This window comes from Agelaius phoeniceus, unplaced genomic scaffold, assembly GCF_051311805.1.
Source record: "Agelaius phoeniceus isolate bAgePho1 unplaced genomic scaffold, bAgePho1.hap1 Scaffold_409, whole genome shotgun sequence".
NCBI classification, from domain to species: domain Eukaryota; kingdom Metazoa; phylum Chordata; class Aves; order Passeriformes; family Icteridae; genus Agelaius; species Agelaius phoeniceus.
The window spans coordinates 1-69,114 of record NW_027509992.1 but is presented as its reverse complement, the minus strand read 5'-3'; the positions used below and the strand labels follow the sequence as shown (position 1 = coordinate 69,114).

At 48.5% G+C, this 69,114-nt stretch overlaps 7 long non-coding RNA genes across 8 annotated transcripts; all 7 read right to left on the bottom strand.

Moving 5' to 3' along the window:
• Window positions 1–10,221: 10,221 nt before the first annotated feature.
• LOC129117371 (uncharacterized) lies at window positions 10,222–15,184 on the bottom strand. Its single transcript, XR_013180736.1, has 6 exons — window positions 14,215–15,184; window positions 14,097–14,138; window positions 13,957–14,000; window positions 13,812–13,855; window positions 13,690–13,730; window positions 10,222–13,608 (listed from the first exon to the last, which is right to left on the bottom strand). It is a non-coding gene; the product is annotated as an uncharacterized LOC129117371 (long non-coding RNA).
• An 18,677-nt stretch (window positions 15,185–33,861) lies between these two features.
• LOC129133303 (uncharacterized) lies at window positions 33,862–39,998 on the bottom strand. Its single transcript, XR_013180734.1, has 4 exons — window positions 38,721–39,998; window positions 37,842–38,150; window positions 37,650–37,730; window positions 33,862–35,321 (listed from the first exon to the last, which is right to left on the bottom strand). It is a non-coding gene; the product is annotated as an uncharacterized LOC129133303 (long non-coding RNA).
• A 334-nt stretch (window positions 39,999–40,332) lies between these two features.
• LOC143693221 (uncharacterized) lies at window positions 40,333–41,428 on the bottom strand. The gene is made up of 4 exons (XR_013180737.1): window positions 40,721–41,428; window positions 40,603–40,644; window positions 40,470–40,513; window positions 40,333–40,369 (listed from the first exon to the last, which is right to left on the bottom strand). It is a non-coding gene; the product is annotated as an uncharacterized LOC143693221 (long non-coding RNA).
• Window positions 41,429–41,538: 110 nt separating this feature from the next.
• On the bottom strand, window positions 41,539–42,167 carry LOC143693222 (uncharacterized). Its single transcript, XR_013180738.1, has 3 exons — window positions 42,040–42,167; window positions 41,876–41,956; window positions 41,539–41,798 (listed from the first exon to the last, which is right to left on the bottom strand). It is a non-coding gene; the product is annotated as an uncharacterized LOC143693222 (long non-coding RNA).
• A 4,531-nt stretch (window positions 42,168–46,698) lies between these two features.
• Window positions 46,699–47,159, bottom strand: LOC143693223 (uncharacterized). The gene is made up of 3 exons (XR_013180739.1): window positions 47,075–47,159; window positions 46,911–46,996; window positions 46,699–46,830 (listed from the first exon to the last, which is right to left on the bottom strand). It is a non-coding gene; the product is annotated as an uncharacterized LOC143693223 (long non-coding RNA).
• A 2,316-nt stretch (window positions 47,160–49,475) lies between these two features.
• On the bottom strand, window positions 49,476–51,799 carry LOC143693219 (uncharacterized). Of its 2 annotated transcripts, XR_013180733.1 has the most exons (4): window positions 51,550–51,799; window positions 50,515–50,651; window positions 49,893–50,091; window positions 49,476–49,764 (listed from the first exon to the last, which is right to left on the bottom strand). It is a non-coding gene; the product is annotated as an uncharacterized LOC143693219 (long non-coding RNA). The 2 variants fall into 2 exon arrangements; XR_013180732.1 differs by having other exon boundaries at window positions 49,893–50,651.
• An 8,872-nt stretch (window positions 51,800–60,671) lies between these two features.
• On the bottom strand, window positions 60,672–65,000 carry LOC143693220 (uncharacterized). The gene is made up of 5 exons (XR_013180735.1): window positions 64,366–65,000; window positions 63,804–63,868; window positions 62,348–63,183; window positions 61,496–61,617; window positions 60,672–61,063 (listed from the first exon to the last, which is right to left on the bottom strand). It is a non-coding gene; the product is annotated as an uncharacterized LOC143693220 (long non-coding RNA).
• Between the last annotated feature and the right edge of the window lie 4,114 nt (window positions 65,001–69,114).

Sequence of the window (69,114 nt, the reverse complement as noted above, 5' to 3'; positions counted from 1 at the left end):
CCTAACCCTAACCCTAACCCTAACCCTAACCCTAACCCTAACCCTAACCCTAACCCTAACCCTAACCCTAACCCTAACCCTAACCCTAACCCTAACCCTAACCCTAACCCTAACCCTAACCCTAACCCTAACCCTAACCCTAACCCTAACCCTAACCCTAACCCTAACCCTAACCCTAACCCTAACCCTAACCCTAACCCTAACCCTAACCCTAACCCTAACCCTAACCCTAACCCTAACCCTAACCCTAACCCTAACCCTAACCCTAACCCTAACCCTAACCCTAACCCTAACCCTAACCCTAACCCTAACCCTAACCCTAACCCTAACCCTAACCCTAACCCTAACCCTAACCCTAACCCTAACCCTAACCCTAACCCTAACCCTAACCCTAACCCTAACCCTAACCCTAACCCTAACCCTAACCCTAACCCTAACCCTAACCCTAACCCTAACCCTAACCCTAACCCTAACCCTAACCCTAACCCTAACCCTAACCCTAACCCTAACCCTAACCCTAACCCTAACCCTAACCCTAACCCTAACCCTAACCCTAACCCTAACCCTAACCCTAACCCTAACCCTAACCCTAACCCTAACCCTAACCCTAACCCTAACCCTAACCCTAACCCTAACCCTAACCCTAACCCTAACCCTAACCCTAACCCTAACCCTAACCCTAACCCTAACCCTAACCCTAACCCTAACCCTAACCCTAACCCTAACCCTAACCCTAACCCTAACCCTAACCCTAACCCTAACCCTAACCCTAACCCTAACCTAACCCTAACCCTAACCCTAACCCTAACCCTAACCCTAACCCTAACCCTAACCCTAACCCTAACCCTAACCCTAACCCTAACCCTAACCCTAACCCTAACCCTAACCCTAACCCTAACCCTAACCCTAACCCTAACCCTAACCCTAACCCTAACCCTAACCCTAACCCTAACCCTAACCCTAACCCTAACCCTAACCCTAACCCTAACCCTAACCCTAACCCTAACCCTAACCCTAACCCTAACCCTAACCCTAACCCTAACCCTAACCCTAACCCTAACCCTAACCCTAACCCTAACCCTAACCCTAACCCTAACCCTAACCCTAACCCTAACCCTAACCCTAACCCTAACCCTAACCCTAACCCTAACCCTAACCCTAACCCTAACCCTAACCCTAACCCTAACCCTAACCCTAACCCTAACCCTAACCCTAACCCTAACCCTAACCCTAACCCTAACCCTAACCCTAACCCTAACCCTAACCCTAACCCTAACCCTAACCCTAACCCTAACCCTAACCCTAACCCTAACCCTAACCCTAACCCTAACCCTAACCCTAACCCTAACCCTAACCCTAACCCTAACCCTAACCCTAACCCTAACCCTAACCCTAACCCTAACCCTAACCCTAACCCTAACCCTAACCCTAACCCTAACCCTAACCCTAACCCTAACCCTAACCCTAACCCTAACCCTAACCCTAACCCTAACCCTAACCCTAACCCTAACCCTAACCCTAACCCTAACCCTAACCCTAACCCTAACCCTAACCCTAACCCTAACCCTAACCCTAACCCTAACCCTAACCCTAACCCTAACCCTAACCCTAACCCTAACCCTAACCCTAACCCTAACCCTAACCCTAACCCTAACCCTAACCCTAACCCTAACCCTAACCCTAACCCTAACCCTAACCCTAACCCTAACCCTAACCCTAACCCTAACCCTAACCCTAACCCTAACCCTAACCCTAACCCTAACCCTAACCCTAACCCTAACCCTAACCCTAACCCTAACCCTAACCCTAACCCTAACCCTAACCCTAACCCTAACCCTAACCCTAACCCTAACCCTAACCCTAACCCTAACCCTAACCCTAACCCTAACCCTAACCCTAACCCTAACCCTAACCCTAACCCTAACCCTAACCCTAACCCTAACCCTAACCCTAACCCTAACCCTAACCCTAACCCTAACCCTAACCCTAACCCTAACCCTAACCCTAACCCTAACCCTAACCCTAACCCTAACCCTAACCCTAACCCTAACCCTAACCCTAACCCTAACCCTAACCCTAACCCTAACCCTAACCCTAACCCTAACCCTAACCCTAACCCTAACCCTAACCCTAACCCTAACCCTAACCCTAACCCTAACCCTAACCCTAACCCTAACCCTAACCCTAACCCTAACCCTAACCCTAACCCTAACCCTAACCCTAACCCTAACCCTAACCCTAACCCTAACCCTAACCCTAACCCTAACCCTAACCCTAACCCTAACCCTAACCCTAACCCTAACCCTAACCCTAACCCTAACCCTAACCCTAACCCTAACCCTAACCCTAACCCTAACCCTAACCCTAACCCTAACCCTAACCCTAACCCTAACCCTAACCCTAACCCTAACCCTAACCCTAACCCTAACCCTAACCCTAACCCTAACCCTAACCCTAACCCTAACCCTAACCCTAACCCTAACCCTAACCCTAACCCTAACCCTAACCCTAACCCTAACCCTAACCCTAACCCTAACCCTAACCCTAACCCTAACCCTAACCCTAACCCTAACCCTAACCCTAACCCTAACCCTAACCCTAACCCTAACCCTAACCCTAACCCTAACCCTAACCCTAACCCTAACCCTAACCCTAACCCTAACCCTAACCCTAACCCTAACCCTAACCCTAACCCTAACCCTAACCCTAACCCTAACCCTAACCCTAACCCTAACCCTAACCCTAACCCTAACCCTAACCCTAACCCTAACCCTAACCCTAACCCTAACCCTAACCCTAACCCTAACCCTAACCCTAACCCTAACCCTAACCCTAACCCTAACCCTAACCCTAACCCTAACCCTAACCCTAACCCTAACCCTAACCCTAACCCTAACCCTAACCCTAACCCTAACCCTAACCCTAACCCTAACCCTAACCCTAACCCTAACCCTAACCCTAACCCTAACCCTAACCCTAACCCTAACCCTAACCCTAACCCTAACCCTAACCCTAACCCTAACCCTAACCCTAACCCTAACCCTAACCCTAACCCTAACCCTAACCCTAACCCTAACCCTAACCCTAACCCTAACCCTAACCCTAACCCTAACCCTAACCCTAACCCTAACCCTAACCCTAACCCTAACCCTAACCCTAACCCTAACCCTAACCCTAACCCTAACCCTAACCCTAACCCTAACCCTAACCCTAACCCTAACCCTAACCCTAACCCTAACCCTAACCCTAACCCTAACCCTAACCCTAACCCTAACCCTAACCCTAACCCTAACCCTAACCCTAACCCTAACCCTAACCCTAACCCTAACCCTAACCCTAACCCTAACCCTAACCCTAACCCTAACCCTAACCCTAACCCTAACCCTAACCCTAACCCTAACCCTAACCCTAACCCTAACCCTAACCCTAACCCTAACCCTAACCCTAACCCTAACCCTAACCCTAACCCTAACCCTAACCCTAACCCTAACCCTAACCCTAACCCTAACCCTAACCCTAACCCTAACCCTAACCCTAACCCTAACCCTAACCCTAACCCTAACCCTAACCCTAACCCTAACCCTAACCCTAACCCTAACCCTAACCCTAACCCTAACCCTAACCCTAACCTAACCCTAACCCTAACCCTAACCCTAACCCTAACCCTAACCCTAACCCTAACCCTAACCCTAACCCTAACCCTAACCCTAACCCTAACCCTAACCCTAACCCTAACCCTAACCCTAACCCTAACCCTAACCCTAACCCTAACCCTAACCCTAACCCTAACCCTAACCCTAACCCTAACCCTAACCCTAACCCTAACCCTAACCCTAACCCTAACCCTAACCCTAACCCTAACCCTAACCCTAACCCTAACCCTAACCCTAACCCTAACCCTAACCCTAACCCTAACCCTAACCCTAACCCTAACCCTAACCCTAACCCTAACCCTAACCCTAACCCTAACCCTAACCCTAACCCTAACCCTAACCCTAACCCTAACCCTAACCCTAACCCTAACCCTAACCCTAACCCTAACCCTAACCCTAACCCTAACCCTAACCCTAACCCTAACCCTAACCCTAACCCTAACCCTAACCCTAACCCTAACCCTAACCCTAACCCTAACCCTAACCCTAACCCTAACCCTAACCCTAACCCTAACCCTAACCCTAACCCTAACCCTAACCCTAACCCTAACCCTAACCCTAACCCTAACCCTAACCCTAACCCTAACCCTAACCCTAACCCTAACCCTAACCCTAACCCTAACCCTAACCCTAACCCTAACCCTAACCCTAACCCTAACCCTAACCCTAACCCTAACCCTAACCCTAACCCTAACCCTAACCCTAACCCTAACCCTAACCCTAACCCTAACCCTAACCCTAACCCTAACCCTAACCCTAACCCTAACCCTAACCCTAACCCTAACCCTAACCCTAACCCTAACCCTAACCCTAACCCTAACCCTAACCCTAACCCTAACCCTAACCCTAACCCTAACCCTAACCCTAACCCTAACCCTAACCCTAACCCTAACCCTAACCCTAACCCTAACCCTAACCCTAACCCTAACCCTAACCCTAACCCTAACCCTAACCCTAACCCTAACCCTAACCCTAACCCTAACCCTAACCCTAACCCTAACCCTAACCCTAACCCTAACCCTAACCCTAACCCTAACCCTAACCCTAACCCTAACCCTAACCCTAACCCTAACCCTAACCCTAACCCTAACCCTAACCCTAACCCTAACCCTAACCCTAACCCTAACCCTAACCCTAACCCTAACCCTAACCCTAACCCTAACCCTAACCCTAACCCTAACCCTAACCCTAACCCTAACCCTAACCCTAACCCTAACCCTAACCCTAACCCTAACCCTAACCCTAACCCTAACCCTAACCTAACCCTAACCCTAACCCTAACCCTAACCCTAACCCTAACCCTAACCCTAACCCTAACCCTAACCCTAACCCTAACCCTAACCCTAACCCTAACCCTAACCCTAACCCTAACCCTAACCCTAACCCTAACCCTAACCCTAACCCTAACCCTAACCCTAACCCTAACCCTAACCCTAACCCTAACCCTAACCCTAACCCTAACCCTAACCCTAACCCTAACCCTAACCCTAACCCTAACCCTAACCCTAACCCTAACCCTAACCCTAACCCTAACCCTAACCCTAACCCTAACCCTAACCCTAACCCTAACCCTAACCCTAACCCTAACCCTAACCCTAACCCTAACCCTAACCCTAACCCTAACCCTAACCCTAACCCTAACCCTAACCCTAACCCTAACCCTAACCCTAACCCTAACCCTAACCCTAACCCTAACCCTAACCCTAACCCTAACCCTAACCCTAACCCTAACCCTAACCCTAACCCTAACCCTAACCCTAACCCTAACCCTAACCCTAACCCTAACCCTAACCCTAACCCTAACCCTAACCCTAACCCTAACCCTAACCCTAACCCTAACCCTAACCCTAACCCTAACCCTAACCCTAACCCTAACCCTAACCCTAACCCTAACCCTAACCCTAACCCTAACCCTAACCCTAACCCTAACCCTAACCCTAACCCTAACCCTAACCCTAACCCTAACCCTAACCCTAACCCTAACCCTAACCCTAACCCTAACCCTAACCCTAACCCTAACCCTAACCCTAACCCTAACCCTAACCCTAACCCTAACCCTAACCCTAACCCTAACCCTAACCCTAACCCTAACCCTAACCCTAACCCTAACCCTAACCCTAACCCTAACCCTAACCCTAACCCTAACCCTAACCCTAACCCTAACCCTAACCCTAACCCTAACCCTAACCCTAACCCTAACCCTAACCCTAACCCTAACCCTAACCCTAACCCTAACCCTAACCCTAACCCTAACCCTAACCCTAACCCTAACCCTAACCCTAACCCTAACCCTAACCCTAACCCTAACCCTAACCCTAACCCTAACCCTAACCCTAACCCTAACCCTAACCCTAACCCTAACCCTAACCCTAACCCTAACCCTAACCCTAACCCTAACCCTAACCCTAACCCTAACCCTAACCCTAACCCTAACCCTAACCCTAACCCTAACCCTAACCCTAACCCTAACCCTAACCCTAACCCTAACCCTAACCCTAACCCTAACCCTAACCCTAACCCTAACCCTAACCCTAACCCTAACCCTAACCCTAACCCTAACCCTAACCCTAACCCTAACCCTAACCCTAACCCTAACCCTAACCCTAACCCTAACCCTAACCCTAACCCTAACCCTAACCCTAACCCTAACCCTAACCCTAACCCTAACCCTAACCCTAACCCTAACCCTAACCCTAACCCTAACCCTAACCCTAACCCTAACCCTAACCCTAACCCTAACCCTAACCCTAACCCTAACCCTAACCCTAACCCTAACCCTAACCCTAACCCTAACCCTAACCCTAACCCTAACCCTAACCCTAACCCTAACCCTAACCCTAACCCTAACCCTAACCCTAACCCTAACCCTAACCCTAACCCTAACCCTAACCCTAACCCTAACCCTAACCTAACCCTAACCCTAACCCTAACCCTAACCCTAACCCTAACCCTAACCCTAACCCTAACCCTAACCCTAACCCTAACCCTAACCCTAACCCTAACCCTAACCCTAACCCTAACCCTAACCCTAACCCTAACCCTAACCCTAACCCTAACCCTAACCCTAACCCTAACCCTAACCCTAACCCTAACCCTAACCCTAACCCTAACCCTAACCCTAACCCTAACCCTAACCCTAACCCTAACCCTAACCCTAACCCTAACCTAACCCTAACCCTAACCCTAACCCTAACCCTAACCCTAACCCTAACCCTAACCCTAACCCTAACCCTAACCCTAACCCTAACCCTAACCCTAACCCTAACCCTAACCCTAACCCTAACCCTAACCCTAACCCTAACCCTAACCCTAACCCTAACCCTAACCCTAACCCTAACCCTAACCCTAACCCTAACCCTAACCCTAACCCTAACCCTAACCCTAACCCTAACCCTAACCCTAACCCTAACCCTAACCCTAACCCTAACCCTAACCCTAACCCTAACCCTAACCCTAACCCTAACCCTAACCCTAACCCTAACCCTAACCCTAACCCTAACCCTAACCCTAACCCTAACCCTAACCCTAACCCTAACCCTAACCCTAACCCTAACCCTAACCCTAACCCTAACCCTAACCCTAACCCTAACCCTAACCCTAACCCTAACCCTAACCCTACCCTAACCCTAACCCTAACCCTAACCCTAACCCTAACCCTAACCCTAACCCTAACCCTAACCCTAACCCTAACCCTAACCCTAACCCTAACCCTAACCCTAACCCTAACCCTAACCCTAACCCTAACCCTAACCCTAACCCTAACCCTAACCCTAACCCTAACCCTAACCCTAACCCTAACCTAACCCTAACCCTAACCCTAACCCTAACCCTAACCCTAACCCTAACCCTAACCCTAACCCTAACCCTAACCCTAACCCTAACCCTAACCCTAACCCTAACCCTAACCCTAACCCTACCCTAACCCTAACCCTAACCCTAACCCTAACCCTAACCCTAACCCTAACCCTAACCCTAACCCTAACCCTAACCCTAACCCTAACCCTAACCCTAACCCTAACCCTAACCCTAACCCTAACCCTAACCCTAACCCTAACCTAACCCTAACCCTAACCCTAACCCTAACCCTAACCCTAACCCTAACCCTAACCTAACCCTAACCCTAACCCTAACCCTAACCCTAACCCTAACCCTAACCCTAACCCTAACCCTAACCCTAACCCTAACCCTAACCCTAACCCTAACCCTAACCCTAACCCTAACCCTAACCCCTAACCCTAACCCTAACCCTAACCCTAACCCTAACCCTAACCCTAACCCTAACCCTAACCCTAACCCTAACCCTAACCCTAACCCTAACCCTAACCCTAACCCTAACCCTAACCCTAACCCTAACCCTAACCCTAACCCTAACCCTAACCCTAACCCTAACCCTAACCCTAACCCCTAACCCTAACCCTAACCCCTAACCCTAACCCCTAACCCTAACCCTAACCCATGGTGGCCACTGTGACGTCATGGTGAGTCATCAAGATGGCGGTGCTCATATGGTCACATGGTGCCATCCAATATGGCGGTGCCCAGTAGGTCATGTGATCCAGGAACCAAGATGGCTGCCCCCACATGGTCATGTGATGGGGACCAAGATGGCGGCCCCTCTGATGTCATGGGGTGTCATCCAAGATGGCGGTGCCCATGTGGTCACGTGACTCAAGAATCAAAATGGCTGCCTCCAGTGGTCCTGTGACAGGGGCCAAGATGGCGGTGCACATGGGGGGGGGTGGGGGGGGGGGGGGGGGGGGGGGGGGGGGGGGGGGGGGGGGTTAGGGTGGGGTAGTGATTGCTGGCACCTGGAGTGGGTGGGTACTGATTTGGGGTTAGGGTCCCTATATGCTGTATATAGTAAAAAGACGAAAAACTATATGTCCGGTGCAGCAGTAGGAAATTTCAGGCTCCCGGGGAGTAAATGGTTTGTTTTTTAATTTTTTTTTTAATTTTTTTTTTCTTTTTTTTACTCCCAGGGAGCCTGAAAGTTTTTAATGCTGCTTTTTTAATCTAAACCTAGAAAGAAAAAGAAAGTTACAGACAGAGACAGAGGAGAGAGAGAGAGACAGGAGAGAGAGAGACAGAGACAGGAGAGAGAGAGACAGAGAGACAGAGACAGGAGAGAGAGAGAGATAGACAGAGACAGAAGAGAGAGAGAGAGAGAGAGAGAGAGAAATGAGGGGGGGAGAGAGAGAGAAATGAGGGGGGGAGAGAAGGAGAGAGAAGCAAAGAGAAGAGAGAGAAGGAGAGAGAAAAGACAGAGAGAAGCAAAGAGGAGAGAGAAAAGACAGAGAGAAGCAAAGAGGACAGAGAGAGAAAAGACAGAAGCAAAGAGAAGAGAGAGAGAAGCAAAGAGTTGAAAAAATAGAGGGAGAGGAGAAAAGACAGAGAGAGAAGAGGAGAGAACAGGGACAAAGAGAAAGAAGAGAGGAGGAGAGAACAGAGACATAGGGAGAAGACAGACGACAAGACAGAAGGAGAGGAGACAGAGAAAAAGAGAAGAAAATAAAACAGGAAGACAGAGTGAGACAGGAGAAGGAGGGTGGGAGAACTGAAGAAGGACAGGAGTTGAGGAAAAGGAAAGTGGTTAGGATTAGAGTGAAAGTGAAAACTTAGGAGTAGGGTGAAAAAGGAAAAGACTAAGAGCAAAAAAAACACAAACCAAGGAAAAGGAGAACACAGAGAGAAAAAGAAGCAAGAAGACTGAGATGGACAGTGATAAAGAAAACAGAAACAAGGGGTTAGAGATAGATGGAAGTTAAGTTAGAAACAGAACAGTAAAGTGAGGGGCAAAAGGAAGAAATACAGTGGAAAGAAATGACAGAACCACACCAAAAAAAGACAGGAGCCACGGTGGGGGAAGGAAGGGCAGGGGGTATCTTTATTAAGGGTGACTCAACTTTATTAAAAGAATGCTTTTATGTATACATCAGCAAAATACATGGAAACAGTGTATACAAATGCAAGCACAGATAGAATGCACAGACACACTGGTAAAAATCTAATTAACATATAGAGCAATACAGCAAAATGCAGCAGTTAATGCAAATGCAATACAGAGCAGCAATACAGAGCAGCACAGCAAAATGCAGCAGTTAATGCAAATGCAATACAGAGCAGCAATACAGAGCAGCAATACAGAGCAGCACAGCAAAATGCAGCAGGTAATGCAAATGCAATACAGAGCAGCAATACAGAGCAGCAATACAGAGCAGCACAGCAAAATGCAGCAGGTAATGCAAATGCAATACGGAGCAATACCCATATTAACACAAAGCAATAACCTTTTTCTATTTTCATTAGATGTTGATTTATTGTTACAGGAAACCCAAAACAACAAAAGCACACAAAAAACAACACTCATCTCCCATTAACACCCCCTTCAGCTTACACACAAACTCACCATCACTGCAATCACAACTGCTAAATTACTCCCCAGCAATCATTGGTCCTCAGGAACATGGTTCCCGGAAGCCTCCAAAAAATCCTCCTGCCTGACGAAAACCCCAGTCCCTGGACGGTCTGCGCCCAAACTTTGGCGATGAACGTCGCCTCACAGACCGACCGGGACCCGGGAAAAAAAAAACCCAGCCGGGGGGAAAAAAAAAAAAACCCCCCGGCTGGGGATTTTTTATTCTAAATTTAAAAATTAGTTGAAAAACCTGAAAAGCAAAAGTCAGACAAGGTTACAACCCTAGAACCCTTCAACACACACACACTTCCGTCAGCTTACACACAAACCCACGCTGACTCACACCTCAACTGCTCTGCTAACCCCCGGCACGCATTCACGCCGCTCCTCGGGAACACGGTTCCCGGGAGCCTCCAAAAAAATCCTCCTGCCTGACGAAAACCCCGGTCCCTGGACGGTCTGCGCCCAAACTTTGGCGATGAACATCGCCTCGCAGACCAACCGGGACCCGGGAAAAAAAAACCCAGCCGGGGGGAAAAAAAAAAAACCCCCCGGCTGGGGATTTTTTATTCTAAATTTAAAAATTAGTTGAAAAACCTGAAAAGCAAAAGTCAGACAAGGTTACAACCCTAGAACCCTTCAACACACACACACTTCCGTCAGCTTACACACAAACCCACGCTGACTCACACCTCAACTGCTCTGCTAACCCCCGGCACGCATTCACGCCGCTCCTCGGGAACACGGTTCCCGGGAGCCTCCAAAAAAATCCTCCTGCCTGACGAAAACCCCGGTCCCTGGACGGTCTGCGCCCAAACTTTGGCGATGAACATCGCCTCGCAGACCGACCGGGACCCGGGAAAAAAAAAACCCAGCCGGGGGGAAAAAAAAAAAAACCCCCCGGCTGGGGATTTTTTATTCTAAATTTAAAAATTAGTTGAAAAACCTGAAAAGCAAAAGTCAGACAAGGTTACAACCCTAGAACCCTTCAACACACACACACTTCCGTCAGCTTACACACAAACCCACGCTGACTCACACCTCAACTGCTCTGCTAACCCCCGGCACGCATTCACGCCGCTCCTCGGGAACACGGTTCCCGGGAGCCTCCAAAAAAATCCTCCTGCCTGACGAAAACCCCGGTCCCTGGACGGTCTGCGCCCAAACTTTGGCGATGAACGTCGCCTCGCAGACCGACCGGGACCCGGGAAAAAAAAACCCAGCCGGGGGGAAAAAAAAAAACCCCCCGGCTGGGGATTTTTTATTCTAAATTTAAAAATTAGTTGAAAAACCTGAAAAGCAAAAGTCAGACAAGGTTACAACCCTAGAACCCTTCAACACACACACACTTCCGTCAGCTTACACACAAACCCACGCTGACTCACACCTCAACTGCTCTGCTAACCCCCGGCACGCATTCACGCCGCTCCTCAGGAACACGGTTCCCGGGAGCCTCCAAAAAAATCCTCCTGCCTGACGAAAACCCCGGTCCCTGGACGGTCTGCGCCCAAACTTTGGCGATGAACGTCGCCTCGCAGACCGACCGGGACCCGGGAAAAAAAAAACCCAGCGGGGGGAAAAAAAAAAAAAACCCCCCGGCTGGGGATTTTTTATTCTAAATTTAAAAATTAATTACAAAACCTGAAAAGCAAAAGTCACATACACAAGGTTAAAACTAGTCAGCATGTACTCACACACACAGAGACAAGTAGACACAGACACACACAGTCATGTGCTCTCACACACACTCACACGCTCTTCCTGCTTACGGGCTCACTATGGCCCTTACTCAAGATGCTGAAGAACGTGCTTCGATGCGTCTTCTGGCTGCCACTCCTTGAGGTCGAATGGTAGATTCTGGGGAAATCGGTAGCCTCGAGGACCTGTGAGACAACAGGAAGTGGTCAACGAGTGGCCAACAGCTAGGAATTTTCCCCACTCTGGACCAATAAATTTTCTACCCAAAATCCCATAAAAGACAGATGAACAGTAAAGTTTTTACAACTGTTCTACCTAACTATGACTACATGCCAGGGCAGGGCAGCTCCAATCATAAGTGGTATAATATAAGTACATACAATATAAGCAAACACATACAGTGCAAGGGCACATACAGTGTAAGCATATACAATATAAGCCAACATAGGTACACGCAATATAAGCCTATAGAATACAAGCCAACACAGGTACACACAATATAAGCATATACAATATAAGGATATACAATATAAGCCTATAGAATACAAGCCAACACAGGTACACACAATATAAGCATATACAAGATAAGGATATACAATATAAGCCTATAGAATATAAGCCAACACAGGTACACACAATATAAGAATATACAATATAAGCCTATAGAATATAAGCCAACACAGGTACACACAATATAAGGATATACAATATAAGCCTATACAATATAAGCCAACACAGGTACACGCAATATAGGCACATACAATAAAAGCCAACAAAGGTACATGCAATATAGGTACACACAATATAAGCCGACATAGGTACACGCAATATAAGCCAAGACTTGAGATAACTCTGTGGAAGATTAATTGTTGGGCCCCATACCCTTTGAGAAGATGGAACCTACAGAACAACTGCAGTCACTTGAGGAGGGTGTAAGACGCTCCCTCTAGAAGTCCAAGATAATGGCATGGAAAAAAAAGCACTACCAAAGCTGGTAGTGAGAAGGAAGATGGATGAGAAAATCTTGTAATCCTTCCTGTCTCAAAGGGTAAAAATGTAAAGATGCCAGAAAACGCTATATCTGAGAAGGAATGTGAGTAAAATACTGCCTATATGGCACAAAATAGTGCCTGTAAAGCGTCAAGATGTAACAAAGGCCTATGACACGGAATAGACACAGACTACATAACACGGACGACACAACATAGACACGGATGGCATAACACAGAGACAAGAGTAAACTGCCTAGCGCTTTCAACTTATGGACCCAAGATTCGTAGCGCAAGATGAGCCAGAGGCCAATGATGCCAAAGGAAAGAAAGCCCTATGACAATGGCACGTGATGATGAAATGTACCTCGTTAAAAGAAGTTAGTGCCAAAGCAGTTAAGAGGATGCTCAAGAGGCTCAGCAAGCCTAGAGAAGGAAGCCAACTGCCGGGTGACCATGGCTGTAGCTCCGGACCTGAAGGTGAGCTCCTCGGGGGAAAGATCCGTGACGACGTCAAGTCGAGGAAGGCGGACGACGCAAAGTTCCCGAGAACGCGGAGATGGGTTGGAACTGCCCTGCCCGGCAAAGGCTCTGGCGAGGCTGAGGAGAAACCCTCTCCCTTTACTTCCAGAGAGCCTGTCCCGCTACAGACCTCTCCGCTAAGCTGACATCAAATTGCCCCCTGTGACAGTAAAGGTTTTTCCCCTTCTCCCGACCGCTGGCCCCGACACTTAGCTTTTGGAAGAGGAGCGGACAAAATCCATCCTCGGTCGCACGTGGACGTTGAGATGTTCACCACGTGTGCTTCGGTGTCGCCGTTTCTAAGCTTTGGCTAAGAGCCTCCTCGGGGTACCTAAGACAAAACAGAAAAGGTGACTATTGCCCTCAACAACAGTAATCCCTGGGACTCCTCCGCACCACTGCCCCGGCTCACCTCAAATCTTGATTTGACTCCAGAGGCTGCCCAGAAGATACCTGCAAAGAGAAAAGGTACACACTTAGCATGCTGCTGTGTAACACTCACCTATGGGTCAGCCTGCCTAAACCCCGACTCACCTGCCCTCCTCTGTTCCTTGGCGTGCCTAGGGCAGCGACAGCACCTGCAAAGAAACAAAGCAGAAAAGCATGCTGAGATACTGTGAAAACACAACCTCCCAAATCTGACAAGGATGCCACACCGATACCTTAGGCTCGCACCCACCTGGCACAGATATGCTCGGCTAGGATAGATTGCAAGCGGACCACCTAAAATAAAATAAAAAAAAAAGAGATGCTTAAAGCTGCACCAGAAACTGAGACCTCAGCAATAACAATTGCTTCTGTACGCTAGTCAATGCTCACCTCACCCACTTGGCCTTGACTGCTGCTCTCGGCCTTGACTGCCTGAAAAGAAAGACAAAGAACAATGCTGTAACAGCCACCATTTATGCTTCCTCTACAGAAACAAATACTGTCTCACCTGCTCGGGGGAATCCCCTCACCCAGGATGGGGCCCTCTGGCACACGTTTAATCCATCTGAATCTGAAAAAAAAGTTAGGACAAGAGTCAAACTGTTGCAGGATAACTTAAGAGCTCCAGATATCTTGTGTCCATCTACAAATCCCATCTAGAGTCCAACTACACCCCACATTACAAACTTCAAGTCCCCGGGACTTCTCCTATTGCACCAGGCTATGCGGCAGGGCAGAGCAGCTCCGGCACAAATGTGTGCGCACACCCGTGACACGGGACGGGACGTGACAAACAACGGGGACGCGACACGGACAGAAATCTCCTGGCAAGGAAAATGGCTGCGAGGACTGAGAGAATGCAAAAGGAGATGACCGAGGTGAGACCGATGGTGAGCTGATGAGGCTCAGAGAAACCTGGACAAAAAAGATGCTAACTGAATGATTTATTCCAAGAACTGCAAAGATGGATGCTCAAGAATCATACAGCCAGAAGCCTCTACCTGCCCTCACATTCCTTCGAGTCCTAGTCCGCCATAATGGATCCTGGCGGGACATAGCTGTCCATACAGCTCAGAACAAGACCTGAAAAGACAGCTGATTGGATGCTTATAAAAAGAGATGAGGGTCTGATGCCTGTCTGAGCTCCCAAGTCGAAAGTTCTATGGCATTGGTGCCAGGCCAAGGAACACTGAGAGCACAGATGCTAAGACTGGTGCCAAGGTTTCTGGTAGGCCCCTCAAAGGGCTAAGATAAAAGACATGAGACAGCTAAAAAAGACATAATGCACAACAGACAAGTGACACAATACACACCGGGACTGCTCTGCCCTGCTCACCTCAGCACTGTGATCAAAAGTGAGACTTTGCTTTTAGGGGGCCTAAGGGGTCACTTCTTGGCTGCCCTCATCTCCAGAGCCAATTCAAAACCTCCCCCCTCCCCCCCAGGAGTGCCAACCCAGCAGCTCACTTTCATCCCCTCTGTGGGTCGTGGCACTCTACTTATCTCTCAGACATCTGGGGATGCCGGTCCGTGTCAGGTGCGAAGAAAGGCCGCCTTTCTGGGCGGGAAAACGTTGGTGGGAAGTTCCTGCTGTCACCGGGCTGTTGTCTCTTAGACAGCTATATTAAAGAAAACCAAACGTCAACACCTGACCTTGGCACCTCTTTGGCCAAAACCACACAAGTCTGCTACTCACCCTTCTCCTAAGAAGGCCTGGCACCTCCTAACTGTAACCCTCTGCCAGAGATATAATGCATCTGCACCTGAAAGAAAGTTAGAACATATGTCAAACACATGCACGATAACTCAAAAGCTGCAAACACCTTATGTCAACCTAGGAATAGCATCTAGAGTCCAAGTACAGCCCACATTACAACTTTCAACTCCCCGGGGCTTCTCCTATTACACCAGGCTATGCGGCAGGGCAGAGCAGCTCCGGCACAAATGTGTGTGCCGACACCCGTGACACGGGACAGACGGGACATGACAAACAATGGGCACACAACACGGACAGAAATCTCTAGGCAAGAAGGATGACTGAGAAGATGCCAAATGAGATGACCAAGGTAAGACAGACCGATGGTGAGCTGATAAGGCTCAGAGTGCCCTGGAGAAGGAAGATGCTAACTCAATGTTTTAGTCCAAGAACTGCAAAGATGAATGCACAGGAGCCCTACAGTCAGAAGCCTCTACTTGCCCTCACATTCTTACAAGTCCTAATCCACCATAATAGAACCTTGCAGGGTGCAGCTGTCCATACAGCTCAGAACAAGACCTGAAAAGACATCTGACTGGATGCTTACAAAGAGTTGCAATTCTGATGCCTGTCTGAGCTCCCGAGTCAAAAGTTTTATGGCCTGAGTGCCGGGCCAAAGAAACGTGGAGATCGTGGCTGCTAAGAATACTGCCGAGGTTTCTGATAGGCCCTTCAAAGGGCTAAGATAAAAGACATGAGACACGCAAACAAGACATAATGCACGACAGACAAGTGACACAATACACACCGGGACTGGTCTGCCCTGTGCACCTCAGTACTGTGATCCAAAGGGAGACTTTGCTTTTAGGGGGCCTAAGGGGCCACTTCTTGGCTACTCATCTCCAGAGCCAACTCAAGACCTCCCCTCCCCGACCCCAGGAGTCCCGACCCAGCACCTCGCTTTCATGCCCTCTGTGGGTCGTGGCCCTCTACTTATCTCTCAGACATCTGGGGATGCCGGTCCATGTCAGGTGCGAAGAAAGGCCGCCTCACCGGCTGGGAAGGTCCTGCTGTCACCGGGCCATTGTCTCTTAGACAGCTATATTAAAGAAAACCAAACATCAGTGCGTGATCTTGGCAGCCCGTCAGCCAAAACCCCACAAGTCTGCTACTCACCCTTCTCCTAAGAAGGCCCGGCTCCTCGGGTCGCACGCTTCGGGCACGCTCGGAGGCCGACGCCATCGTCGTTGGGTACACCTGGGTTAAGAGGACAGGAGGTGATGTGGCGTTGCTGAAAACTGACTGGACGCTCAGTACTCCTCCCTACTTCCCTGACTCACCGCAACTCCTCGTTGGCTCCTGACTGCTACCCGGAAGTCGGGGCTCATCAGGGTGGAAAATTCGGTCCGTCGGCCAGTTAGGGATGGGAGCTTGGCATGCTCCGAGCAGATGGCCTAAGGCACAAAAACGAGAATGGAGACTTAGACTTGCCCTCTTAGAATTCAGACCGCAGCAACAAGAAAGGCTACTGCTCACTGCTCACCTTGCTCTCTTGAACTTGACTGCTGAGATCCAGCTATACTTCCTAAAAATAAAGACAAAGAAGAGCGCTGTAACAGGGTCACACTTGACACTCCCCCTGCACAGACAAATGGTGACTGACCTGCTTGTGGGAACCCCCTCACCCGGGATGGGGGGCTCTGCCATGGATGCAATGCATCTGCACCTGAAATAAAGTTAGAACACATGTCAAACACATGCACGATAACTCAAAAGCTACAAACACCTTATGTCAACCTAGGAATAGCATCTAGAGTCCAAGTACAGTCCACATTACAACTTTCAACTCCCCAGGGCTTGTCCTATTACACCAGGCTATGCGGCAGGGCAGAGCAGCTCCGGCACAAATGTGCGCGGACACCCGTGACACGGGACAGACGGAACGTGACAAACAATGGGCACGCAACACAGACAGAAATCTCTGGGCAAGAAGGATGTCTGCAAGGACCGAGAAGATGCCAAATGAGATGACTGAGTTGAGACCGATGGCAAGCTGACCAGGCTCAGAAAACATTGAAGGAAGAAGATGCTAACCAAATGATTTATGCCAAGACCTGAAAAAATGGATGCCCGAGAAGCATACAGCCAGAAGCCTCTACCTGCCCTCACATTCCTTCGAGTCCTAGTCCGCCTTAATGGATCCTGGCAGGACATAGCTGTCCATACAGCTCAGAACAAGACCTGAAAAGACAGCTGACCGGATGCTTCTAAAGAGAGAAGAGGGTCTGATGCCTGTCTGAGCTCCTGAGTCAAAAGTTCTATGGCATTGGTGCCAGGCCAACAAATGCAGAGATCACAGATGCTAACAATGATGCCAGGGTTTCTGACAAGCCCCACCAAGGCCTAAGGTAAAAGACATGACATATGCAAACAACACAATACACAAAAGACAACTGACACGATACACACCGGGACTGCTCTGCCCTGCGCACCTCAGCACTGTGATGAAAAATCAGGCTTTCCTTTTATGGGGCCTAAGGGGCCGCTTCATGGACACCCCCCACCTCAAAAGCGGACTCAAAAACCCCTCCCAGTAATTCCCAAACCAGCACCCTGCTTTCATCCGCTCTCTGGGTCGTGGCCCTCTACTTATCTCTCGCGCGTCTGGGGATGCCGGTCTTAGGTGCGAAGAAAGGCCACCTCGTCAGCCGGGAAGGTCCTGCTGGCACCGGGCTGGTGTCTCTGAGACAGCTGTATTAAAGAAAACGAAACATCAGTGCCCGATCTTGGCAGCCCATCGGCCAAAACCCCGCAAGTCTGCTACTCACCGTGCTCCTAAGAACGCTCAGCTGCTCGGGCCGCACGCTTTGGGCACGCTCGGAGACCGAGGCCGTCGTCACAGGGGGTGCCTGGGTTAAGAGGAGATGAGGTGATTTGGCACGGCTGAAACCTGAGTGGACCCTCGCTCCTCCCCCCTACTTCCCCTACTCACCGCAACTCCTTGGCAGCTGCTGAAGGCCACCTGGATGGCACCTTTAAATAGAAAAGTTCAGGGTTTCATCACCAGGCCCTGTAATGCATCCACAGGGCTCACACATGCAGGGAACCCAGTGCATAGGCCGGCTGGTGACAGGGGCTTGGCAGGCTCCGAGTGGATTGCCTAAAGCACAAAAAAGAGAATGGAAGCTTAGAGCAGCACCAGAAAATGAGACTGGAGCAATAACAGCTACTGCTCTCCACTGCTCACCTTGACAGCTGGTATCCACATTTGCTTCCTAAAAAGAAAGACAAAGAACAGAGCTGTAACAGAGTCACCACATACACTTCTGCTGCAGAGACAAATGGTGCCTCACCTGCTCGGGGGAAACCCCTCACCCGGGATGGGGCCCTCTGGCACACGTTTAATCCATCTGAATCTGAAAAAAAAGTTAGGACAAGAGTCAAACTGTTGCAGGATAACTTAAGAGCTCCAGATATCTTGTGTCCATCTAGAGTCCAACTACACCCCACATTACAAACTTCAAGTCCCCGGGACTTCTCCTATTGCACCAGGCTATGCGGCAGGGCAGAGCAGCTCCGGCACAAATGTGTGCGCACACCCGTGACACGGGACGGGACGTGACAAACAACGGGGACGCGACACAGACAGAAATCTCCTGGCAAGGAAAATGGCTGCAAGGACTGAGAGAATGCAAAAGGAGATGACCGAGGTGAGACCGATGGTGAGCTGATGAGGCTCAGAGAAACCTGGAGGAAAAAGATGCTAACCGAATGATTTATTCCAAGAACTGAAAAAATGGATGCCCGAGAATCATACAGCCAGAAGCCTCTACCTGCCCTCACATTCCTTCGAGTCCTAGTCCGCCATAATGGATCCTGGCGGGACATAGCTGTCCATACAGCTCAGAACAAGACCTGAAAAGACAGCTGACCGGATGCTTCTAAAGAGACAAGAGAGTCTGATGCCTGTCTGAGCTCCCAAGTCGAAAGTTCTATGGCACTGGTGCCAGGCCAACGAATGCAGAGATCACAGATGCTAACAATGATGCCAGGGTTTCTGACAGGCCCCACCAAGGCCTAAGGTAAAAGACATGACATATCCAAACACACATAATACACAAAAGACAAGTGACACGATACACACCGGGACTGCTCTGCCCTGCACACCTCAGCGCTGTGATCAAAAGTCAGGCTTTGCTTTTATGGGGCCTAAGAGTGTCTGCTTCATGGACACCCCCATCTCCAAAGGAGACTCAAAAACCCCTCCCGGTGGGTCCCTACCCTGCGCCCCGCTTTCATCCCCTCTGTGGGTTGTAGCCCTCTACTTATCTCTCAGACATCTGGGGATGCAGGTCCGTGTCAGGTGCAAAGGAAGGCAGCCTCAACATCTGGGAAGTTCCTGCTGGCACCGTTGTTCAACGGTTGTTGTTGTTGTTGTTTCTTAGTCAGCTATATGAAAGAAATCCAAATATCAATGCATGATCTCTGCAGCACACTGGCCAAAACCCAACAATTCTGCTACTCACCGTTCTCCCAAGAATGCCCGGCTCCTGGGGCCGCACCCTTCGGCCATGCTCTGAGGCTGATGCCATTGTCACGGGGTAAGCCTGGGTTAAAAGGAGACGAGGTCATGTGGCATTGCTGAAACCTGAGTGGACCCGAGCTCCGCCTCCCTACTTCCCCGATTCACCGTGACTCCTCGGCCGGTGCCCAAGGCTACCCTGGTGACACCTTTAAACAGAAAAGGCAGAGGCTTCATCGACGAGTCCCGTGATTCTTCCGCAGGGCTCGGGAGAGCGGCACACCCGGCGCGTCGGCCGGTTGGTGACTGGGGCCTGGCGTACTCCGAGTGGATTGCCTAAAGCGCAGAAACAGGAACGGATGCTTAGAAAATGAGACTGGAGCAATAACAACTGCTTCTGTACGCTACTCAATGCTCACCTTGCCCAGCTCACCTTGACTGCTGATGTCCAGCTTTACCTCCTAAAAAGAAAAAGAGAAGTGCTGTAACAGAGTCACACTTTACACTCTCCCTGCAGAGACAAACGGTGACTGACCTGCTCGGGGGAACCTCCTCACTTGGGATGGGTGGATGGATTTTGCCCTGGATTTTATCCTTCTGCGTCTGAAAGAAAGTGAGGACAAAAGTCAAAGGGCTGCAGGATAACTTCACAGCTCCAAACATCTTCTGTCTATCTAGGAATATCATCTAGAGTCTGGCAACACCCCACAAACTGCAAGTCCCTGGGACTTGTCCGATTGCAGCAGGCTATGCGGCAGGGCAGGGCAGCTCCGGCACAAATGTGTGTGGACACCCGTGACACGGAACGTGACAAACGGGGGGACAACAAACACAACGCATTATGCTTGTGGTGAGGGTCTCGAGGGGAAAAGGCAAAAGGGACCCCAAAGACACACTAGGTAACACGGTACACTGAACAACATGACGTGGACCGGAACTGTTCTGCGCTGCCCGCCTGAAAGCTGCCATCAAAAGGAGAGCCTCTCCCTTTAGCTGTCCTAAGAGGCCCCTTGGAGAAGATTGCTTTTCCCTCTGCTAATTTTTAAATCTGTCCCAGGAACTCCCAACCCACTACTCTCCCATCATCCCATCTCCAGGCCGTGGCCCTGACTTATCTTTTGGATGATCGGTGATGTGGATCCACGTTGCGCCTGAAATGAGTCTGCCTCGGAGGGCCCCGTGATCACCTGTTAGCCTCTCGGTCAGCTACAATAAAGAAAAAAAAACCAAAGTATAAGTAAAGAGTTATGTGGGCCAAATCCCAGCAAGTCAGCTACTTGCCCTCTCCTGAGTGTGCCTGGCTCCTTCAGGCTCCAGCTTCCTCCTGATTCCAAGGCTGTGGCCATTATTATGATTGGCACCTGGGTTAGAGAAAGGCAAAGTGAAATGGCATTCCTGTGAGTGCAGTGGGTGACCTTGTGTGCTGTAAGACATGTGAATGCCTCTGCTAGGCTTCTGAAAAGCCTTGGGGTGGGGGCTCAAATAAACACCCTTTCTCACCCTGCTGCCTTCAAAACCACCCCCCCAACAATAACTCCTAACTGGATACCTGCTCAGCCTCCCTCTCCTAGTCACAATCCTCAACTCACCTGAAGCCTCAATCTCAAACATCATCTTTGACACTAGGCAGATCCCTCTTGTGACATGATGAATCTGCTGAAAAGTGTTGTAGTTGACACAACCTGGAGCCTCTGGAAGCTGCACTCTTCCTAAAAAAAAATACATAACAAAATATGAACAAAACCCGAAATTACAAATGCACTTTACCACCCCTAAACACAAAACCCAAAATTGTGAACTTAAATAGTCCCTATATTCTATGCTGTTTTCTTCACAGTATCTTCAAAGGCTCTGTTGCTTTAGGTGCCCAGAAACACCTACTGAAAACAAGCTGAGATAAGCTGAAAGAGCCTCTTCTCTGAAATGAGAGAAGAGCTCTTATCTCAGCACAGCCCAGTGAGGGAATGAAGCCCCTCAGCAAAAGCTGGGGTTAATATACCCCTGATGGTGCCCGCCTCTCGTTCCCATGGCACCCAGGAAAAGGGAGGGGGCTGATCCCACCGGGCATAAAAGCCCTCAGAGAAGCTACAGCTGTTTGGCTCCTCTGACTCAAATTCAAGGGGAGCGAAGGGCTTGTTATAGAAGAAAACTCTTCAGAAAAATAACAGCACTTTCTTTTTTGCCACAACTACTTAGAGTAAAAGGGCAGAAAACTGGTGAGAAATAAAACTTTCTGTTTAGGCAGCATAACTAGATAAATTGGGTAATTTGCTGTTAATTTACTTATAATTATTCCTTAGTGGCTACTAGGTAGTACTTCACGTGTGACTGAGCTGGGTGGAGAAGAATGCTTATGATATGAATAGTCTAAGTCTCCTTGGGACCTCTAATTAGGCCTATCTACATTATAAATAAAAATAAGAAAAATAAAAGCTTCCCAGGCAGTGTAAGGGTTAAGTGCATGCCAGGCTCACCCTGCTCTGAGGTACTTGGTCCTACGGCACAGAAAGAAGGGCCCTGAAATGTATTTTAAACCCTTGAAATGCTGAAAAAGGCAGAGCTTCCTTCCAGTGCACCCCTTAAACAGAGGAAATGGGGCAGTTACCTCTACTGAAACTAATACAATGGCAAATAAATAGCTTCTGCCCTTTAATTTATTCTCCTTAAGTACTGGCAAAAGAGGGGTTTTCATCACTTTAAATCTCTCCAGTGATGAAAAAAGAGGGATTTTTTGCTCAGTTCAAACTCTTATGGAGAGATAGCTGGGCTTCTCCCTCAATTTAGGCCTCAGGACAACAAAAAGGGGCTGGCTACCCTTAATTCAAACCCATAAGAAACATTTTCAATATTTTCCCCTTCTACTTAAACTTATTTTCTATTATTTTCCAGTTTATTATTTTCTAAACTGGAAAATAATAGAAAATGAGGACTCCCTGTCAATTAACACCCCTAACAGCATAGAAAAGGCAGGGATTCTTTCAACTGAGACCATTAAAATGGCAGGGGAAGCAGAGTCCCTCCCAGTTTGAACACAAAAAATAAAGGAAAAGGAAGCTTTTTCCCTTTTCTCTAAACCCTTTTTCTCCTAATAACCTCTCTCCTTTCTGGGAGTGCTGTGGAGGGTCTGGGGGCCCTGGGGAGGGACTGACACAGTAAAAGGGGAAAGTTGAAAGCCCTCTCCTGGAACCCCACATGCTGCCTGGCCTGCTCAGATGCTGCCCCTTGGCAAAAGGGCTCTTCGCTTGGCATTTTCTCGAAGTGATGCTCCGTGCCGAGGTGGGTCTGGCTGCTCCCTAGTCCGTGCTGGATGCTCCGACCGTAGTTCCTGGAGGGACCCTTGGGATGCCCCTGTTAGCCCCTCTGGACTAGCAGCTCCCTGTGCGGGTGTGACTGGGTAACCCTCTGAAAGCAGCTGGTCACAGGGGGGCTGCTAGACCTTGGAGTGGGGCTTGAGGTGAAGAAAGGTCCTGTGAGGAGTTCCTTCCCCTGCACAGCCCTTCGTCTGCCCCTTAAACCATGGGCTGCCAGACTTTCCTTTCTAAGGAAATTAACCGTCTTTCCTCTCTGTGTGCCCGTGGCCGAAACTGCGATTCGGCCTCCAAAACTGCAGAGAACGATTTCTCACGGACCGCGGCTGCCGACGCCGAGAACTCTTGCCGCCCTTGGAGGGCCACGTGCCTCCTGCGAACGGACGTCGACGCGCAGCGGGGCTGAGTTTGGCTTTACGGGGAAGAGGGCCGGCGCAGGATTTCTCCGGGAGCGAAGCTGCCCCCGCCGAGAACTCGGGCTGCCCTGGCAGTGCCGAGCACCTCCTGCAAACTGGCGTCGGGAGATGTGGGGGGTGAGTTTTTCTGTGCAGAAGTTCTCCCAGACCAAAGCTGAGAGCATCTAACCCTAACCACAACAACTTAGCTGGGTCTAAAACTTACATCCTTCGGACTGGCGGCGTGGGACCCAACCCGCTGTGCCATTGCTGGCCCCTTTCTAAAGCATTCCACTGCAGTCCTAAAACTCTGCCTTTTCGGAGTGTGTTTTCTCTGACCCTGACCGTAATCTTCCAAATATGCTAAAGACTCATAAAATGGCTTTGAAAAAGCCCCAACAATACCCTAAGTAGTCCCAGAAAAGTCCCTTCCAAAATCCCCTAAATACCTTTAAAAGTCCTGGAAAAAAAAACTCAAAAAGACATGCTCAGTCTCCAAACTCTACCTCTTGCTGTCTAGCCCACAGATGTCGTCCCTACCTTTTTGCAGTGGGTCTGTTGTCCTCTGAGGGTTCTGTCATTGTCCTACTGTGTAAGGGTTGCTGTCTGGTCTCGCTGTTAGGGTTGCTGTGTTGTGCTGCTGTTGGGGGAAAAGGCTGTTTTTAGGGGGGCTGCTTAGGCTGAGGTTAGGGCTGGGGTGAGGGGTGGTACAGTTGTACTGTGCACCCCTGATCTCCACTGGACTGTCCAGCCCTCAAGCCCTCTCCCTTTACCCCTCAACCGGTCCCTCTGCCCCCCAGCCCTCAGCTCCTGTGTGTCACCCTTGACCCCTCTCCTTTGCCCCTCAGCCCCCAGCTTCTCTGTGTCACCCTACAGCTGCCCCTGCCACCCTCAGCATCTCTGTGTCACCCGCTGTCTCCTCTCCCTGTTCCTCCCTCAGCTCCCAGCCTCTGTCACCCTCAGGCCCCCACAGTGCCCCTCAAGCTGCCCCTCAGCCTCCATGTGTTGTGCCATGAAAAGACCCTAAAAAAACCTAAAAATTCCCTGAAAGCCTCCTAATCTTCAAAATGTCCTAAAAACCCCATGAAAACCTAAAAACAGCCTCAGAATGCTGTTAGAATACACTGGAAATATCCTACTTTTAAAAAACCCCTAAAAATCCCCAAAGAACCTTTAGAAATCCCTAAATATACCCTAAATAGTCCAAAAAGAGCTCAAAAATACCCCAAAATCCTTAAAATACCCTGATAAGATCCTAAATAACCTAAAAATTTCCTCAAAAACCCTAAAAATACCCTAACCCTAAAAAGTCCTCCACATACCCTCAATAGTCCTAAAAAAACCCCAAGAATACCCAAATCCCCCCCCAAACAATTCTTAAAAGTACTAAGAAAGTCCTTAAAATACCCTAACAAAATCTTTTAAAAGCCCTGAAAAAGCCCTAAAAGTATCCTAAACGTTACCAGAAAATTCCTGGAAAACTCCTCCAAAAAAGCCCTAAAATATCCTTTTAAAGCCATGAGAAAAACCCTAAAAAAAAACCCTAAAAAACTGCTCAGCACCCAACTCCTACCTGTCACTCTCTAGACCACAAACATCATTGCTACCTGTTTATTAGGGTTGCTCCCTGCAACTGCTGGGAGAGTTCTGGGGATGTCCCAGCATTGGGGTTACTGCCTTGTGCTGCTGTTGGGGAAAACTGGGGTCCTAGGGGTGCTCTTTAGGGTGACCTTGGGGTTGGGTTGAGGGCTGCTGCACCTGTACCCTAACCCTACCTGGTACCCTGTGTCTTTTGTACCCCTAACCCTCAGTGTGAGCTCTCCATCTGTCAAGCCTCCCCCTCCTCAGCCCGCAATGTCTGTGTGCCACCCCGAGACCTTTGACATTGTCCCTTGGCCCCCTGGCCTCCACCGTGCACTCTCCACCTGGTTAGGGGTGGTGTGAGGGGTGGTTCACCTGTCACCCTCAAGCAGCCCCCACTTTGCCCCTCAAGGCATCTGCTTCCCCTCACTCTCTTCTTGTCACCCTCAAGTTCCCCACTCCCAGCCTCTCAGCATCTCTGTGCCACCCTGGAGCCCCCCAGTTGCTCCTAAAGCCCCCTTCTGCCTCTCAGCTCCCCCCATCCTCTGTGTCACCCTCCAGCCCCCTCCCCTCAGCCCGCAGCCCCCTGTGACACCCTGCAGCGCACAGACGTTGTCCCTGCCTGTCTCGCTTGGGTGTTGTCCTGCTGCGAGAGCTGTGCCGTCCTCCGAGGGTTCGGGCTCCTGCGTGCTGCTGCAGGGGACTCACGGGTGGGCGGTGGGTGAAGTAACGGATGCAGCGGGAAGTGTGGTGGGACGGGTTAAGAGCGGAGTGAGGGATGGAGCAAGGGCGGGCTGGAAAATAGAGTAGGGTTAGGGGTGGAGAAAGGGACGCAGCAGCAGGGGGCTGAGGTGAGGAGGTGAGTGTTAGGAGGAAGCGTAACTCCGTAACTCCAAGACCGAGTCTGCAGCCAACGAGAACTCTGAGTGACCTGGGAGCGGTGAACGTCTTTGGCAAACTGATGTAAGGAAACTGGGGTGATGAGTTTAGTTTCCCTTGGAAAAGGGATGGCATCTGTGTCCGTGGGCCTGCACCCTGCCCAGGACCTTTGATCTCGAGTGGGCTGCCACCTCCTAAAATTCCAAACATCGCAGGTTGGAACAGGGGGTTGGAAATTTTACTCGGGGTAGAAACCAATTTTGGATTGAGCTGAAGTCTGCTGGTGAAACTTGTGTAGTCTGTTAATCGGTGTGCTTGCAAAAAGGCCTGCAGAGAGAACAAAGGAAGTTCGAGGCTACTGTTGGAAAAAGTGAATCTGGGTTACGACTGAGTGCACGGCCTCGTCCCTGTGTGAGTAAAAGTTTGAGGTTTTGCTGGCAGTGTCACCGAGTGCTAAGGGGTCCCCTGGTCGATAGGGCAACTTGGGAGGGTTTGCTTCAGGTTTTGCTTGTGAAAGGTGTGAGAAAAGCAAGCAGCTCTGAAGCAGATGAGCCCCCTCTTGCCTGTTGAAGTGTTGGATAAATCAAAGATAAACCTCAAGGTCCCTTCCCACCCAAACCATTCCGTGATTCTTTGCCCTGGAGGCCAGGGTGCACCTGTCACCGCATTTCTCTTCACAGAGAAAAGCAAGGTACAATTCTTCCCAAGAATATTTCTGGGATTCACATTCTCTGAACCTCAGATGAAGGAAAAACAATTCTTATCTCATTTGCTGTGCCTCTGTTTGTGCTGAAGTAGAATGCAACGTGGAGATTGTTCACCCAAAGTGATGGTGTTTTGTTTCCTTGGCCTGTCGCGGCCAAGTGTTTGTGTGTGTCGGGTCTGTTGGGTGACAGTCACGAGTAGTGTGTGGTGTGTGCAGGGTTGAGTATTTGGCAGATTCAGTTTAGATGTAATGTAATATACTATAATAAAGTAATTAATTAGCCTTCTGATAAGGCAGAATGCAGATTGGAAATATTTGCACATATGATATTAAAGGATACATGAACCACCTTTCTGTGAGACAAAGACACAAGACTTGGCCCATCCCTAACTTAGGACACAGCTAAAAAATAATATATAATTTTTAATCTATTTTTGAAGAACTCTCTAAAACTAATGGCAGATGATATAGCTATTTTATCTGGCAAGCTTCCGTGCAAAATTTCCTGCTGATGCTGGCTCAGACAGATGGAGATTTGGGAGGAGTGGGAAGAACAAAGTGCCACAGGGCTTTATTGGATAAGCGTTGATAGGTTTCTGCAAGCTTCTATTACAAGGTTGATGAACCTTGTGTTTGTTAACTTCAGTTTTGCTCAGCCAGCGTTTTAACCCTGCTTTATCTCCTGTGGTCCAGATGACACATTCACACATCTTTAGAAAATTCAGTGGGATGGTCTTCAAACATGTGACTTTGCAGCAGTGAGGGCAGAAACTTGATGGTTTTACCTCAATCTATAGTTTTTCAATATTGCTATAGAAAGTGCTTTTCTGTGAAATGGCTACTTTGGTTAGATCATGCAAATTGAGTGCTGGCTACTTCCCTAAGTTGAAGAGTAAGAATAACTCAGGAATGTTTCATCATTTGTCTCTGCACTGGTCAGAAATGGTAATTTGAACTCCAATCTGTAGAAATTTAGCAAAAGAAGTTGGAATACTCGGAGGATAAAAATAGAAAAAAATGCTTTGGAAAGATTTTTCCTTGCTAGTGAGTGAGTTTCTACCTGTAGGAGCATCGGGGGGTAGCACGGTCGGGACGAGTGATCTCTGAAACCGGGTCGTGGAACTTGGGGTTTATTGCAAAGGGCCCGGGGGCAGGGGCCTTTTGGAACTTGGGGTTTATTGCAAAGGGCCTGGGTGCAGGGGCCTGCTGGGAGCTGCCAGCCACAGCTCAGAGCAGGCCTGAGAGAAGAGAGGGGTTGAGACAATGAGAGGGTAAGAGCGTAAAAAGGTAAGAGAGCAAAAGCATAAGAGTAAAAAGGGGTAAGTGAGTAAAAGGTCAAGAGAGTGAAGTTCCCATTACAATATAATAAATCATCTTCTGTGTTGAATATTCTACTTCTCACTAACCAATCTAGTACAATACACAAATGCTATAGCATTTCCATACGGCCTATAAGAATCACTACATTACCATACTGCGTTACATTTTAAACCCTAAAAGCTCCTCTTTGGACCCCTTCTGCCAAGCTAGTAGGGTCTGCTCGGCCCCTTGGAGCTGTCTGCAGGCAGAAGGTGTTGTTTCATCAAAGGGGATTACCTTCAGCTGGCCACACCGTTGTTTTCCTGTTGTTCAGTAACTGAGGGATCTCAAAGCTCGCTTTCATTTCAATCTTGCTTATAGAAATATTACCTCATCCATTCCCGTTTGTTCCCCCACTCGTTCGCGGCTGCCCCAGCCTCTGTGTCGGCTCCGGCACAGTCCGTCTGTCCCGGTCCGTCTGTCCCGGTCCCGGCCGCCTGGCCCGCGGCCGCTCCGCTGGCCGTGCCGGCGCAAGGGGCGGGGGGTCCGTCCTGCCGTGTGCACCGTGGGTACCGCGCTGACCGCACCGAGGGGGGGGTCCCGTCTGTCCCATCCCCGGCTGCCCTGACTCTGCTCGGCTCCCGCCGCTGCAGCCGGGGTCCGTCGCCGGTTTTGTCTCTGCCGGATCAGCCGCCGTGAGCCATGTGGGGCCGATCCACGCTGCAGCTCGGTCTGCACCGGAACAGCCCCTGGGACGATCCCGGCTGCAGACTCCGCCTTTGGAGCATCCAGACCCTGAGCTGTGCCGAGTTCCCCCGTCCTGCCCTGAGCTCCGTTCCCTTGGTAACCACAGCTCCGGCTGCTCAGCGGAACTCTCTAAAGGAATCACCTTATCGAAACACTAAAAGTTCTGGTAAAAGAAAGCCCTCTCCTGATTCATCCTAAAAATACCGGAGAAAAGCTATAGAAGATAAAAATCCAAAAAGAATGGGATAAAGGGATTGGTCTATTTCCATTAAAAGAGGTTCCCATAGGAGGGGGCGGACCAGGGTTTGTGAATGCTCCTTTGACTTCGTCTGAGGTCTGAAATTTTAAGAAATAAATAAAAGGGATATTTGGAGGATCCCATAGGCATAGCTGAACAATTAGACCAATTTTTAGGTCCAAACATTTATATTTGAGAAGAGATGAGGTCTGTAATGAAAATAATATTTTTCTCAGGAAGAAAGGCAATCAGAGCAGCTGAAATAAAAGCTTAGGAAAAAAGATAATCTGTGGGGACCCCCAGAGAAGACAAAATGCCAACTGTACCTCCTGAGTGGGGTAAAAATAATAAGGAGGGGAGTAAACACGTGAATAATTATCGTAATTACATAACCAAGGGAATAAATGAGACAGCATATCAAAGGCGAAATGCAGGGAAAAAAAAGTTTTTAAGGGACAGCTTTTAGAGGGGAAAGAAGAAACTTCAGCTAAATAGATAAACAAACTTAAGAGAAATAGGAAAATGGTCCTAAGTAAGCAGAAGATCTGAAAATCTTTAAAGAGATGGGCACAGAGGAGGAATAGGGAGGTCATAAGCTCTAATTTTTTGGGGGGGACAAATACCATCTGGAGCCTGTGATAACTTTAAAAGTGGGTCCCCAAGAAGAAGAACTGGAATTTGTAATAGACACAGGGGCAGAGAGAACCTGCCTGTTAAATATTCCAAAAAGTTATAGTGTGAGCAAACATAGAGTGAAAGTAACAGGGGCAAAAAGAGAAAGTTTTACATTTCTGGTCATTAAAGATGTAGTAATTGAGGGAAGAAACTAGAATTTGGATGGGAGATGTCTTATTGGTCCCAGGGGCAGGTAGCAATTTATTGGGAAGAGTCTTACAAGTGCAAATAAGAATAGGAGTTATATCAGAAAATGGGAAAATGACAGCTAGAGTTTTAAAATTAGGCCAAGAGGATGAAGAAAAAAAAATCGACAAAGAAGTTTGAGCTGGAGAAGGAAATAGGGGAGGATTAAATATTGACCCCATAAGGGTTACAATTGAGAGACGAGATTGTCCCATACGTGTACGTCAGTATCCTGTATCTTTAGAAGGACGGGAAGATTTGAAGCCAGTCATAGAAGGACTAATAAAGGATGGGGCATTAGAACCTTGTATGTTTCCTCATAATATCCCTTTTCCCCCAGTAAAGTCTGATGGGAGTTATAGACTAGTATAAGATTAAAGGGAGGTTAATAAAAGAACTCAGACTCACTACCCAGTGGTAAAATATCTTAGACACTTAATAAATAAAAGTAGCTAGAAAACCAACCATGAGAAAATTGCAAGAATTTTATTCATTCTCCCTCCCTCTTCAAAGAGAGAGATCAGAAAATTACCTAGATTATTGAAATATTATAGATTATAGATTGAGGGGTACGCACAAGTAGCAAAATTCGTGTATGAAAAAAATTGACAGAAGGAGACGATGTAAAACAGACCAAAGAAGATATTGTTAAATTAAAAGAGTTAAGTTAAAACTAGCCTAAGTACCAGCTTTAAGCTTACCTTTGTTAGAAAAATCCTTTATCATTTATACATAAATACAGAAAATGGAGTAGCTCATAAAATTTTAATTCAAGAGTAAGGACGAGTAAAAAAGTATCTAGTAGCTTATATATCAAAGATGTTAGACTCAGTAAGCCACAGCTAGCCAGTAGGTATTTAACAGCTACTGCAATCCTAGTAAAAGAAAGTTGTAAGCCTACTTTTGGAAGTAATTTAGTTAGGTTCACCTCGTACCATCTGAGGTCAGTTGAATTAAAAAAAAAAAAAAAAAAAAAAACAGGTAAGAAGAGAAGAAAGAGAAGTTGAAGTAGGGAGGTGGTTAGCAAACTCTGAGATGTTAGAATGTGAAGTGATGACATCTTGGTGCTAGAAGAGAGCAGAAGTGTGAATGTGGGTTTTTTGCATGAAAGGCAGGGAAGTGTCTTAACACACAGTTGTTAGGAGGTTATTCAATGCTGAACTGAGGTCCAGAAAGGGTTTAGCAGAACAGGCCCTCCTTGAAGGGAAAAGAGGATAAGTTGACTAGAGAAAGGAAAAGAATGTCAGGAGCACCTGGGGATGCCAACTTTGGGGTTGTCAAGGTTGGGAGGTGTCTGACCGCTCCCTACGAGCGGCAGGGTCTCGGAGGCTGCGGCAGGCACCGATCCATGGAGGTGACCCGGCGGCGGTGCTGGCAGCAGGGGACACACGGGTTTGCCAGGCAGGAGCGGGCTGGCTCCGTGGCGGAACTGCCAGGGGGGCTCCCAGACTGCCGGGGTCCCGAGTCCAGGATGGCAGTGTCGGCCCCAGTAAGTGGGCCGAGAGAGAGAAGGAAAGAGAAAGAGAGAGAAGGAGAGAGAGAGAGAGGGCAAAAGGGACCCAAGGCTGCCCCCAGGGTCCCCATGCCCGTGGCTGTTCTCCCCTGCTCCGGCCCTGCAGCAAAGTGGCAGCATGGCATTGACAGCAAGGCCGTGAAAAGAGCGGGAGGGGGCTAGCACTAAAAGATAAAATCAAAGCAGAGATTGCTGACTCTCCAAACCTCACAAAGTGGTTTGTTTTTCTTAAGTAAGAAGATTTTTGGTCTTTTCTTTTGTGTGTTTTGTTTGCTGTTAAAAAGAAGTTTTTTGTTTTTTGGTTTTTTTTCCTGAAGAATGGGTTTGTAAGGCTAAAACAATTAAATGCTGCCCAAAAAGTAAAAAGCAATAGATGTGATACATCTCGTGTTAAAATTGGTCTAGCTTTTCTTATTTAACTAACTGTAACTCACAAAAAGAAGAATTTGCCTCTGCAGCTATTAGCACAGCTGGATAGAAGAAGAAGAGGCTGCTGTGGAAAAAGCTTTTAGCTAAACCCAGAAAGTTTGGAAGAAAAGTGAATGGTAAAAGTTAATGCAGTATTATCTTACTTTTATTACTATGCTATTAAGAAGTCCTATCCAGGTACTACCGAAGCAACAATCAGAATCACGGAAAAAGGGTGAATTCATGCCAGCAGAATCAATGGACTATCACATTTAAACCGGGTGATACCAAACTGACTTTCCAATGGGGACTGAGTGGTAATAGTTTGCAAAAAGCCAAATGATCCAAGAAATGTACAAAGAATAACACTGAATTCAGAAGTAAGACAATGCTTATACCACTGGTTTCAAGCACTGCCTGAATAAAACATCTCCTTAGGGGAGGAATACTCAAGATAGAAGGATCAAGACTGTTTTTGTGTTCCGACCTTAGCCTGAGAATTGTACAGGGGAGTAGGGGAATTACCATTTCCATCAGTAAACTTTATTTGATTCATTCCAATACTGGACATGCTAGCTGGGTTATAAGTAAATGCTTGAATTGTGAGAATAATTAGTATTGTAGTTCAAAACATTTATGCTCTTATTGCAAAAAGTGTTAAAGTAATAACTTAGCTTTGTGGATGGGAATTATTACTGCCTGTTGAAGGAGAGATACCTGAAGAATGGTAAGAGACCACAGTTAAAGGGTGTCAAAACCAATTTGCCTGGAAATTAGTTAAGAGAAAGTGACAAGGAAATAGAGGGCACGACCAGATTGGCCTCTGTATTTTGGCACCGAGAAGATCAAATACACCTGCTGTGGGTTGCAACCTCACAGGCCTGGGAGATGGGAGTATAAGCCATACTGGACCTCTGTTATTCCTGCTTCTGGCACTCATTTGTTCTCTTTTCCCTTTCGGGATACCAGCAAGATTGTGTCACAAATGCTGCAGAAAGCATCACGTGGAAAGAAACCAAAGTTCCTCTTTAATTACACACACCTATGTCAACAGCCACTCTTATAACCCATCCAAATTAAGAACCTGTAGGCAAAATGGAGTAAATTATTGGATTACAAGAAACTTAGGAAAAAGTGGTAATAGATTTGGAATTGAATATCCAAAAGGAGAGAGATGTATTTGTTTTACATTTAATCTTGAAGATAGGGTTCGAGATTTGGTAAAAAAACAAATAATAAACAAAAAGGTAAAACCAGCACAGCAACTTAACTCTGTATTGACCCCAAATTATCTATTGAGTCGTATTACAAGACTCCAAGCAGTTATAGAAATGATAGCAAATGGAGCTGCCCAGGCATTCGAGTTAATATCAAGTCAGCTAAGCCAAACAAAAACTGTAGGGTATCAGAATAGGTTGGCTTTAGACTATTTATTGGCCAAAGAAAGGGGTGTTTGTGGAAAGTTTAATATATCAAATTGTTGAAAATTGATGACCACAGAAAAGTCATTCTAGAAAAAGCAAAAGAAATCAAAGAAGAAAAAAATATATATGCATATAATAATCCAGGTACCGGTCCAAAAATTAGATAACAATGTTAAAACCTAGCTGGTAGGGTAATGTAATAGAAGAAATTAAGGTCTTTCATTTTATGTGTTGCAACTATTTTTATATTTCTTCCTTGTGTAATCCCCTGTTTTATTTTGCCCGCATAGTCCAGAAGATGCAAGTAGATAAGAAATATTGCTCAAGCCAAAGGATTTACAAAGAATAAGAGTGGGGATTGTGAAAAATGCATGTATTTTATGATTGGCTTTTTGGAAATATTAAAATGAATATTATATGTGTTGTGTTAGAAAGTAATGCTGTATTAACTCTCTTAAGTAGTGTGTTAAATATAGTTTTAGGTTACAAAAACTGTTAAAATAGAAACGATGCTATGTAAGATACTTTTTTTAAAGAAAGGACTTGCAGCAAGATAGCAGCCACAGGACACCTAAATCTTTCAGAGAAAAAGAATTTATTGCCCTCTTATCAGAAGAAACGAACTTCTTCCTGCCTCCAAGGCACCGTTAGGATTAGAAGGAAGAAGTGGATGATGACCAGACAGAATCCTGTATTTGAATGGAATTTATGCACCATGTATGAAGTGTATGACTATGCAACAGGCTATTGCTTTTAAAGGTTAATCCTTTGTTAACGGGGGTCCTTTTTCGGGCTCATGCTGCCCAGAAAAAGGTACCCGGACGTCCGTAACTCTTTGTTTTTGTTGTCTCATATTGTCCTAATTCAAATTGGCCAAATTATTATTACTCTAATTGTATTACTGTTTTTATAACCATTTTATTACTATTAAACTTTCAAAATTTTAAAAGCAAGTGATTGGCATTTTTCACACCAATCTGTTAGTTGAAAATTATCAAAAGATTTTTGTGAGTTTTCTAATTTTGGCATTAATGCTGGCGAATTTTCAGGGTTTACTGTCTAATTTTGGGTCGAGAAATCTGTCCCAAACACTGAGGGGACTCTGGTGCTATTTGGGAACAGTTCTTTTTCAAAATTCTTTTGTGTTGGGATCAAAGGGTTGGCATTTGCAGGGGCAAAATAATTCTCTGTCTGTCCTGTATTTATTAAAGCAGCTGTCATATTCCAGCCTCCTCCTCCTCCTCGTCGCACGGTTTGTGTGCATGGATGTGGCTGTGCAGACGAATCATGACACAAAGTAGTCCCACTGGGCGCTAGGAGTGTGGAAGGCGAAAGCACGGAGGCACATCAGGTATCGGTTGTGCACAGTTATGCGCGGCACTGCGGAGGGATCTCTCGGTGCCCGGCAGAAGGAGAGACGCAGAAGGATACATGCAAGGCGCTGCAGTTTTCACCTGCTGTGGTGCCGTGTATAGACACAGTGGCGGCAGAAGTGGTGTGACAGGGCACAGGGATGCCGGGTGTGGCCGGACGGCAGCACGCAGCGGCTCGGAACCAGGACGGGCTGTGCCAAAGCTGCGGCGAAAGCAGTGGGGGGTGGCAGCGGGGCCGTGGAGATAGAACTGCGCATGCGTGCAGCTGATCCCTGAAGCAGCGCTGTGGTTCGATGAGTCGGCGCGGAGTGATATCATTGGTGCTGGGGTTGTAGCAACTGCGCATGCATGGGTTCCGTCACTACTGCAGCGCAGGCAGTCATCATGGCGGCGGGCGGGCCGGGGGGTGTGGGAGGCGGTGGAGCTGCGGGAACGGGAACGGGGCTGCGGCTGCAGCCGTGGAAGGAAACGTTGGGACGCCCATGGTTGCAGGAGGCAGCGGAGCCACACCATCCAGCAGCTCTGAAGCGGGAGGGTGCGGTGGGGAAGGCGCAGCTCGGCCCGCCATGCAGCGGCGGCGGCAGGAGAGGGGAAGCGACCACGGGCGGCGCTGACGGGAGGCTGAGGTGGAGCGCCGCAGCGCCGGCACGGGGTGGCTTGGGTGGCTGGGGCGCCCCGGTAAGACAGTCATTAAAACACCCTAAAAATTATTTTTAAAGCCCTGAAAAAGCCCTAAAGGTATCCTAAACATTTCCAGAGAATTCCTAAAAACTCCTGAAAAAAACACCTTAAAATATCCTTAAAAATCCCTGAAAAATCACCACCATAAAAAACTGTTTAACCCCTACCTGTAACACTGTGGCCTCCAAACATCATCTCTTACCTATTAATCGGGGTAACTGCAAGGCCCTCGAACACAACCACAATCACCAGCTTGAGTTGGTCTGGACAGCACCAAATAAAATAAAAAGCTTTATACATAGAAAAATTAAAAATAAAAATGAAATAAAAAATTTTTAAAAATTCTTTAAAAATTGAAAAATCAAAAATAAAAATTAAATAATAAAAAAAATGCTTTAAAAATGGAAAAATCAAAAATAAAAATTAAATAAAAAATAAAATTAAAAAAATAAAAAGCTTTAAAAATAGAAAAACCAAAACTAAAAATTAAATAAAAAATAAAATTAAAAAAATACAAAGCTTTAAAAATAGAAAAATCAAAAATAAAAATTAAAAAAAAAATCAAAAAATAAAATAAATGCTTTAAAAATAGAGAAATTAAAAGTAAAAATTAAATAAAAAATAAAATTAAAAAATAAAAAGCTTTAAAAATAGAAAAATCAAAAATAAAAATTAAATAAAAAATAAAAAATAAAAAATAAAATAAATGCTTTAAAAATAAAAAAATCAAAACTAAAACAAAAAAAAATTAAATGCTTTAAAAATAGAAAAATTAAAACTAAAAATTAAAGATAAAAATAAAATTTAAAAAATAAAAAGCTTTAAAAATACAGAAATCAAAAATAAAAATTAAATTTAAAAAAATAAAATAAATGCTTTAAAAATAAAAAAATCAAAACTAAAAATTAAATAAAAATAAAATTAAAAAATAAAAAAGCTGTAAAAGTAGAAAAATAAAAAATAAAAATTAAATTAAAATAAAATTAAAAAATAAAATTAATTTAAAAATAATGAAAAACAAAATAAAATCCGTAAAGTGCTGTAAAGTACCGTTAAAGTTCCATAAAAGGTAGTGCCATAAAGCGCGACAACCGCGCTTTACGCCAGTTTTACGACAGTCGCGCTTTACAACACCTTTTGCGACAGTCGCGCTTTATGACATTACCCTTTATGGAACTTTTATGGTACTTTACAGCACTTTACAGTTTTTATTTTGTTTTTCATCTATTTTAAATTTTTTTTTTATTTTATTTTTTCCTTAATGTTTATTTTTAATTTTTCAAGCTTTTATTTTATTTTTCTAATTCTATTTTTTATTTACTTATTATTTTTAATTTTTCTATTTCAAAAGCTTTTTATTTTATTTTTTAAATTTTATTTTTTATTTAATTTTTAATTTTTCTATTTTTAAAGCATTTATTTTTTTATTTTTATTTATTTTTTTTTAATTTTTCTACTTTTAGAGCTTTAATTTTATTTTTTAATTTTATTTTTATTTTTCAATTTTAAAAACATTTATTTTTCTAGTTATATTTTTGATTAAATTTTTATTTTTAATTTTTCTATTTTTAAAGCATTTTATTACATTTTATTTGGCGCTGCCCAAACCTGCTGTAGTGCATTTTTATACTTTATAATACTTTGAAGTCATTTTGTTTTATATCCCCATATTTTTCCCAAATGGTTTATCCCAAACTGTACCCCCCCCCCTCCTTCTACCTGTGTTATCCCTCTCCCGGGATGAGATCATACCCAAACCCCCACCCTGGCTCTCTGTCAATGACTCAGCCTCCCATCCCCTCCATGCAGAAGTTTCGGTCCAAGTCGTCCAGTGATCAGCCAGAGGCCAGGGGTCAGCGCCCCGAGCCTTGCCCCATACGCTGTCCTGTATGTCTATGCCCCAGAATCCATCCCTTAGGGTCACTTATTGGTTGGTAAAATGTTATCTACTTTCGGTTTCCACCTCCCTTTAAATGTAACCTTGGCACATCTCCCTGGGGTTCTTGGCAGGAGGCCCCTGAGGTGCAGGAGCTCCTTTGGGACTCCTAATAAAACCTTGGATTAACCCCTGCTAAGAGTCGGCCCTTTATCATCTACCGATGTCTCTGGTGTCTCTTGTGCTGCACAGGGGCCCAGCCCAGGTGCCCTCAGCACCCTCGGGGCAAACACAGAGAGTGTCTCCTGCCAGCCCAGGTGCCCTCAGCACCCTCGGGGCACAGAGAGTGTCTCCCCGCTCTCGGCCGTGTCAGGGCTGCCCCCCGGTGTCTGCCGACTCGGGACCGGCCGAGGGTTACTGAGAGGCTCGCACAAACCTGCTCGGCTGCTGATTGTGGCGTTTGAGGGTCCCCAGGACGAGGGAAGAGACGAGAATCTTGACTCCACCTCTAAGAAGGCTGAAATATTATTTTATGATCTCTATTATATTAAAAGAAAATGAGATAGTAGAACTATACTAAAAGAGCAAGGAGACATCAGAAAGCTGGAAAGGAATGAATAATAAAAACCTGGGACTGCTCACAGCCCCGACGCAGCTGGACCATGATTGGTCATCAAGTAGACACTGCACAGGAGACTAATCCAAGATGCCCCTGTTGCTAAACCATCTCCAGCCCACACTCCACAGCCAGCAGATCGTTATTGGTTCCATTTCTGTTCTGAGGCTTCTCAGGAGAAAAATCCCTGCAAAAGGATTTTCATCAAACACGTCAGTGCCAGGTGATGGCACAGGCAGCATCGGCCGGCCGAGGTCACTGTGTCATCCCTGCCAGCCCAGGTGTCACAGCAAGGAGGAGAGAGTTCACCCTGTGCTCACCCTGCAATACAGAGCAATACAACACAACACACATATTAACACAAGATGATAACCTTTTTCTATTTTCATTACATGTAGATTTACTGTTATAGGAAACCCAAATCAACAAAAGCACACAGAAAACACCACTCATCTACCATTAACACCCCCTTCAGATGACACACGAAGTCACCATCCCTCTCATCACAACTGCTAAATTACACCCCAGCAATCATTGGTCCTCGGGAACGTGGTTCCCGGGAGCCTCAAAAAAATCCTCCTGCTTGACAAAAACCCCGGTCCCTGGACAGTCCGCGCCCAAACTCTGCTGATGAACGTCACCTCACAGACCGTCCGGGACCGAGGAAAAAAAAAACAGCCGGGGCGGGGGGGGAAACGCAGCTGGGGATTTTTTATTCTAAATTTGAAAATGAGTTGAAAAACTTGAAAAGCAAAAGTCACACACACAAGGTTAAATCCAGTAATCCAGTCGGCATGCGCTGACACACGCAGAGATGAGCAGACGCAGACAGACACAGACACGTGCTCTCACACACGCTCTTCCCGCTTACACACTCGCTGCGGCCCTTACTCGAGACGCTGAAGAATGTGCTGCGACACATCTTCTGGCTGCGCTCCTTGACGTCAGTTGGTAGGTTCTGGGGAAATCGGTAGCCTTGGGGACCTGTGAGACGACAGGAAGCGGTCAACGAGTGGCTATCTGACAGCTAGGACTTGTCTCCACTCTGAACCAATAAGTTTTCTACCCAAAATCCCATAAAAGACAGATGAACAGTAAAGTTTTTATAACTCTTCTACCTAACTGTGACTACGTGCCCAGGCAGGGCAGCTCCAACCATAAGTGGTACAATATAAGTACACACAACAATGTAAGTCGATGCATACAGTGCAAGTGTACATAGAGGGTAGGTACATACAGTATAAGCCAGCACAGGTACACACAATATAAGCCAGGACTTGAGATAACTCGCTGGAAGATGAATTCTTGAGTCCTATACCCTTCAGAAGATGGAACCTATAGAAGTACTGCAGTCTCATGAGGAGAGTGCAAGACACTCCCTCTAGCAGTCCAAGAGAATGGCATGGAAAAAAAGGCACTACCAAAGCTGGTAGTGAGAAGGAAGATGGATGAGAACATCTTGTCCGTTTGAGACATTCCTGTCTCAAAGAGTAAAAATGTAAAGATGCCAGAATAAGGGATATCCAGAAAGGAACGTGAGTAGAATACAGCCTATATGGCACAGAATAGTGCTGATAAAGCATCGCAACGTAACAAAGGCCTATGACGTGGAAGACAACGGACACAGACACGGACAACACAGACACGGACAACATAGACACGGACAACATAGACACAGAGACAAGTGGCAACTGCCAGGCACTGTCCCCTTAGGCACCCGAGATGCCTAGCGCAAGATGTGCCAGAGGCTGATGATGCCAAAGGAGAGGAAGCCCTATGACGATAGCACGTGATGATGAAATGTAACTCGTTAAAAGAAGTTAGTGCCACAGCAGTTAAGAGGATTCTCGAGAGGCTCAGCAAGCCTAGAGAAGGAAGCCGACGGCCAGGTGGCCGTGGGTATAGCTCCGGACGTGAAGGCGAGCTCCTCGGGGGAAAGATCCGTGACGACGTCGGGCCGAGGAAGGCGGACGATGCAAAGTTCACGAGAATCCTGAGATGGGTCGGAACTGCCCTGCCCGGCAAAGGCTCTGGTCAGGCTGAGGAGAAACCCTCTCCCTTTTCTTCCAGAGAGCCGGTCCCACTACAGACCTCTCTGCTAAACTGACATCAAATTGCCCTCTGTGATAGTAAAGGTTTTTCCCCTTCTCCAAACCACTGGCCCCGACACTTAGCTTTTGGAAAAGGAGCAGACAAAATCCATCCTCGGTCGGACGTGGATGTTGAAACGTGCTCCGTGTGTGCCTCGGTGCTGTCGTTTCCAACCTTGGGCTACGAGGCTCCTAAGGGTACCTAAGACAAAACAGAAAAGGTGACTATTGCCGTCAAAAAACAGTAATCCCCAGGGCTCCTCCGCACCCCTGCCCCGGCTCACCTCAAATCTTGATTTGACTCCAGAGGGTGCCCAGAAGATACCTGCAAAAAGAATAGGTACACACTTAGCATGCTGCTGTGTAACACTCACCTATGAGTCAGCCTGCCTAAACACCGACTCACCTGCTCTCCTCTGTTCCTTGGCGTGCCTAGGGCAGCGACAGCACCTGCAAAGAAACAAAGCAGAAAAGCATGCTGAGACACTGTGAAAACACAACCTCCCAAATCTGACAAGGATGCCACACCGATACCTTAAGCTGCACACACCTGGAATGGGCATGCCCGGCCAGGATAGATGGCAAGTGGACCACCTAAAATAAAAAGTGGAGATGCTTAGAGCTGCACCAGAAACTGAGACCTCAGCAATAACAACTGCTTCTGTACACTACTCAATGCTCACCTCGCCCACTCGGCCTTGACTGCTGCTCTCAGCCTTGACTTCCTAAAAAGAGAGACAAAGAAGACTGCTCTAACAGCCATCATTTATGCTCTCTCTACAGAGACAAACAGTGACTGACCTGCTCGGGGGAATCCCCTCACCCGGGATGAGGGGCTCTGCCCTGGATTTCATCCTTCTGCACCTGAAAGAAAGGACAAAAATCAAAGAGCTGCAGGATAACTTAAGAGCTCCAGACATCTTGTGCCCATCTACAAATCCCACCTAGAGTCCAACGACACCCCACATTACAAACATCAAGTCCCCGGGACTTCTCCTATTGCACCAGGCTATGCAGCAAGGCAGAGCAGCTCCGGCACAAATGTGTGCAGACACCCGTGACACAGGACAGGACAAACAACGGGGACACAACAGGAACAGAATCTCTGGGTAAGGAAAATGACAGCAAGCACCGAGAGGACGCAAAATTAGAAGACTGAGGTGAAACTGATGGCGTGCTGATGAAGTTCAGAGAACCCTGGAGGAAGAAGATGCTAACTGAATTATTTATTCCAAGAACTGCAAAGATGGATGCCCGAGAATCCTACGGTCAGAAGCCTCTACCTGTCCCCACATTCTTACAAGTCCTAATCCATCATAACAGAACCTTGCAGGGTGCAGCTGTCCATACAGCTCAGAACAAGACCTGAAAAGACATCTGACCGGATGCTTCGAAAAAGAGTTGCCATTCTGATACCTGTCTGAGCTGCCGAGTTAAAAGTTCCATGGCATCGGCGCCAGGGCAAGGAACGCTGAGAGTACAGATGCTAAGACTGGTGCCAAGGTTTCTGACAGGCCCCTGAAAAGGGCTATGATAAAAGACATGAGATATCCAACAACACATAATACACAAAAGACAAGGGACACAATACACACTGGGACTGCTCTGCCCCGCTCACCTCAGCACTGGGATCAAAAGTGAGATTTTGCTTTTATGGGGCCTAAGGGGCCACTTCATGGACACTCCTCACCTCCAAAGCGGACTCAAATTCCCCCCTCCCAGTAATTCCCAAACCAGCACCCTGCTTTCATCCCCCCTGGGGGTCGTAGCCCTCTACTTCTCTCTCAGACATCTGGGGATGCCGGTCTCAGGTGCAAAGAAAGGCCACCTCGTCAGCTGGGAAGGTCCTGCTGGCACCGGGCTGGTGTCTCTTCGACAGCTGTATTAATGAAAACCAAACATCAATGCCTGATCGTGGCACCACATCGGCCAAAACCCCGCAAGTCTGCTACTCACCGTGCTCCTAAGAACGCTCAGCTGCTCGGGCCGCACGCTTCAGGCACGCTCAGAGACCGAGGCCGTCGCCACAGGGGACGCCTGGGTTAAGAGGAGATGAGGTGATTTGGCACGGCTGAAACCTGAGTGGACCCTCGCTCCTCCCCCCTACTTCCCTGACTCACCACAACTCCTGGGTAGCTGCCAGAGGCCACCTGGATGGCACCTTTAAATAGAAAAGTTCAGGGCTTCATCACCAAGTCCTGTAATGCATCCACAGGGCTCACATTTGCAGGAAACCCGGAGCATCGGCCAGCTGGTGACAGGGGCTTGCCATACTCCGAGTGGATTGCCTAAAGTGCACAAACGAGAACGGAAGCTTAGAGCTGCACCAGAAATTGAGACCTGAGCAATAACAACTACTGCTCTCCACTGCTCACCTTGACAGCTGGTATCCACATTTGCTTCCTAAAAAGAAAGACAAAGAACAGTGCTGTAACAGAGTCACCATTTACACTTCTGCTGCAGAGAAAACGGTGCCTCACCTGCTCAGGGGAAACCCCTCATCCGGGATGGGGCCCTCTGGCACACATTTAATCCATCTGAATCTGAAAAAAAAGTTAGGACAAGAGTCAAACTGTTGCAGGATAACTTAGGAGCTCCAGACGTCTTGTGTCTATCTACAAATCCCATCTAGAGTCCCACTACACCCCACATTACAAACTCCCAGGGACTACTCCTACTGCACCAGGCTATGCGGCAGGGCAGAGCAGCTCCGGCACAAATGTGTGTGCTGACACCCGTGACACGGGACGGGACGTGACAGACAGGGGGGACACAACAGGAACAGAAAGCTCCTGGCAAGGAAAGTGGCTGCAAGGACTCAGAGAATGCAAAAGGAGATGACCGAGATGAGACAGATAGCAAACTGATGAGGCTCAGAGAACCCTGGAGGAAGATGCTGGCTGAAGGATTTATTCCAAGAACTGCAAAGATGGATACCCAGGAATCCTACGGTCAGAATCCTCTCCCTAACCTTGCATTCTTACAAAGCCTAATCTGTTGAAATGGAGCATTGCGGAGCATGGCTGTCCGTGCAGCTCAGAACAAGACCTGAAAAGCCACCTGACTGGATGCTTCCAAAGAGAGATGCAATTCTGATGCCTGTCGGAGCTCCGGAGTCAAAGGTTCAATGGCCTGGGCACCAGGCTGAGGAACACTGAGATCACAGATTCTAAGAATGGCGCCAAGGTTTCTGACAGGCGCTTCACAGGGCTATGATAAGAGACATGAGATACCCAACCACACATAATACACAAAAGACAAGGGACACGATACACACTGGGACTGCTCTGCCCTGCGCACCTCAGCACTGGGATCAAAAGTGAGACTTTCCTTTTACGTGGCCTAAGAGGCCAAAACTTGGCTACCCTCATCTCCAGAGACAACTCAACCCCCTCCCCCCCAGGAGCCCCGACCCAGCACCCTGCTTTCATCCCCCCTGGGGGTCGTAGCCCTCGACTTATCTCTTGGACATATGGAGATGCGGGTCCATGTCAGGTGCGAAGGAAGGCCGCCTCGCCAGCTGGGAAGGTCCTGCTGGCACCGGGCCGTTGTCTCTTAGACAGCTATATCAAAGGAAACCAAACATCAATGCCTGATCGTGGCACCACATTGGCCAAAACCCCACAAGTCTGCTACTCACCGTTCTCCTAAGAAGGCCCGGCTCTTCAGGTCGCACGCTCCGGCCGCGCTCGGAGGCCGATGCCATCGTCGTGGGGTACGCCTGGGTTAAGAGGACAGGAGGTGACGTGGCATTGCTGAAACCTGAGCGGACACTCGCTCCTCCTCCCTACTTCCCTGACTCACCGCAACTCCTCGGCGGTTCCTGACGGCTGCCCGGAACGCGGGGCTCGCGAGAGCGGCAAACCCGGTCCGTCGGCCAGCTGGGGATGGGAGCTTGGCATGCTCCGAGCAGATGGCCTAAGGCACAAAAACGAGAATGGAGACTTAGACTTGCCCCAGGAATTGAGACCTCAGCAACAAGAAAGGCTACTGCTCACCTTACCCTTTTGAACTTGACTGCTGAGATCCAGCTATACTTCCTAAAAATAAAGACAAAGAACAGCGCTGTAACAGGGTCACACTTGACACATCCCCTGCAGAGACAAATGGTGACTGACCTGCTATGGGGAACCCCCTCACCCGGGATGGCGTGCTCTGCCATGGATGCAATGCATCTGCACCTGAAAGAGAGTTAGAACATATGTCAAACACCTGCAGGATGACTCAAAAGCTGCAAACACCTTATATCAATCTAGGAACAGCATCTAGAGTCCAAGTACACCCCACATGAAAAATTTCAACCCCCCAGGGCTTGTCCTATTACACAAGGCTATGCAGCAGGGCAGAGCAGCTCTGGCAACAAATATGTGCAGACACCCGTGACACAGGACAGACAGGACACGACAAACAATGGGCACACAACACAGACAGGAATCTCTTGGCAAAAAGGATTACTGTGAGCAACGAGAGCATGCCAAATGAGATGACCGAGGTGAGACTGATGGCAAGCTGATGTGGCTCAGAAAACATTGAAGGAAGAAGATGCTAACTGAATTATTTATTCCAAGAACTGCAAAGATGGATGCCCAAGAATCCTACGGTCAGAAGCCTCTACCTGTCCTCACATTCTTTCAAGCCCTAAGCTGCCATAATGGATCCTGGCAGGGCATAGCTGTCTGTACAGCTCAGAACAGGACCTGAAAAGACATCTGACCGGATGCTTACAAAGAGAGATGCGAATCTGATACATGTCTGAGCTCCCCAGGCAAAGGTTGTATGGCATGGGTGCCAGGCCAAGAAATGCAGAGATCACAGACGATAAGAACAATGCCAAGGTTTCTGACAGGCCCCTGAAAAGGCTAAGGTAAGAGACATGAGATACCCAAACAACACACAAGGCACAATAGACAAGGGACATCATACACACCGGGACTGCTCTGCCCTGCGCACCTCAGCACTGGGATCAAAAGTGAGATTTTGCTTTTATGGGGCCTAAGGGGCCACTTCATGGACACTCCTCACCTCCAAAGCGGACTCAAATTCCCCCCTCCCAGTAATTCCCAAACCAGCACCCTGCTTTCATCCCCCCTGGGGGTCGTAGCCCTCTACTTCTCTCTCAGACATCTGGGGATGCCGGTCTCAGGTGCAAAGAAAGGCCACCTCGTCAGCTGGGAAGGTCCTGCTGGCACCGGGCTGGTGTCTCTTCGACAGCTGTATTAATGAAAACCAAACATCAATGCCTGATCGTGGCACCACATCGGCCAAAACCCCGCAAGTCTGCTACTCACCGTGCTCCTAAGAACGCTCAGCTGCTCGGGCCGCACGCTTCGGCACACTCAGAGACCGAGGCCGTCATCACAGGGGACGCCTGGGTTAAGAGGAGATGAGGTGATTTGGCACGGCTGAAACCTGAGTGGACCCTCGCTCCTCCCCCCTACTTCCCTGACTCACCACAACTCCTGGGTAGCTGCCAGAGGCCACCTGGATGGCACCTTTAAATAGAAAAGTTCAGGGCTTCATCACCAAGTCCTGTAATGCATCCACAGGGCTCACATTTGCAGGAAACCCGGAGCATCGGCCAGCTGGTGACAGGGGCTTGCCATACTCCGAGTGGATTGCCTAAAGTGCACAAACGAGAACGGAAGCTTAGAGCTGCACCAGAAATTGAGACCTGAGCAATAACAACTACTGCTCTCCACTGCTCACCTTGACAGCTGGTATCCACATTTGCTTCCTAAAAAGAAAGACAAAGAACAGTGCTGTAACAGAGTCACCATTTACACTTCTGCTGCAGAGAAAACGGTGCCTCACCTGCTCAGGGGAAACCCCTCATCCGGGATGGGGCCCTCTGGCACACATTTAATCCATCTGAATCTGAAAAAAAAGTTAGGACAAGAGTCAAACTGTTGCAGGATAACTTAGGAGCTCCAGACGTCTTGTGTCTATCTACAAATCCCATCTAGAGTCCCACTACACCCCACATTACAAACTCCCAGGGACTACTCCTACTGCACCAGGCTATGCGGCAGGGCAGAGCAGCTCCGGCACAAATGTGTGTGCTGACACCCGTGACACGGGACGGGACGTGACAGACAGGGGGGACACAACAGGAACAGAAAGCTCCTGGCAAGGAAAGTGGCTGCAAGGACTCAGAGAATGCAAAAGGAGATGACCGAGATGAGACAGATAGCAAACTGATGAGGCTCAGAGAACCCTGGAGGAAGATGCTGGCTGAAGGATTTATTCCAAGAACTGCAAAGATGGATACCCAGGAATCCTACGGTCAGAATCCTCTCCCTAACCTTGCATTCTTACAAAGCCTAATCTGTTGAAATGGAGCATTGCGGAGCACGGCTGTCCGTGCAGCTCAGAACAAGACCTGAAAAGCCACCTGACTGGATGCTTCCAAAGAGAGATGCAATTCTGATGCCTGTCGGAGCTCCCGAGTCAAAGGTTCAATGGCCTGGGTACCAGGCCAAGGAATGTAGAGATTACAGATGCTAACAATGATGCCACGGTTTCTGCTAGGCTCCTCCAAGGCCTAAGGTAAAGGACATGACACATCCAACCACACATAATACACAAAAGACAAGGGACACAATACACACCAGGACTGCTCTGCCCTGTACACCTCAGCACTGTGATCAAAAGTGAGACTTTGCTTTTATTTCCCCCTCAGGCCTAAGGGGCCGCTTCCTGGACACCCCCGTCTCCAAAGCGGACTCAAAAACCCCTCCCGGTGGGTCCCTGCCCTGCGCCCTGGTTTCATCCCCTCCGTGGGTCGAAGCCCTCTACTTATCTCTCAGACATCTGGGGATGCCGGTCTGTGTCAGGTGCAAAGGAAGGCTGCCTCGACATCTGGGAAGGTCCTGCTGGCACTGTTGTTAAACAACTTCCTGTTGTTTCTTCGTCTGCTCCAATAAAGTAAACAAAATATCAATGCATAACCTCAGCAGCACATTGGCCAAAACCCAACAATTCTGCCACTCACTCTTTTCCCAAGAATGCCCGGCTCCTGGGGCCGCACGCTTCAGCCGCACTCGGAGGCTGACGCCATCGTCGTGGGGCACGCCTGGGCTAAGAGGAGACGAGGTGATGTGGCACTGCTGAAACCTGAGCGGAGCCTCACTCCTCCTCCCTACTTCCCTGACTCACCGCAACTCCTCGGCCACTGCTGAAGGCTACCCTGGTGACACCTTTAAACAGAAAGGGCAGAGGCTTCATTGCCGAGTCCCGTGATTCTTCCGCAGGGCTCGGGAGAGCGGCAAACCCGGCGCGTCAGCCGGTTGGTGACTGGGGCCTGGCGTACTCCGAGTGGATTGCCTAAAGCGCAGAAACAGGAACAGATGCTTAGAGTTGCATCGGAAAGTGAGACTGGAGCAATAACAACTGCTTCTGTACGCTACTCAATGCTCACCTTGCCCAGCTCACCTTGACTGCTGATGTCCAGCTTTGCTTCCTAAAAAGAAAAAGAACAGAGCTGTAACAGAGTCACACTTTACACTCTCCCTGCAGAGACAAACGGTGACTGACCTGCTCGGGGGAACCTCCTCACTCGGGATGGGTGGATGGATTTTGCCCTGGATTTTATCCTTCTGCATCTGAAAGAAAGCGAGGACAAACGTCAAAGGGCTGCAAGATATCTTCACAGCTCCAAACATCTTCTGTCTATCTAGGAATATCATCTAGAGTCCGGCGACACCCCACAAACTGCGTGTCCCTGAGCCTTGTCCTATTGCAGCAGCCTCTGCGGCAGGGCAGAGCAGCTCCGGCACAAACATGTGCAGATACCCGTGACACAGAACGTGACAAACGGGGGGACGTTAAACACGACACATTATGCTTGTGGTGAGGGTCTCGAGGGGAAAAGGCAAAAGGGACCCCAAAGACACAGTAGGTAACACAGTACACCGGACAACACGACGTGGACCGGAACTGCTCTGCCCTGCCCGCCTGCACGCTGCCATCAAATGTGGAGTCTCTCCCTTTAGCTGTCCTAAGAGGCCCCTTGGAGAAGATTGCTTTTCCCTCTGCTAATTTTTAAATCTGTCCCAACAACTCCCAACCTGCTACCCTCCCTTCTCCAGGCCATGGCCCCCGACTTATCTTTTGGATGATCGGCGATGTGAATCCACGTTGCACCTGAAATGAGTCTGCCTCGGAGGGCCCTGTGATCGCCTGTTAGCCTCTCGGTCAGCTACAATAAAGAAAACCAAAACCAACGTATGAGTTTAGAGTTATGTAGGCCAAATCCCAGCAAGTCAGCTACTTGCCCTCTCCTGAGTGTGCCTGGCTCTTTCAGGCTCCACCTTCATCCTGATTCCAAGGGTGTGGCCTTTATTATTAGTGGCACCTGGGTTAGAGAAAAGCAAAGTGAAATGGCATTCCTGTGAGTGCAGTGGATGACCTTGTGTGAGGAAAACATGGGAATGCCTCTGCTATGCTTCTGAAAAGCCTTGTGTGGGGGGGCCCTCAAATAAACACCCTTTCTCACCCTGCTGCCTGCAAACCCCCCTGCCCCCCAATAACTCCTAACTGGATACCTGCTCACCCTCCCTCTCCCAGTCACAACCCTCAACTCACCTGAAGCCTCAATCTCAAACATCATTTTTAACACTGGGCAGATGCCTCCTGTGACATGATGAATCTGCTGAAAGAAGTGCTGTGCTTGACACAACCTGGGATCTCTGGAAGCTGTGCACCTCCTAAAAACTATAAAAACACAAAACAAGAACAAAACCAGAAATTGCAGATACGCTTTATCACCCCTAAACACAAAATCCGAAATCGTCACCTTAAATACTCCCTGTATTCCATGCCATTTTCTTCACAGTATCTTCCAAGCCTCTATTGCTTTAGATGCCCAGAAACACCTGCTGAAAGCAAGCTAAGCTAAAAGAGGCCCTTCACCGAAATAACAGGAGAGCTCTCACCCCAGCACACCCCAGAGAGGAAATGAAGCCCCTCAGCAAAAGCTGGGGTTAATATACCCATGATGGTGCCCGCCTCCCATTCCCATGATGCCTGGGAAAAGGGAGGGGGCTAATCCCACCAAATATAAAAGCCCACAGAGCAGCTGCAGCTGTTTGGCTCCTCTGACTCAAATTCAAAGGGAGTAAAGGCCTTGTTATAGAAGAAAGCTCTTCAGAAAAATAACAGCGCTTTCTTTTTTGACACAACTACTTGGAGCAGAAGAACAGAAAAATGGTAAGACATAAAGCATTGTGTTTAGGTAGCTTACCTAGATAAATTGGGTAATTTGCTGTTAACTTACATAATTATTCTGTGTTTAACAAAAGCCATCTAATAAATTAACACCCAAAACTCCAGCAGCCCAGCTGGCCCTACCAAATCTCTCTGTTGATACACACAGTAAACAAAACCAAAATCCCAGGAATACCTATCAGAAGTCTAGGAAAGAAACCTCTTGAAATTAATCCTACCTCAAATACAAACCAACACGTACAGAAAGTGAGCTTCACTCAAAAAACTATTTACACAGAGTTAATAAGACCAAGAAATAAAACAACACACCCTATAACGACCCACCAACGAATACAACAGCGAAGGAAAAAAAACCCATTTTTTTCTTTTTTTTTATTTCAACTAGCTTCCTTTATTAGCTAGAACCAAAGATTTTGCCAGGGCTGTAACAACAGCAACAACAACTTCTTTTTCTTCTTCTCCTTCTGAAATGTCCCTTCTCCTTCCCAAATTCCTTACAACTTCCGAGTTTGAATCCAAGCAAAAAGCAAAATTCATGCACTTGTGAGTCCGGTGCTCCTGTCAGATTCTCTGTCTCCCTCCACATCTTCTTACACTTTCAGTCTGAACGCTGTCCTGCCCTGATGAGTTTGACAGAAGAATTGGCACATGTTAGGAGAGCATTTCCCTTCCTCCCTCCCTCCCTCCCCAGAGCTGGTTTCCTTAGCGCATTTCAATCGATCCCAAGCCCGCAACGATGTGCGCTCACCTCAAGGCTCACAGCAAGCACGCAGCAGCTCAGGCTGACTTGGCTCCAGGGCTCCATGCCTTAGATAGCTGAGAAAACTTCCCATGAACCTCTGTTCCAAGACATTGGAACGCAAACTCAGCTCCGTCTCAGCGTCTCGGTGGGAGGCGGGAGCACATCTGGCTGAGCCACAAAAAATCCCTTCTTGGGCGGCTGCACTCTGCCGGAAAGGGGAAACACGTGCTAGTGAACAGCAGCTCAGAAACAATTCTTTTCTAATGTTACCTGCTCTACTTGACTGCTCGCTAACACAAGTCTCATTTTACCATTGCAGGGAGAAGGCTGTAGGAAAATGTCTGATGAGCAGCCACAAAAGGCCTCACTCCCTGCTACACAGCTTGCAACAACCCCGGCAGAGCGGAGCAGCCAAATCACCGCGCTCTCCTTGCCGTGGGCAAGGGTAGAAGATGACTGGGGGAGGCACATAAAAAGAAGGGAAACGCTCCTATAAATGCACAGCCATTTGCTTTCAGAAGCCCAGAGTTCAGGATCTTCTCTAGGAAGCCAGACGTGACATGATATTTCTAAGATTTTCTTCTTCATCGAAGGAAATGTCCGTACATACCCACTCTTACAAACGTACCTACGGTTCTGGGGTTTTTTTTCTTCTGAAGCTCCAAGAATGATTTCCCACCTTGATTCATTCAGAAGAAACGGCCCCTGTGACTCAGGTCAGAAGGGCGGCCTGCGTTTTTGATCACGACGGCTTTTGGCTTTACCCTGTGAGCAGGAGCAGCAAGAGCTGAGGCTCAGCAGAGGCTGACCCCGGCCAGCCCCTTCCTCCCTTCCCCGTGTCACAATGACTTCCAGGCAGAAGGATGCAAAGCAGGTTTGTGTCTTTTCTCTTCAGTGCCAAGAGGTAAAAGATGTAGGCTTTGAAATAACTAATGACCCTCTCTTGGAACTCTCCCAAGGACAGTTTGAAAGCAAAGACAGAAGATTGCTGCTAAATCCATATGGGATAAGGATGAGAGCAGCAAGGATCCGAGGCCAGCAGCGTTGCCAGGCAGTGTCACGTCCCTGCCACCTTGTGACAAGGCACACAGCTGCAAAGCCCCAAAGCCTGCAAGCCCTGCAGCTGCCGCACGGATGGACCTGGTTCCCTTCCCAGGTGCCCAGAGGGACACCTGAGGGCAGGTGTCGTCCCCCGCCCCCCGAGGGCGCACCCAGAGCCCCGGGCAGGGACGGAGTCACTGACGGCTCTCTGGGGACGAGACCCTCCCTGCAGGTGACACCGGCTTGTCCTCTCCCTGTGGCACAGGGACCTCCAGGCTCTAGGACCAGCCTCATTTTGTCAGCATCCAGGTGCTGTGCTAGAGCCAGAGGGGTCAAGGCTTTCCAGAACCATAGGATCCGTAGCATCCTTGCGGTTGGAAAAGCCTTCTAAGGACATCGAGCCCAGCTGCTGCCCCCCCAAATCAGGTCCCTAAACACCACATCTTGACATCCTTGACATGTCTCCAGGCATGGGGACTTCCCTGGGCTCCTATGCCTGAGCACCCTTTCAGTGAAGAAATTTTCCCTCCAATCCAATCTAAGCCCTCCCTGCTGCAAGTTGAGGCCATTTCCTTTTGCCGTGTCACTTCTTACCTGGGAGACCTCGGTACTTCAACCTTACCTGCTCCTTCCCTAGGCGGTCTCTGGCTTGGCCGGAGGAGGAGAGGAGGAACACTCCCACCACAGGAATGGCAGCTCAGGAGGTCCCACACCAAGGCCAGGGGGAGCAGCCGTCCTCGCCAGAGCTCGCACGTCCCTTCTTCTCAGAGATTGGCTCTGCTTTTCCTCCCGGGCAGATCTCTGCTGAGTGCTTCACAATTGCCTGTTTGGAGGAGGGGGGGAAAAGAGGTTAGCCAAGTTTTTTATCCAGACTTAGCTGCTGGCTTTGCCTCCTCCTGACTTTCTTCTGCTAAGAAAACAGCTGCCTTTGGACTTCTAGGGGCAACTTGCACGTCATGCCTGAAAAGGAACTACAGAAAAGCGCCTCATTTATAAAGCCTCAGCCAAGAAGACAGATGCAGCTGCAGCTTCGCCATGCCCACTGCCTGCAGAGCCGGCAGGCACCAGGCCAGCTCTGCTCCTCCTTCAAGTTGTTCCCAAAGCTGCTGGAAGAACTGAAGGCTCCTTTGGCCTTCCATTGCTCGGCTTGTCCCGAGAAAGAGCTTTGAGTGTTGTTACCCCTCCAGAAAGGAAGGGCCTTTCTGTCTCACACGCTCGGTGACACAAGGCTACGCAGCCTCTGCTCCAGGTGGGAAGGGCTTCCTTCCTCCTCTGGCACCCGGCTGGCACAGGGCACAGGTTGCTCAGAGGTCCTGGGGCTGCCCCATCGCTGCAAGTGCTCAAGGCCCGTCGGTGCTCTGCGATGAGGCTCTGAGCAAGCTGCTCAATGGAAGCACGTCCCTGCCCACGGCGGCAGCAGCCTTGGAATGAGGTGATCTTTAGAGCCCCTTGCAACCTGAATTCTTCCATGATTCTGGGAACTGAAAAAAGCGGGGAAAGAAATCTGTAAAGGTCACTAAATGCATCAAAGCACATCCCCAAGGATCCAATCCTCAGCAGCCCATGCAAGGCAAGGTCAGAGCTCTCTGCCCACCGAGGACACGGCAAGCAGCACGGACCTTTCTCCCACTCTCCAGCACGGAGAAGTGGGAAGCCAGAGGGAGTCCGTCTGTTTACAGACACCGGAGGGCGGCGGGACGGGGCGGGGCGGGACGGGGCGGGCGGTCTTACCTTGCAAAGCTGGCGGCAGAAAGGGCGGGCAGCGCCGCCGCCCCGCCGGGATTTTCCGGCCGGCCGTCGCTTCCGCCGCCTGGAGAGGCGCGTGCGCGGGCTCGGGGGGGGTGCAGCCCCGTTCCCGTTCCGACGGCGTTCGCCCGCCCCCGCTCGCTGCCCCCGGCCCGCGGAGCGCTGCGACCGCGCCTCCGCCGCCTGCCGAAAGCGGCCCCGCCGGGCCGCGCCCCCCCCCCCGGCCATTCTTCTCAGCCATCGTGTCCCTTTTGCACTCCTGAACGTCTTTCACCCCTCCCGGCCATTTACCGAGCCCGCCCCGCCCGCCCCTCGCTCCCGCCCCGCCCCTCGCTCCCGCCCCTCGCCCTTGCCTCGCTCGGCAGCTGCGCCCTTGCCCCGCCCCCGGCAGCCAGCGGCGAGGGGCAGGGCGCTGGCTCGGGGGGCTGCAGTACCGGGCTCTGGCCACAGGGCGGCAGACTCCCGGGTCCGCGATATCCCCGCTCTTTTGGCCGCCATTTTCAGAAGGTCAAACAAACTCCCGCGACAGTGGTGACGCGCCACTCCCAACATGGCGGCCGAGAGAGGACCCCCCCCCCCCCCCCCCTCGGGCGAGAGAGGCGGTTACTCACATGCCGGTCAGAAACACGCCAAAATACGCCCGCCCGCGGCGCCGCTGACCACACAGCCCGTGTCGGGCACACCTGAAACGCAAGAGAAAATCCCGCCGGGGCCGCGCCGGCGTCGGTGTTCCGTGCAGGCAGTCCGCATAGACACACCGGGGTCCTCCGCTTTCCCGCCCTTTTCGCCGCCATTTTCAGAAGGTCAAAAAAAAAAATCCCGCGACAGTGGTGACGCGCCACTCCCAACATGGCGGCCGAGAGAGGACCCCCTCGGCCGAGAGAGGCGGTTACTCACATGCCGGTCAGAAACACGCCAAAATACGCCCGCCCGCGGCGCCACTGACCCCACAGCCCGTGTCGGGTACACCTGAAACGCAAGAGAAAATCCCACCGGGGCCGCGCCGGCGTCGGTGTTCCGTGCAGGCAGTCCGGATAGACACACCGGGGTCCTCCGCTTTCCCGCCCTTTTGGCCGCCATTTTCAGAAGGTCAAACAAACTCCGCCACGCGCCACGCCCAAGAGGGCTGCCTGGCAGCGGCGGGCTGCAGTACCGCGCTCTGCCCACAAGGCGGCAGCACTGCCGCCCACCCCAGCCGGGGGCGCCGCGCGCCTTGGGCCTGCGGGCGGCCAAGGCGGCAAAAAAGAACAGGGGCCATCCCCCCCAGAAACTCCTCTAAAAATAAATGCCAAAAACCTGCCTCTTACCAAACAAGAACCAAATAAGCCCCCTTTCTTTCATGCCGTCTTGAAATAAATTTGATAGTTCTAGTTTTCCTAGTTCTATTCACACCCATATTTAGACCGGACAGTGATGTGTTACGTCCTTTATACCATCTATTATGCCTATTCCTATTATCTGTATTTATTCATACTTTGTGGTTGTAGCAATGTCATTATATATTGATTGTATATGTCTAGACTTCCATTTAGATTTCTATCACACTTTTATTCTTCCAAAACAAATCCCATCTCTAACCAAACAAATACCAAAAAACCCTTCTTTTCAACTCTATTGAAATAGTTTTATATTTAGAGCTTGCATAATTAGATTCACTTTTATAGTCACCGTTTATACTGATGCATTCCATTCATCATTACATAGCACATATCTATTATTCACATCATAGAGATAAATCATTATTTTTATCATGTACCAAATCTACTGCTACAACTTCTTTTTTCTAATAGTTTCAATTTTTATATCCATCTTGATGTATTCATGAGATCTTTTTACAAGTAGATTTCTACCTTTCTATCATTTGTATTTGTAGTTTTTATAATAAAACCCCTGCTTTTGCCAAGTAAAAAACAAAACCATCCTTTCTTTTAAACTACTTTTAATAATGTTGTTGTATTTACAGTTACCATATCTATAATGTTTTACATATTATATCATAGAGATGTACTAGATTTATAGCTGTTTCCTATAATATACCATCATAAGATCTATACGGTATCGCTTGTATTACGTGTTGTATGGATTTATGTCACTTTACATTTACAATCCTTTAATAATTTGATCTATATATCTGCATAGATTCGCAACACATTTCTAGATTTAAAATTTCCTTTGAGCTGTGTTTATATTTAGCATCTCTATTGATATATCTATCAACATACGCAATGCTCTTTGAAAAATACAATATCTTATTGGAATATATCATGACTTAAGTTACCTGTTAAATTTTAAATAGAGATCGAATAGATCAAAAAAAAAGTTTATTCCCATTTCTACACATCTACTCGTTTTGTTTAAAGATAGCTATCCTTAGAATTTTACATTTAAAATCCAATTCCTAAATGCAATGACAAAACAAACAGCATCGAATTCCCACCAATGTCTTCCAAAACCATCAAGATACCTCCACCAGCCAAACGACTGCCAGCGAAAAAAACACACAACACTCTTTTCACTAACAGTTCTCATCACATCAGAAAAATGGAACCAAACGAAAAGAAAACCCTGGAGAAACACACGCAGCAAATCACAAAAACCTCTAAAAAAACCCAAACCAACTCGCTCAACTCCAATCAGTGCCACTGACCCTGAACGTTATTTTAAAAACTAACCAAAGTTCTACATCTACGCTAACTCAAAGAATAAGCAATACTCTGTCAAAAGAACTTTAGAAAGCGAACTAATGAACGAAATAGAAAAAAACCAAAAAATCTCAACCACTAAAAAATAAGAAAATAACTACCCAAAAAAAAAACCAAAAAAACCCTACTTAAAAAGACCCACCATATAAATACCCACGTTCCCAAAAATAAAACTGATCAATAACCACCAAATACGTCAAAGGACAACAAGAAACGAAAAGAAAAAAAAGAAAAAAAGAAAAAAAAAAAACCAAAAGAAAATACATTTGTAAAACAAAAGTCCCCCAAACCAAAGCAACTTTCATTTACCTCAAAAAAAATATTCCCAACTGAAGAATAAACGCATAGAGCCTCATTCGATCAAAATAAAAATACCACCCAGAAATAAACACAAAGCCGAAAGAGAAACGTAACCATTGACAAGATCTCCCAAAGGATCCGTCACAATAAAACGTACACTACAATCAAGCAAACCAAAGAAATAAAAGCCCTGGAAGACGAGAAACACAAACGCAATTAGAGAGATTTTAAAAACCCCGCTGCTATTAACGACACGACGCCACCTCGAACCCACCGAAACAAACGCTACACGCCCACGCTAATAAAAGCCACGGCGACAGAGTTAAAATCCGAGCCGCTGCTTCACGCAACGACCCGTAGAAACCATTGCACGCCTTTAAAAGCAGAATAGCCCGGCAAAAAAAAATATCCGACTACAGAACTCGATTCAAACCAAACCTTGATCGTCACCACCCGAACCGAGAACCGTACCGGTCAGGAAGAACGCCATAGCCCTTAGCGCACACCCACTGCGACCAGAACAAACCCGTGCGATCGATCCCTACAAAGCCACCTCCGAACCGCGACACCCAAGAACTTGCGGCAGCCCAACCCCGCGCTGCCGGCCCCGGACGGAGCGCGGCTCCCGGCGGCAAAGCGGCTCCTCCGGCGGCTGCTCCGGCGCGCAGGGGCGGCGCCGCCGCGGAGACCCCCCCGCCCCCGCCCGCTCCCCCTGCCCGGGGGGCCCCGGCGGCGCCCGAGCCCCGCGCCCGGAGCGGACAGAGCGGCCGGCACCGGCCGGGCCGGCGCAGCAGCGCCCGCGCCGCCTCTGCCGCCCTTGGCCGGCCCGGCGCCAGCTGCCCTCGGCTCCGCACGGCGGCTCGCACCGGCAAAGCGGCTCCGCCGCTGCCGCGCCAAATTCCCCGTGCGCCTCGGCACCCGCCCGGCCCGGGCCGGCAGCGCTCCCGAGCGGCAACGCTCCGGCCCGGGCCGCGGCCACAAGAAGCGCCCTCAAATGCAGCGGCACAGCCCGACTGCAGCCCTGCAAACGCCGCCAGAGCTGCGGCTTCCCGCAACTCAACCCCGAAACTGACGCCGCGGGCGGCGCTCACCTCGCTTCAACAAGGGCAAAGAAATGGCTTCTCCCCTTCAAGTTCATCCCCTGGGAGAGCAGAAAAGAAGGGGCTTTCCTCCAATGAAATCCTTCAAGCCATGTGCAAAGGGGGATTTTGACCTCCATTCAAACCCTTGCAAAGGAGGGACACCAGCGCTGTCCCCTCCATTTAAACCTTAGGATGATGAAAATGGGCTGGCTACCTTCCAATCAAAGCCATCCGATGACAACAATACTTTGCCCATTCCCGTTCAAATGGAACGCAGGGATTCCCTGTCACCCCTGGGATACCCCTAACAGCCGGGAAAAGGCAGCTTTTCCTTCAACCGACATCCTTGGAACCGCAAGCGAAAGCGGATCCCCCCCAGTTCCAACACAGACAAGATTAGGAGAGTAGCTGCTTGCCTCTCCTTCATTTCTTTTGTCTTCACAAGCTCCCTTTTTGTTCCTGGGGAAGCGGGGAGGGGGGACTGCCAAGATCCAATTGAAAAGGGAAAGGACCAAAGTCCCCGCTCCAAATCCACACGCGCTCACCCGTTCGGCTGCTGCTTCCCGGCACAAAGATTCGTCCCTCGGCACCTCCTTGAAGCGATGCTCCGCGGATCCAAGCGCGTATCCAGGTGTTCGCCCAGACGCTGCCAGAAGCTCTCGCAGTCCTTCCATGAGACAGCCCCGGGAGCCCCCCATGAACCCCTCTACTCAGCAGCTCCATGCAAAAGGCAGCTGAGGCGAAGCCTCCCCCTAAAACAGCCTCGCAACCCCCCCCCCCCCCCCCGGCAGGAGCCGGCCCCTCATCATCCTCACAGCTCACACCTGGCGCTGATGCCACTCTCCAACAGCGCCTCTCCCCGTCCAGCACACAGCCCGCTTCTCACAGACACAGAGCCAACAGAAATCTGCTCCGGGTGCTGGCTGTTCTTAGTCCGTCTGCTTCCACAATTCAGACACGGACGTGCGCTGATGGCACTGAGGGAAAGCTTTCCAGTGCACAAAACTGTCATTCTGGTAGCCCGCTTTGAGACGCCTTCAGAAAAAGCGGAATCAGCGCCGCCTCCTAAGAGCCCTGCTGAGGAACCCCGCCCTCCTTGGGACACCCAATGCAGCAGAGCTCGAAAAACGAGGGCAAAAGTCAAGCTTGGAGTGGAAAAAGACAATAGAAATACAGCAGCCTTTCAAGAAAGCCTTCACACAGTAATAGTGGGAGCCGGTCACATTTCTTCTTTCCTTGCTCTCTGGAATGACATCAATACGAAGTAAAAAACCCACACGAAACACAAGGCAGAGCTGGGATTTGACACGTCTTCCTTTTGGCTCTCGGGATGACAAGCGCCTCTTCGGGACTGCGACACGCTTTGGGCGCTGGCAGAGAACGGAGGCAAAAGGTGCCAGAGAGCCCTTTCTATCGCCTTCAGCCCCTGCAGCTGTTCTGAGGGTTCCAGGGCACAGCTCGCTCCGTTCCTAGATCAAAACCTCACGGCAATATCTTCAGAACTACTACGCATCTCCAGTCGGAACCTTCTACATTCCTGTAAACAAATGAGTGCATAGAGAGGGTTTCTCCCCAGCTGAGTTTAGAGACCAATTCCTATTCTTTAGCAATACCTAGAAAACCGAATGCCTTGCCAGGTTTTAGCATCCTACACCCACTCACCCCTCCCTGTGCATTTGGTGGCAGCTTTGGGTCCCTCTGGGGGACGGCACCCAGCGTGACCCCCGCCCCTCGCCCGCCCCCCACCTGCTCCTGCACCGCCGTGGGGCTCCCTCTCCCGGGCACCTTGGGCTGCCCCCAACGGCATCAGAGCCCCGAGTCTTCACCCCGCCTTTCCCTGACCCCCAAAGAAGGCTCCGAACGAATCCGACTGCCCCGGACAGCAGCGCAGCGCTTCCCCCAAGCCCTTCCCACACGTGCATAGCCCCAGCAAGGGATTCTGCTGCAACAAGAAAGGGGGGGCAGCCCCCAGAAGGCTTGAGGTTCCTGCCCAGCCTCGCTGTCACGGGCCAGGGGCAGCGAGAGAGGGAGCGGCACAGACGGCGGGGACGGCCCGGCACGGAGCGGGGGCCGCTCTCAGCGCGATGCCGGCAAAGCCGCAGCTCCGGCGCTGTCGGCCGCGCTGCTTGAGCGGCACGGGGGGATCCGCCGAGAGCCTCCGGCCCCGCGCGGGGACTCCCGCAAGGGCCCAGGGGCGCCGGGCTCCGGCCCTCGGGGCTTTATTCTCCGGCAGCCCGAGCCCCGCGGCTGCGGGGCAAAGAAGGAAAGGGGGCACGGGAAGAGAGGAGCGAGAGCAGGGCACGACAAAGGGCGGCGAGGGAGCTCGGGCTGTGCAGGAAAGCGGCACGGGAAGGGAAAGCCCGGGACGAGGGTACACGGAGGCTGGGCACAGGAAGGAGAGAGGGGGAACAAGAAGGGAGTAGCGGGCTAGGGACAGGACAGGAAGGAGCCGGCTTTGCGGGGGGAGAGGGAATGGGGGAAAGGGAGCGAGAGAAGGCGAAGACGGGGAGAAGGAAGGAGGCCTAGAGAGAGGGACAGGCGGGGAAGCCTCCCAGAGCCCCGGCTGCACCCCGAGCCCGGCCCGGCGCCTCGCCCTGCCCGGGATGCTGCGGCGCTCGGCGGAGCTCGGCTCGCTCCGGAGACGCTCGGCTCGAGTCGGCTCTTGGCGCCTCAACTCGGCTCTTGGCGCCTGCATTCGCCTCTTCGGCCGAGCTCGCCTCGCTTCGGCCCAACTCCCAGCCGCTCTGTGCCTTCGGCGCGCCTCGGCTCCGCTCGCCTCGCCTCGGCTCCCCGACGGCGGGCGGGCAAGCGCCGCCGCCTCCCGTTCAGCTCGCCCGGCTCGGGGCTCTCCCGCTGCCGCGTCCCGCGGGCGGCCCGGCCACGGCGCGGACACGACCGGGAGCGCGGGCTCGGGCAGGAGCTCATTAGGCTGGGAGCGCACTGGCGCTAAGCAGCGCGCACGAGAGCAGCAGACTCGCTTCGCCTGAGCTCGGCTCGCTTCGCTTCAGGCAGCCTCGGAAGCCTCGCCTCGGTTGGCTCGAGGCCGTCAGGGTCGGCCGCTCTCGCCTTGCTTCGGCCGAGCTCGTGCGATTCCCCCGAAGGCGGCGGCGTTCGGTTGTGGTTTTAGAAATAGCCTCCTCTATCGATTGGATCTCTCTACAGTTAGATTTATATTTCTAGAATACGTCTATTAATCCAAACAAAAACCCCATCTCTAACCAAATAAATACACGAAAACACCTTCTTTTAAACGGTATCGAAATATTTTTATACTTTGTGTAATTATACTCACATTTCTATTTATCGTTTCTTTTGATGCAATCTATTAATAATTATCTATAATATCTATAAAATTCTAGACATGTATTTAAAGTATTATTTATATTATGTATCGTATCTACTGCTGCAACTGATTTTTTCTTCTAGTTTTAAACTTTATCTGTATGTATTTATGATATCTTTCTAGACTTAGATTTCTACCTTCATATTCTTTGTATTTATCATTTTTATCATCAAAACCCTGCCTATTGACAAGTTAAAAAAACCGCTTTCTTTAACGATCTAAAAAATATTTTTATACTTATAATTTTCATATTTCTATTTATAATTTGCTCTCTAGTACGTGATAACATACCTGCTCCTGCACCGCAGCGGGGCTCCCTCTCCTGGGCACCTCGGGGTGCCCCCAACGGCATCAGAGCCCCGAGTCTTCACACCCCCCCCCCCCCCCCCTTTTCCTCTAGTTAGAAACTACACTGGAACTTTTTTCTGGAAACAAAGACATGACCTAAATCCTCTCCCCATGTCCTAGACAGAGAGATGTTCAGTTCTTAGTTGACTGGGCAGCAGTTTCTTCAATAGAATGATAAACAATATGGAAAGGTTTTAGCTACAAGTAAATAGGCAAATCTGAACAAGGTCCTGGTGGCCAGCCACTGCAGTTCTTTTGAAGCAATTTTTTAAACAATCAAATACTGATACCACAAAAAATAAAGCAAAAAGCTGACTACTGGCTAAGAAAGAAGGAAAAATTAACTTTGGACGACAACAACAACATTCCAAGGACACAGGCTTTTTTCCAATCTCAGACCTTATTACTACTACCTCTCTTGGGAATTCTCATCGTGGATCCCAAAAGGAATAAATCCCTCAGCGTGTCCTAAAGCACCAAGGAGCTACCTACAAGTGAAGGTGGCTACTTTCAGTGCAGACACAGCTGATGACACAGCAGTAGCACAGTTCTGTGCTGCACAGGGATAGTACTGTCTCCTCTTCTCCAGCAGCTGACTCTCTCCTGCCATGGCTTCTGTAAATGCATCAGAGCATGACCTTAACCACAAACAGGCAAGAAAACACCATCAGAAGTCTTTCATTAAGCAGTACAAGAAGGGTTCCAAGCAGAGACCAACAGAATTTCAAGGAAGCAGTATGCAATTAAACCCCCTCAGATTTGTTCAAGTAGCCGGCAAAATGGAACCATTCAGAAACGACAAAGAAAACCCCCCCAAGTATTTATACAGGAGTCCTTAATGTCAGAAAGGGGATGACAGGTTATGTTCAGATAAGATGAATGTTTATTTGGATCTATAAATAAACTTCTCTCGTGGTCCTTTGCCAAAAAATAGAACCTACAAGTGAACACCTACACCTGCCTAAAGAGACCTAACGAGCCCCTGGCAGCCACCGGCATCAAAGCGCAGTGGATGTTTCTAATCCAGGCTAAGGAGAACAATATCACCTTTTGTTCTCTCCAGTTTGTTTCCTCTGCAGTCCTAGCTGCTTCTTATGATTTTTACAGTCTCTGTATCTTCTCGGGCAGCGCTGAGTCTGACGACCGGGATACGAGAGTCCTTCCCTGCCCTACGGAGAGAACCAGGAAAAAAAGTTCAAAAAAGAACAGGGCAGTTTGAAGTTAATACCTCCGACGAGAAGCAGCACCCGACAAACAGAGCAACGGTGAACAAAGCGTGACACCTCCCTGGGGACAGAAGACTTACAAACTCTCCGGGATTTACAATTCCAGTAACCAAGCCCTTCAGCACAGCAGCCAAGTGTCCCATTAGGTGGTGCTGCACCAAAGCACGATCCGAGAGGTTCCAAAGAGTGAAATGCACGTTACTGTCCAAAGACGTAAAATCTTGCAAAATAACAAAACTACAATAGATCTAAACTACAGGGCAAGAGTACAAGTGTTAACTTGAGGAGCTGGAACCGTCCAGGTGAGCAACTGCTAACTGGATCCTCAACAGACTTTGAGGAACCCTTCAGGATACAGAAGGATTTTCCCCAGAAATGTCACAGGCCGAGTTTTGATAGAAGTACACTTGCCAGATGCTCAGAAACGTCACCCATCCTCCTCCGGGTGTCCTGAGAGAGCTGCGAATGGCTCTCACCTGGTTTGAGCTGGTTCTGTAAGGGCTCAGGCTGAATTTCACCAGATGCAACCAAACTGGGCAACACCCAGTGGGACAGAAGGAACCCAAAGCTTGTTTTACCCAAAGCTTGGGTAAGCAGAGCTCCAGCAAATACTGAGGAAACGATCAGAACAGGGTAACAAATAATAAACATAACTTCTTTTTTTTTAACTTGCCTTTTTTTTTTTTTTTTCAGATGAGCAAAACAATTAAGGAGAAGGTGAAAACCTCACCATGACTGAACATTTCATCACCTGTAAGCTGACCATCCTTAGCATAGAGGACTCCAAATTTAAAATTCACCGATCCCAGGAAAATAAAACCAAATATTATTTGGTGAACAGTCAAACAGAAGACATAAAAATTTGTTTCCTCTAATCTTTGCCTACATCCTACACGTTAGAACATACATTTTATACCATCTCCTACTACACAATAATTTACCTTTAAACTTTGATAGTATAGCATAAAATCATTAACTTAGACGGGTGATCAATTATTATTAAGTTGGTGCTTCAAGTTATTTTTGCTGTCAGGTTCAAAAAAACATGACTTCTTTTTACTGTAACGAGCAATTGATTTAGAAGTCATCAAAAGCCCATCCAAATACAAAGCCGTATTCACCGGACGGGTCTGTGAGCAAGAAGTAGTTAGGCTTGTACTCACCTCTTGCCCTTCAAGAACCAATAAATCCTGTCAACAAAAACAGCATCTTTAGCCCCCTCCTATTAAAGATTCTACAAGGATGATGCTTTTATTGGTGTTTAGAAGTTTGGATTTGAAATGGCCAGTTCAATGGATAAAGAGACAGTTTAAGTAGTATTAGATTATTATTCTTATTCTTATTAGCTACTGGAAGAAACAAACCAGTAGGATCTATACTTAATTCCTTCTATTTCCAGGAAATCATAAAGAAAAAGAACCAAACCAAAAAAAGTCACTTCCTACCTTTTGTATCTCAGGATGAAAAATGTCTCTTGGGCTCTTCTCCAGTTTCTCCAGACTCCTGGCACTGAAATGCAAATGAACGAGTGCTTTATCGGAGGGCAAGTGCACATTCCAACCCCGAAGCACCAACCGATGGCAGTTACAGCGCTTACAAAATGAATCCTTCCCAGAGCCTCTGGGAAATGGAACGGTTTGTGCAACTGCCATTTCTCCCCCAAAATACTAACTCCCAACACTTCCTAAACTTAGTTTGCATTTTAAAAACAGAAATTAGGGAGACTCAGGGTGGAGATCAGGTTGAAATTGATTTCCTTCTAAAGCACAGGGGCTCTGTTCCATCACCCTTCACTTTGGCTCCACACGGAATCACGGGGAGCATTTTAGGAGAGCTCAAGAACCAATTCTATTTCTCTCTTTTTTCTAGTTCTCTCTCTTCCTAAATAATTCAAGGCAAGTCAAATGAAAAAGGACAAGTTCAGCAGCAAATTCACACTTTTCCCCTTTGTCTGCTCAAGAACAGGCTTTAAAACCACTTCTTGCTGCCTTCCACGGTTAAGACTTGCAAAACAGTTTCGCAAGTTTGATAGGTTTATCATAAAAACCACAGAACGCAAGCTCTGAATGACAGGAAAAGGTACACAGGCAAATATCTCAGCTGATGGTGGCTTATTTGTAAACACAGACCTTAACGGACATTGCACGGAGAATGTTTCAGTGGGACTCGAAGGGAAAAATATTTCCTGAGTACCCTGTAAACAAGAAAAGCTAGGATATATTACAGGACATACCCACTTGTTCTGCATATTCAAATAGGATTATCAATAAAAACATTTAAGAAGGAAGAAAACCAAGGTAATTTTACTCAGCTATATTTACTGCCGATTTAGAGGAAAAAAAAAAAAAAAAAAAGTGAACCAGAAACGCCTACAGTAGAACTTTAAAACAATTGCTTGGATAAAAGCAGCTCATGGAACATGAAGTAGAAAAAAAGCGAAACCAGTATCAGACCTGCCTATTTTCTTACCATTGCACAAGAAAATCCGACAAGCGGTAGAAAGTCACTGCCTAAAACCGATCCTAGGACGTAACCGAGAACAATGGAGGCATTTGCTAATCTAAACGGAAACCTTTTCCGGACCCTAGTGTCAAATCACACGTTTTGTCTCTCAGCAGCTCGAGGCTGGAGAGCATTTCCCCTGGGGGTCGGGAGGGCAGGGGCACAAGGGGCTGAGTTTGCCGATCGCACCTGTGCCATCAGAAGGATCCTGCCCGGCGCTCCTTGCGCTCGCCATTCTCCGGGCCATCGCTGTGTTTTACTGCTCAGCGATGCCGCTCCATCTGTTTGCGTGGAAGGAAGAGCCACGAGCACTGAGGCACTCAGCAGCCGTGTCATGCCAGCGATGTCGAGCGCTCTCTGCTCGCAAGGCTGAGCACGCCGCGGAGCCGCCTCCGCAGCCGCTCGTCCGCCCCCGCCCGCAGCAGCGGCAGCGGCCCGAGGGAGACGGCTGCAGCTCGGCGGCTCCCGCGCCTCCGCCAGCCCGAGGGCAGCCGCCGCACAGTGACCGCGGCAGCGCCCGGCGCCGCTCGCCCGGGGCGGCTCCTGCAGCTCCCGGCCCGCGGCAGCAAAGCACCGCCTGGCGCTCCGCCATCGGCGGGCGGCAGCGCGCCCCGCCCGAGCTCAGCCCCCGCCACCGGGACCGCTGAGCGAGGCCGAGGCACCGGGCGGACGCCCCTTCCGCGCCGCTCGGCTCCGTGCGGGCGGCCGGACGGAGGCTTCGCCCCTCCAGCGTCGCTGCCGCGCCTCCGTCCCGCGCGGGACAGGCGCCGGGAGCTCCCCGCGCCCAGCCCGCTCCCCCGGCGAGCGGCCGCCTCGGGCCGCCAGCCATTCATATGGCGCGTCGGCCGTTGCGTCAGACGCCGCGCTTGACGGCCGCAGGGCCTGCCGGGAGTTGGAGTCTCGGACTGACAGCCACCGCTCCGTTCTCCGCCACCGGGAGCTGCGCTCCCGCCAGGGGATCAAACGGCTCCTTCGCTCCTGGGCGCGGAAGCACCTTAGGCAGCACCGCCCCTCCCGAATGTCCTTTCTTTTCCACTCCAACTCTTTTTTCTTTTTTTCCACTCTGTTTTTCACCCCCTTTTCCACTTTCGCTCTTTCTTTTTCACTCTCACCCTTTTCCTTTTTCATTTTTTTTCCTCCTTTCTCTTCCTCCTTTTTTTTTTCTTCCTTTCCTTTTTCCTTTTCTTTCTTTCGCTCTTTCTTTCTTTCTGTCTGTCTTTCTCTATTTCTTTCTTTCTCTCGCTCTCTTCCTCTCTCTCTTTCTTTCTTTCTGTCTGTCTCTCTATCTCTCTCTCTCTGTCTCTCTTTCTTTCTTTCTTTCTCTCTTTCTCTCTCTCTCTGTCTCTCTCTCTGTCTCTCTCTCTGTCTCTCTTTCTCTCTCTCTCTGTCTCTTTCTCTCTCTCTCTCTGTCTCTCTTTCTCTCTTTCTCTCTCTCTCTGTCTCTCTTTCTCTCTCTCTCTGTCTCTCTTTCTTTCTCTCTTTCTCTCTCTCTGTCTCTCTCTCTGTCTCTCTTTCTCTCTCTCTCTTTGTCTCTTTCTTTCTTTCTCTCTGTCTTTCTTTCTTTCTTTCTTTCTCTCTCTCTGTCTCTCTTTCTTTCTCTCTGTCTCTCTGTCTCTCTTTCTTTCTTTCTCTCTGTCTCTCTTTCTGTCTCTCTTTCTTTCTCTCTGTCTCTCTTTCTTTCTTTCTCTCTGTCTCTCTTTCTGTCTCTCTTTCTTTCTCTCTGTCTCTCTTTCTTTCTTTCTCTCTGTCTCTCTTTCTTTCTTTCTCTCTGTCTCTCTTTCTGTCTCTCTTTGTTTCTCTCTGTCTTTCTTTCTTTCTCTCTGTCTCTCTTTCTTTCTCTCTGTCTCTCTTTCTTTCTTTCTCTCTGTCTCTCTTTCTGTCTCTCTTTCTTTCTTTCTTTCTCTCTGTCTCTCTGTCTCTCTTCTTTCTTTCTTTCTTCCTCTCTGTCTCTCTTTCTGTCTCTCTTTCTTTCTTTCTTTCTCTCTGTCTCTCTTTCTGTCTCTCTTTCTTTCTCTCTGTCTCTCTTTCTGTCTCTCTTTCTTTCTTTCTTTCTCTCTGTCTCTCTTTCTCTCTGTCTCTCTTTCTGTCTCTCTTTCTTTCTTTCTCTCTGTCTCTCTTTCTGTCTCTCTTTCTTTCTCTCTCTCTCTCTTTCTTTCTTTCTTTCTCTCTGTCTCTCTTTCTTTCTTTCTTTCTTTCTTTCTCTCTGTCTCTCTTTCTGTCTCTCTTTCTTTCTTTCTTTCTCTCTGTCTCTCTTTCTGTCTCTCTTTCTTTCTTTCTTTCTCTCTGTCTCTCTTTCTGTCTCTCTTTCTTTCTTTCTCTCTGTCTCTCTTTCTGTCTCTCTTTCTTTCTTTCTCTCTGTCTCTCTTTCTCTCTCTCTGTCTCTCTTTCTGTCTCTCTTTCTTTCTTTCTTTCTGTCTCTCTTTCTCTCTCTCTTCTTTCTTTCTTTCTGTCTCTCTTTCTCTCTCTCTTTCTTTCTTTCTCTCTGTCTCTCTTTCTGTCTCTCTTTCTTTCTTTCTCTCTGTCTCTCTTTCTGTCTCTCTTTCTTTCTTTCTTTCTCTCTGTCTCTCTTTCTTTCTTTCTCTCTGTCTCTCTTCTGTCTCTCTTTCTTTCTTTCTCTCTGTCTCTCTTTCTTTCTTTCTTCTCTCTGTCTCTCTTTCTCTCTCTCTTTCTTTCTTTCTTTCTTTCTCTCTGTCTCTCTTTCTCTCTGTCTCTCTTCTGTCTCTCTTTCTTTCTTTCTCTCTGTCTCTCTTTCTGTCTCTCTTTCTTTCTCTCTCTCTCTCTCTCTTCTTTCTTCTTTCTCTCTGTCTTTCTTTCTTTCTTCTTCTCTCTGTCTCTCTCTCTGTCTCTCTTTCTTCTTCTTTCTCTCTGTCTCTCTTTCTGTCTCTCTTTCTTTCTTTCTCTCTGTCTCTCTTCTGTCTCTCTTTCTTTCTTTCTCTCTGTCTCTCTTTCTCTCTCTCTGTCTCTCTTTCTGTCTCTCTTTCTTTCTTTCTTTCTGTCTCTCTTTCTCTCTCTCTTTCTTTCTTTCTCTCTGTCTCTCTTTCTGTCTCTCTTTCTTTCTTTCTCTCTGTCTCTCTTTCTGTCTCTCTTTCTTTCTTTCTTTCTCTCTGTCTCTCTTTCTTTCTTTCTCTCTGTCTCTCTTTCTGTCTCTCTTTCTTTCTTTCTTTCTCTCTGTCTCTCTTTCTGTCTCTCTTTCTTCTCTCTCTGTCTCTCTTTCTCTCTCTCTTTCTTTCTTTCTTTCTCTCTGTCTCTCTTTCTCTCTCTCTTTCTTTCCTCTCTTTCTTTCTTTCTCTCTGTCTCTCTTTTCTCTCTCTCTTTCTTTCTTTCTTTCTCTCTGTCTCTCTTTCTCTCTCTTTCTTTCTTTCTTTCTCTCTGTCCTCTCTTTCTGTCTCTCTTTCTTCTCTCTGTCTCTCTTCTGTCTCTCTTTCTTCTCTCTGTCTCTCTTTCTGTCTCTCTTTCTTTCTTTCTTTCTCTCTGTCTCTCTTTCTGTCTCTCTTCTTCTTTCTTTCTCTCTGTCTCTCTTTCTGTCTCTCTTTCTTTCTCTCTGTCTCTCTTTCTGTCTCTCTTTCTTTCTCTCTGTCTCTCTTTCTGTCTCTCTTTCTTTCTCTCTGTCTCTCTTTCTTTCTCTCTGTCTTCTCTTTCTGTCTCTCTTTCTTTCTCTCTGTCTCTCTTTCTGTCTCTCTTTCTTTCTTTCTCTCTGTCTCTCTTTCTTTCTCTTCTTTCTTCTCTCTGTCTCTCTTTCTGTCTCTCTTTCTTTCTTCTGTCTCTCTTCTGTCTCTCTTTCTTCTCTTTCTTTCTGTCTCTCCTTTCTGTCTCTCTTTCTTTCTTTCTTTCTGTCTGTCTCTCTTTCTGTCTCTCTTTCTTCTTTCTCTCTGTCTCTCTCTTTCTCTGTCTCTCTTCTGTCTCTCTTCTCTTCTTTCTCTCTGTCTCTTCTCTCTTCTTTCTTTCTCTCTGTCTCTCTTTCTGTCTCTCTTTCTTTCTTTCTCTGTCTCTCTTTCTTTCTTTCTCTCTGTCTCTCTTTCTGTCTCTCTTTCTTTCTTTCTCTCTGTCTCTCTTTCTTTCTTCTCTCTGTCTCTTCTCTTTCTTTCTCTCTGTCCTCTCTATCTTTCTTTCTTTCTCTCTGTCTCTCTTTCTTCTCTGTCTCTCTTTCTGTCTCTCTTTCTTTCTTTCTCTCTGTCTCTCTTTCTGTCTCTCTTTCTTTCTCTCTGTCTCTCTTTCTGTCTCTCTTTCTTTCTTTCTCTCTGTCTCTCTTTCTGTCTCTCTTTCTTTCTTTCTCTCTGTCTCTCTTTCTGTCTCTCTTTCTTTCTTCTCTCTGTCTCTCTTTCTGTCTCTCTTTCTTTCTTTCTCTCTGTCTCTCTTTCTGTCTCTCTTTCTTTCTCTCTGTCCTCTCTTTCTGTCTCTCTTTCTTTCTTTCTCTCTGTCTCTCTTTCTGTCTCTCTTTCTTTCTCTCTGTCTCTCTTTCTGTCTCTCTTTCTTTCTTTCTTTCTTTCTCTCTGTCTCTCTTCTGTCTCTCTTTCTTTCTCTCTGTCTCTCTTTCTGTCTCTCTTTCTTCTTTCTTTCTCTCTGTCTCTCTTTCTGTCTCTCTTTCTTTCTTTCTTCTCTCTGTCTCTCTTTCTGTCTCTCTTTCTTTCTTCTCTCTGTCTCTCTTTCTGTCTCTCTTTCTTTCTTTCTCTCTGTCTCTCTTTCTGTCTCTCTTTCTTCTCTTTCTCTCTGTCTCTCTTCTTTCTTTCTTTCTCTCTGTCTCTCTCTTTCTGTCTCTCTTTCTTTCTTTCTTTCTCTCTGTCTCTCTTTCTGTCTCTCTTTCTTTCTTTCTCTCTGTCTCTCTTTCTGTCTCTCTTTCTTTCTCTTCTCTCTGTCTCTTCTTTCTCTCTGTCTCTCTTTCTGTCTCTCTTTCTTTCTTTCTCTCTGTCTCTCTTTCTGTCTCTCTTTCTTTCTTTCTCT